Here is a 62,943-nt window from a genome sequence, read left to right on the forward strand (position 1 = left end):
TTTACGCTTCGTTCTTCATATATGGAAATCTAAGATTCCCATTAACGAAGTTCGTATACCGTGTTTTAGAGAAACACGGTGTTCATTTGACAGAGGTGCACCCAATGGCAATTGCTAAAGTTCGCCATTTCGAATGGGTGTGCCGTATTTTGGATATCGAGCCTCGAGTCGACCGCCTGATGACCTTCTATACCTGGAGGTGCGTCCAGGGTTGGTATACCCTTGTCACTCGGATCAAGGGTTTGAAGATCTGCACTACCGAGCGTAGTCTCCGCTCTTGGAAGCGTGAGTTTTTCTACATTTCCGCTCGCGTCGTTCCCCTTGTGATGACGTTCAAGAATGGGAGGGCACTCCCTAATCTTCCGGCTTCCAATTACCAGGAGACAGAGTGGTTCACCAAGATTTCCCAGATTCAGAATCCTGTTTATCGCTTCGCGGAGTCTGGGATGATCATGCTTGGGATGAGCCGCGTGTGGAAGGATGCCGGGTCTGGGAAGCCGCAAATACCCATCGTTCTTGAATACGGTTTGAACTATATTCCTTATGGTATGCCCCGTCTTTTGTGTTTGTTTAGGGTTGTCCTAACATTGTTATCATTTTTATTTCATAAGGGAACGACTTACAGTCGCTTTTGCACCCGCGGGAGACTAGTGGTCCCGCGCGGTTGGGTACTCGTGATCTTGATGAGAACGAGTTGCCCGTTTTGGAGAAACTGCGGATAGATTCGTAGAGGTCTACCCGCCAGGCCATGAGATTTTAAGCGCCACTCGGCCAGGTATGGAGTTCTTTAATCCTCGTCCTCTTCATGCTCACACTTCTGCTGGAATTCCTCTGATCTTGTCATCTTCTGATGAGGGATCCGCAGATGGGCCTTTTATTGTGAGGAAAAAGAAGGCGGCCAGCGTGAAGGGCAAAATGAAGGTTGCTACCTTCGTTGACTTGGGGAATCAGTCTGATTCCGAGACTGAAAGTGAGGAGGCGGCGGGGAACCTTGGTGGTGGTGACGAGACCATTGTCTCAGAGGTTGAGACGACAGTCACTTCCGAGCCGCCAAGCGTTGCGAAGGTAACTGGCGTGAAGAGGCCAGTTTCATCGGGTCCATCTCCGCCTGTCAGGGCTTTCAAGATCAAGAAAACCAGTAAGTATACTGTGTACCTTTTCCGCATTTCCTTCCGCCTTTGTTTTTTATATCTTTGGTTTTTCTTTATGCAGGAGTGGACTTATCTGCTTTTGAAGAAAGTGGTGCGGGAGGAGCTAGTTCAGGACCCACGACGATAGGTTTGGTCAACCTATCCGAGGCGATGACCCAGGCGGCTGCGCCTGTTTCTGGTACTGGTTCAGTTGCTTATACTGTTGAAGCAACTGTTCCGGTTATGACGTCGTCTGTCATGGTTGCTGTGCCGACGATGGCGTCCACTTTCGTTGCTGCGATGAGCAGTTCAACTTCGCCAGCCGTCAGTGCCATATTCACCACGTCATTCACCGGATCGGCGGTGACTTTTCCCATGAGCTCATCTGCAGCGGCTGCCACGGTTATGAGTTCATCTCAAATGAGTTCATCTCCGATGGTCTCTACTTCTGTGGCTTCTACGGTGTCACATTCGGCGCCAACGACTACTTCATCCTTGGCCGGTTCTTCAGGTATGTTTAGAGTTGGGACCTCTAGACTTACCTCTGTTGATGAGGGGGTCCAATCTTTGCCTCCTTCCCATCTCCTTGACCTCTTGGATGAATATCCTTTGGGTTCGGGTGATGGGTTTAGCGGCTATTGACCTGTTATCGACCCTACAGGTGCGTGGGGTTACTTTGGCCTGTTATCCAACCTTAGTCATTTTTTCTTAACTGTTTTTTTTTTGTTGCAGTTTCAGATTCCAATGAGGTCTATGCCCCAAGGTGGAATATCCGCCGAGTAACGACTCTCAGGACGGCTGCAGACTGCGTCGACTGGACGCGCCATGCCGCTCCAAGTGGTGCATTGGGGGAGGCAATGGTTAGCTACCAGGAAGGCCGGTTGTCCACCGAGCTCCGAATTCTACTCGCCCGGATGCAGCCGTGTGTGGAATTACTTTGTCGTGAAAACGATAAGTTAAGGACTGCGCGTAGTTTGGTGGGGGCTCAGGTGCGATCGCTGAGGGAAGAGAACAAGAAGCTTGCCGCCGCCGTCACTGAGAGATAAAAGGCCTTCAATGGTAGGCATGAGGCCCGTTCCAAGGCTACTCAAGCTGTTAACGAACAGCTTAGGTTGGCCAAGGAAACTGCGCGCAATGCTACTGAAAGGGCCTCAAAGGCTGAAGCTGTTGCTGAGCCTCTACGCGCTGAAAATGAAGAACTGAAAGCTAAACTGGAGAAGCTTCAGTAGGCTCATGAGGCTTTGGCTCTGGAGGACGCCAAGAAGCTACAAGAGCTCTTGGATCAGAAGGGTGTGCTTGATCGCACTGAGCGCAAGCTTAAAGGCGTTGAGGAGGCTGCCGCCAAGGAAGTGTTGCTTGCCAACCTAAACAAGAATGAGGCCGAACGCGCCCGCGATCAAGCTCAAGCTACCCTTCAAGAGGCTCTGTCCAATAAGGATTGGCTTCTACGAGAAGCGTTGCCGCAGGTACGCATAGCTCCATTATTCTTTGCTTTTTGCTCTTTTTGCTTTTTATACTTAGAAAAGTTTTTTTTTTTTAGGTTGTGCATCGGATTTTCGCGAACACATCCTATGATGATGTCATGAGTACAGCCCTCAACGCTTCTCATGAGGATGGAGAGAAAGCCAGTTTCTTACTTGGTCTAGGATTTGCAGAGAAAGGCATCCCGCCTTCCAAATTTCCTCTACACGATGTTGACACTGAAGCTGCCTATGACCAAGCTGTGAACCAGTATGCTGCTTTCTCTCATCCGGTTGTGGAGAAGGTTAATGAAGTTGCTGCTGCTGATGATGGGCTAGCTGTTCTCAAAGCTTTCCTTGAACAGCCGCAGCCAACTGATGGTGCGGGTTCAAGTGGGTTTGGAGGGAGTGGTCCCGAAGCCTAAATCTTGATTCCTCCAAGCCGTTTGGATAGATTTGTACTTTTTGTAGGCGGGTAGATACCTTAGCCATTTTGTAATGTTTGAACAGCTTTTATCGTGAATATAAATGTTTTATTAATTCCTTGCCTTGTAAACATTATATGATTTGCTCTTGTATATTTTAGTTTAACTTAGCAATTTTCCAAGTGTTTTGAATAAGTTAACCTTTCGACGCGTGTCAGATAATAGGTTAATGTTCTGTTTCCTCTATCATGATTGTGCGGGTAGGACCGTCACTTTCACTTAGTAGGATGACCAAACTTCATCTATATCTGACCTGCGTGAAGGTTTTTCTCATCTTCCCCTTAGAAATTTTTACTGTTTTTGTGTTTATGCGGGTTGTGCCGCTTTCCACACGCAACGACTTACTTCCTCCCTCACTTATTTATGCGGTGAATACCGGCATATCAGTGTGGTCAGTTCATAAGTATAAAGGTAAGGCTATCAACATCAATGTGATAAGGAGAATCATTTCCATTAGAAGTGGCTCTAGGCCTGTTCGTTACAAGTTTGGAATTGATCTACATGTAGCATCTGCGTAATTGAGCTCCATTCCATGTTCTTGGGATGGGGGTGCCATCGAGCCTTTCGAGCCGGTATGCGCCCTTTCCCAGAACTTCTTTAATAATGTATGGCCATTCCCAGACCGGGGCCAACTTTCCTGGGCGCTCCTGGTTCGAAGCCTTGTTGTTACGCAGTATGTAGTCTCCGATATTGAAGTTGCAGAGTTTCACCCGCGTGTTGTAGTACTTTTGTATTTTTCGCTTATAGTTCTCTTCACGCGCTGCGGCTAAGTCTCTGCGCTCTTCGGTTAGCATAAGGTCTAACCGTCTTTCCGCATCATTGTCTTCTGGTTGAGTTATGACTCTTGGTGAGGGTAGACCAATCTCGATTGGAACCATGGCTTCAGTGCCATAGGTGAGGCTGAACGGGGTTTCGCCCGTGCTTGCTTTTTTCAGCGTTCTGTTTGCCCAAAGGACATGTGGAACTTCGTCCACCCAGCCGGATCTATGCTCCAAGAGTCTTTTCTTTATGCCGTCGACGATACTCTTGTTTGCTCTTTCCACCTCACCATTACCCTGCGGGTGTGCCACTGAGGTAAAGGTGTGGGTGATTTGAAGCTCTTTCAGCCACTTTTGTAGCTTCTGGTCAGCAAAGTTGGTGCCGTTATCGCTCACCAAATTCTGTGGAAGTCCAAAACGACAAATAATAAATTCCCAAATAAATTTTTTGATATGTTTTGCGGTTGTTTGGGCTATGGGTTTTGCTGTTATCCACTTGGTGAAGTAGTCGATGGCTACCACTAGGAACTGAACGTTCCCTGCTGCTGTTGGAAATGGGCCCGTAACATCGATGGCCCACTTCTGGAATGGCCATGAAGAAGTGACTGGAACAAGTTCGTTCTTCGGGCGATGCGTGTTGGGTGCGTAGAGCTGGCAGGACCTACATTTTCTGATGTAGGCCAGCGCATCCGTGTGCATCCCCGGCCAAAAGTATCCCACGTTGTTTAGCTTAGCTACAACTGCGCGTGGACCTGCGTGTACTCCACAGATGCTTTCGTGTACTTCCCTTAGGAGGTAGTCGGCATCTTGGTCGTCAACGCATCTGAGGAGTGGGCCAAGAAAATTACGTCTGTAAAGTATGTCATCAACAAGTTGATAGTTCAGTGATTTACAGCGTATCTTTCTTGCCTGTGTCTTTGACTCTGGTAGTACACCCGTCGCAAGGTAATTTATGATTGGCGTCATCCATGTTTCCGTGCCAGTTTGGATGACACAAATTTCCTTGTGCGAGACTGATGGTGCCCCAAGAAGTTCAACGCGGATGTCCTTTCCCAAGTGGGTGAAGGCTAACGATGCAAGCTTGCTTAGCGCATCCGCAGATTTGTTTTCGCTTCGCTTGATGTGTACAACTTTGCAATCGTTGAAATCGCGCATAAGGGTTTTTGCTCGCGCGAGGTACAGGGCCATTATGTCGTTCACGGCCGTGTACGTCCCGTTTATCTGGTTGGCTACTAGCATGGAATCCACGTGGGCTTCCAAGTTTTTCACCCCCATCTTACGCGCAATTCTTAATCCGGCCAAGAATGCTTCGTATTCCGCTTCGTTATTCGTACTTGGGAAATCCAGCCGAATAGCGTAAGTGTATTCTTGGCCTGATGGGTTAGTTAGTTTCAACCCTGCGCCTGAACCTTCGTTGTTGGCTGCTCCATCAGTATAGAGTCGCCAGACATCGTTAATGTCTTGTGCTGGAGAGGGTTGAGCCTCTTCATGGCACTCTTTTTCCCGCGAAGCGGGGACTTCTGCAATAAAGTCGGCCAAGACCTGGCCTTTTATGGCTGGTCTTGGCTTGTACTTTATCGCGTATTCTCCCAACTCAATTGCCCATTTGGCTAGGCGCCCTGACAACTCGGGTTTGCCTAGGACGTTTGCAAGTTTGAAGTTGGTGAAAATGGTGATTGGGTGGCCTTGGAAATATCGTCTTAGTCTGCGTGAAGCCTGTACAAGCGCTAAGACTAATTTTTCCAGGGTGGAGTATCGGGTTTCCACGTCTGTTAAGACGCGGCTTACATAGTAGATGGGCATCTGGATGCCCTTTCGTTCTACTAGTAAGACTGCCCCAGTTGCTCTGTCTGTGGTGGAGAGGTAGAGAATTAATTCCTCCCCCACTTCTGGTGCTGTGAGTGTTGGGAGTTCGATCAAGCGTGACCGAATCTCTTGAAAAGCTGCTTCCGCTTCTGGTGTCCAGTGGAAGTGCGTTTTCTTCAAACAATTTCTCAATGTTGACACGAATGGGAACGACCTATCCGCATGGTTTGCCAAAAAGCGGTTAAGTGCGACTAGTCGTCCATTCAGTGTTTGAGCCTGTTTGATGGTAGTAGGTGATTCCATTTTCATAATGGCTTCAACCTTTTCAGGGTTCGCTCTGAAGCCATCTTTGGTAACGATGACTCCTAAGAACTTCCCATCTTCCATCCCAAATGAACACTTGCTCGGGTTGAGCTTCATGTTTATCTTTCTGAGCGTGTTGAAAGTTTCTTCGATGTCTTTCAACATTGCCTCTGGCTCGAGGCTTTTGATGACCAAGTCATCCATGTAAACTTCCAAGTTCCTCCCGATTTGGGCATGAAACTCTTTGTCTATCAGGCGTTGGTATGTGGATCCGGCATTCTTTAGTCCGAATGGCATCATTTGGTAACAAAATGTGCCATCGGGCGTCCGAAATGCGGTTTTATCCTGATCGTCAACAGCCATGTGGATTTGATGGTACCCTTTATACGCATCAAGGAAACATTTAAGGCGAAACGGTTCTAATGAATCTACCTTAAGGTCAATTTCGGGTAACGGGTAACAATCCTTGGGGCATGCTTTGTTTAGGTCTTTAAAATCTATGCACATGCGCCATTATTTGTTGGATTGTGGTACCATGACGGGATTTGCAACCCATGTTTGATATTTACTAACGCGTACGATGACTGCATCAAGGAGTTCCTTGACTTGGGTTCTGCATGCGTTAGCCTGCTCCGCACCCATTACGCGACGCTTTTGTACGACTGGCGCAAACGCCGGGTCACACTTGAGCTTATGCTCAGCCTTACTTCGAGGTACACTAGTCATGTCAGCTGGTGTCCACGCGAAGATGTCGGCATTTTTTTGAAACAAGCGTTTGAGTAAGGTGCGTGTGGGGTTAGTGATCGTTGGGCCAATGGTAACAGCCTGGTCAGGGTATTTGCCATTAAAGGCCCATTCTTCTGGCTCAAGGGTTGTTGGTTTAGCCATTTTTGGTTTGGGTTAAGATGAGACAGATGCGATGCATACCTGGGGAATGCCCGTGATCATAGCGACGCCCTCATCTGTTGGCCATCCCATCATACCATGGACCGAAGACACCACGACATTAAATCTTGTATGTCGTATGTGTGGTGTGGCTTCCTCATTACAACGAAGTCCACGTCTTCTGTGCGGGAGTACTTCTCGTTCGTGAGAGTGACGGGGAAAGATAGGATTCCCAAGGGGGTGTTTGTGCTGCCGTCAAACCCTTCCATCGAGGCGTAAACTGTTTCTAGGCGTTCCTTGTCTTCGTCGTCTAGCTTATCGAAGAACTGCCTATACATGACCGTTGACGAAGCGCCATTATCAGCAAGGGTGTGGGAGGTGATGTAGTGCCCCAGCTGGCTTTTGATGACTATGGGGCCTTCTTTGTTGGGTCCTCCTGGCACACGCGGGAAGCGAACTTCTGCTTCCTTCCACGCACTTGGCTCTGTTGTTCGTCGTTTCCTTTCTCTGATGTTGCCGTGAACCATGTGAATGCTGATGTCGACGGGCTTCCTTCCATTGCCCTTGTACCGATTGTCTTTCCTCCCTCCGTTCTTGATTGACGCCATGAGGTGTGTGAGTTTCCCATCTCTGACGAATGTTTCGACGACATCCTTCAAGGATGTGCATTCCTCCGTGGTGTGGCCTTTTGTCCCATGGAAGTCACAGGATTTGCTCTGATCAGCGTTATGGCGCTGTCGGATTATTGATGCCTTTGGCCATGGGAGTTTCTCGGTGGCAAATATCTCGGTGACGCTTTTGGTGAGTGGCGTCCATCTGGGATTCCGGTTCGACGACTGCATGTTGTCCCTTCCGCCTAAAAGAGGGCGAGAGCTGGATGAGGTGTCAAAGTTTACCCTTGACTGCCAAATACCAAGCTTCCTCTTTTTGTTATGTCGAGCGGTACGGATGTTATTCTCTCTTGTTCTCTGAGTGTAGAGGTTTGTGCTCTGGGGAAGATTTCTACCCAGTTGCTTCTCTGTTTCGGCAAAGCGTTTAGCTGCCGTCATGATGGCATCCCACGTGGATGGCATGCCGTCTTTATCTGTCAACGTGCGGATGAGCTCTGGGTACTCAGCGCCCTGGATGAAAGCGGCGCGAACAAGATCTTCGCTAATAGTGCCCAGACCTAGCTTCTATGAGTTGAAGCGAGTGATGAAGTCTAGCAAAGATTCGTCTTCCTCTCGGATGCAGTTGAGGATCGTCCATTGCTCTTCAGTATATTTTCTTTGTTGACTGAAGTGCTGGCTGAACTTGTGCTGGAAGTCTGCCCAATCGTAGATGTGGTGGACCGGTAGACGATCAAACCACGCTTTGGCTGCCCCGACGAGCGTCATTTGGAATATGTAACACCATGTGGGTTCCGTCCAATTACTGAGGGTTGCCCCCGCTATAAATCTGTTCATGTGATCGTCCGGGTCAGATATGCCATCATAAGTGCCTATGTTAGACATCTGTTTGGCACTCTTTGGAGCGATTGCTTCCGCAATGTCCCTTGCAAATTTGGACGTTCCCGCATTTGCAACAGTTGGTCTGAAAGTTTTTGAGAAGTCACGCGGGTTTCCCCCCCCCCCCCCCGTGTTCTTTGGTTCGAAAGTTTCTTCGAAATTTCTTCTCGAGTGGAAGTCTGCTTCTTTACGCTTCCCTTTCGCCTTATGACGTGGGTTTGCGTCACTGTCAGATTCTTCCCAATCTTCATCGTCCGCATACTCGCAATCATTGCTCATGTTGAGCTGTTGTCGAGTGCTTCCGAATTTGTCATTGGCCTGTTGGAGTGAACGTAAACGTTCGTCCAACTCGGCTTGGAATTCTTTCTGACGCGCTTCCGCCCAAGCTTTAACTTGTTCTAGTGTTTGTCGGGGAAGTCTCGTCTGTTGTTTCCCCAACTGGGTATCAATGAATCCCAGGAGATGGTTGTTTACTGCACTTGCCCCGGCTTGGGTAACCGGGGTAGTGTTCGTAACAATCGTGTATTCACCGGTGTTCCCCCCAGTAGCTGGGGTTGTGGTTACCGGAATTTCTTGGTTACCTGGTGGCTTTGGCATCGGAGTAACCTTAACCATCTTTCCAGAAGTTTGAAAAAACTGAGAAAAAGGAAGATTAAGTTCTAGCTTAATGCACGGATGGCGCCAATGAAGAAACACTAAGTGACCCCGATAGATTAAGGATAATCTTAGGGTTAAGTAGATGTTTCCCACGAGGGTTAGGTCCGGCAAAGATGGCTATTCTTCTCGACCTGCAAAACAGACACCGTAAGCTCGTCACTGAGAAGGGGGGGGGGTTCCTCCTTGTGACCACCATCCGGCGTGAGAATCAGACTAGATTGCTCTGAATATAAGTGTATATAGAGAGAAATAGCTAGAGAGAAGATGATGATACCGTTCCAAGGTGTTGGAGTATTTATAGCCGAAGGTAGGTTTCCAAGCAGGTACGGCCAGCTGTATATAATATTCCTTTTCCACCAACTATGGGCTACGTTCGTGCCACGATGGGAGTTGGTGGGTAGGCAGCGGCTGATAGTGACATTTTGTACTGGAGCGTGCTCCTCCTCGTACTATTGTCAGTGAGTTGTCACCCTGTGATTGGTTCATGGGCTGCTTTTGTCAGATCTTGTCTATTTGTCCATACCTTGGTAGGTATAGTACAAAAGATCTTCTAGAAGCGTACGGACTGGCTCTTTTGGGCGGGAATATTCCCGCCCTGCTCATTCCTTCTTCATGTGACATTGCTGAAGTATAAGAGTTAGTGCCTTATGCGTGTAGCCTTACTGTTAGTGCGTGTAGCCTTCCTTCTTGGCTTGTACCCACAGCTGCGGGGACAGGCAGGGTACTGTACCAAGGGAGGCTTTCCTGCGGGAACAGCTAGCTTACTGCGTGTAAGGTCTTCATCTTTCTGAGCATGGTGGGTCCTGCGGATCCAGTTGGTCTTTGCGCAGACGTACCTCTTCAAGGTGAGTCTTGCGGGTCCAACTGGGCTTTGCGGGGACCTACCTCTTCAGTAACCATCTTCTGTATAACTCTTAGCAAGAGATACAAGTGCATTATATGGTTATAGCTAGGGATGAGCATTTTGTCCCAAATACCCGTATTTGTACTCCTACCGTACCCGTACCGATTTAGCCTATTCGTGTACGGGTATTGGTACTCATTTTTGTTGAATTTTGGTACGGGTACATTTGGTATTTTTTAAATGTTTGGATTATATAAGAGTTTAATTGAGATTCTTCATATTTAATATATAAAATAAATTCTCCAGCCATGTTATTATTGAACAAGTACCAAACTTTTCTTCAAAATTAAATAATATAACATCCAAGACACGAACCAACAAACAAATCACTTACAAACCGACGACCGAGTTAGGGTTCTTCAATAGTATCTTATCATTAAATCGATGGCCAATTTGGTTTATGTACTACTTTGGTACCCGTCACGTACCCGCGCAAGTACCGATACTCGGACAAATTCAGGTTGTTTGTTACTTGTACCGGTACCGGTTTCAAGATCGTCGAAAATTTGGAAATAAAAAAGCAAAGTGGTACAAAAACGGGTATTGTACCAAAATACCCGTACCAATACCCGTACCCGTACTCGTACCATACCTAAAAATTTGGTACGAGTATTGGTACGTGTTTTTATTGATTTTTGGTACGAGTACAAGTACAGGTACGGATACGAGTAGTGTCCCACGCTCATTCCTAGTTATAGCAGTTGTCAACGTATATATACTAGGAGTTAATGTAAGTATATCTTTTTTATTTGACTCATCTTACACCTATCCATTTTGATCCAATTTTAATCCCCATTGATGAGAAAACCAATTTGTCATTGTTGTCCCGATTCATCAAGATTACAAATTCAATCTTTCGATTATTTACATGGAAACACATGCTCCAATTCACACATACATCTATAAACAATCAACTATAAATTACACGATAATTCAATAACCACAAAGATTAAAACATTATCTGAGATCCATAATACAAAAAGTTAACGATAGCACAAGTTTATCGATCATTTATTAAAGATTTAGATCGCGTAGTTCTCTTAAATTCATCGGAGACACATATTTTGGGTCACCTTGGAGCAATTGCTTGGAGATGAGCAAATTCGCAGCTTCACTAGGGTGGTAAGGATCCCAAAACACGTGTTTATCTCGGTCTTCACACAAAGTCGACGTTGGACCGCATGGAATGATCCCGGCATATTGACCTCCATTCCCACAACAAGCTTTACTCGCCGTTTTAAACCCTGAAATGTCCAATATACCAATTCAACTTACAATGCGGGTGAAAGAATATAGCAGGTTCAGAAAATGTCACATAATGGTAACCAAGTTTCAAAATTGTTCCAATTATGGTTAATTTGCAACAGAATAAAAAAACTGTTGTAAATTATTAATAAATATCCTAATATTCTAAAGAGAACAATAAGTAATAGATATAGGTATAACTGTTTCCCACCGTATTTGTCATAGTTAACGATGAGTTCCAGCACTAAATCGTAAACATTGGCATGAACAAATGTAGCCCCTGGGAGATTATCATTTAGTTCCGCAACCAAATCCTTCAGTTTAGCATTGTATTGAATCGCAAGTTGATTAGGCAATGCAACGCACTCGTTTTCGTTCAACTGATTAATCGTCCTTTGATAAGGTATGCACCCGATTGGCCCAACGTTTCCCACGATGAATTTTCGAGCATCCAGTTGATAAAGTCTCTGAAACCATTAGTTAAGTTACACTTTAGTTCAATAGAGTTTGTAAATATAAGGTGTAACATGAGACTCAGGCCAGCGAAACCAAGCATTGACTTTAGGCCTGTACTTAACAAAAGCCTTCAAATTAAAAAAAAACATTAAACATAGATATATTATAATGGGCAAAGTAAACTTAACATTCTTGTTTTTTATTCTTGATATTAATGAAAAGGCTACAAAATCTCGTTTCGATTTAGGCCTCTAAAATCGTTGAGACGGCCCTGATGAGACTTACGGTTAATTGGGATCGAAGGTGACTAATGAGATCATCAACAACCCCGTCGGGAGACTGTGTAACTCGAGCTCCAATCGAGAGAACAGGAAGCAAGTAATTGTTGAGGAAATCGTTAGAACCGATACTGATTGAGAAAATTGATTTCTTCATGACGTGTTCCCTTCCTTTTGACGCGCCGAGGAGTTTATCGATTTGTTGTCGTGTTATGTTGAAGTAATCTACTTGGATGTCCACTGATAATCTGTTAACCTGTTACAACAGTTTTTGATAACATTGTTAGCAACTATTTATTTAAAGTTTTTAGGTGTTTCTTTTAATTAGTAGGTGGCAAGCAAACTCTGAAGTTTTATAGAGACAAGCGAACTCCTAGGCAGTTTGGAACAATTTTCACTAGACTCTATGGAGTTCGTTTGCCACCCATCAAGTTTGCTTGCCACCCAAACGAACTTGTGTGCATGGGCATCAAACTGCCTAGAAGTAGAATATAAAGTTCCAAAACAAATTAACATTATGAACCATCTATTAATCGAAAAAAAAACTTACGAAAATTCTTCCGGTGGCATTCATAATCCCTCCACCACCGGAGGCATAATTCACACCATGTAATATAACTCTCCGGTGGAATTTGGGTCCAGAAAAGGTACCGCGTAATATTGTTGCCCTAGTTCCTCCCCTATTATCATAAAACATAACATAACGTAACATAATATAACATTAACATTAGTTTAATTAGCTAATTTACATTTCACTAGTGTTGAATAATCAAGATTATTATTTAATGACAACAAATGTCATATACTGATTTAAACTCGTACCGATGATGTCTCCGATAGTTCTACCATTAGTATATCGACCAGTAGGATTTCCACCAGACTGTTTAAAATCAATCCCATTAGGTTTAATGTTAGCTTTAGATAATGTAGGCAAAAAGTTATTATTTCCGGCATCAACCAACGAATCACCAAAGATATAAGAAGCCCCCAACGCTCCGCCTCCATCACCACCATCAGCGGCAGCAGCCACCGCGGTTAAAGAGATAAAAAGAAGTAAAGCTGCTACCATATTGAAGGTGATATATTGTTGAAGGTGGAGTGAAGGTATGGGACAACTTAAGGCTTTATATTTGTGGGGTTATAATGTAGTAAAAATGGATGCATGTGTGTTTGGTAAGACCTGATGAGTTGGTTGATCCAATATAGGAATCATCAATGTCTTTAGTACTCTTTACCTGTCTTTGACTTATAGGAATACCATGTTTTAGAACATCCTTTATAATAGGAAATTATAGATGTGACTAATGACTATGGTTGTGTTGGTACATGGATATATATAATTGTTTTGATCTATGAATTAGAATGTCATATATACTTTCTAAGCTTCCCAAATATAATTTTGTTTTCATAGAATCTATTTCTAACTATTTATTCTCTAGTCATTATTTTTTAAAAACTTGTATAAACATTTTGTTAGAATTTTATTAAAGTATAAATTATACTTTCAAATAGGTACATGAGATTTTTTTAGTGAATGGCCGAGATCAATCGAGCTTATACGAGGTCGGGTTTGGCTTAAATAGGCTAATTTACACCTCCAAAATGATTAATTAATTTGTTTGAGATAAAATAACAATATATGATAGAAGTAAAGAACTTAATAAAAATAAATATATTTTTTTATAAAATAATTAAATTGGTTTATAATTAATATTTATAAAACAACAGTGATAAAAAAAATAAAAAAATAAAAGAAAATTAAAGTGAGGCTGGCCATGAATAGTATGGGTGTTCACGGTCCGGTTTTCGCGGTTTTTGGGTCAAACCGCGAACCAAACCGTTAGTAACGGTTTTTAGTTATTGCAAACCATAACTAAACCGTAAAACTTTTGAACCGGACCGAACCAAACCGTTACTAACGGTTTGGTTCCGGTTTGGTTTCACGGTTGGGGCCTTTCGGGTTTTTATACAAATTATTCAACATAAGGTATAATATATTTATAGTAAAGTTGTCAATAATTTGCAAATATCAAACATGTTTAAACACAATATGTTCAGGGTCTAAGTTTAAACACAAGTTGTTCGAAACACACATCAAAATAACTATGTGACCAAACTTCAATATGCCAAAATACATCAAAAAGTTAACGGTTGGGCTTAGCACATTTTCTAATTTATAGCAAGTATGCAGTTAATATATATTATATACATTACTAGTTCTAATTTAACAAATATATTCATATATAATCTAAGATATTTTAAGAAATTAAATATAATTAAATTATGCAATACGGTTCGGTTTATACGTTAGCTTTCGGTATAAACCGTAAACCAAAACATTCACTACGGTTTGAAAATTTTTAACCGACCGACCAAAACTTAAGAAAATAAACCAACCATGAAACCAAACCGATAACCGGTTTGAACGGTTTCATGGTTTCAAACCGAACCGTGAACACCCCTAATGAATAATGAATAGGCTGGTTTGAACTAGAAAAGATTGAACTATAAAGTCATTAAAGTGAGCCTCATTCCTTAATTATTTTCTTTTCTTTCTTTCTTTTTCTTTTTTTTTTCTTCTCACGGCCTAGTATTTTATTCTCCTTTTGAACTTAACTTATCACAGCTCAACTGTTTTTCTTAATTATTGTTATTATGGTTTTTCTTGTCATTTTGGATTTAATTTATTATTATTACTCTTAATTATTATTTTTACCATTATTATTATTACTAGCAACAGCAAAAGTAGTAGTCTGTTTTTTTTTTATATTCTAACAAGTATATTTAAAAAATGAAAGCCCGCACATCTTATCAAGGATCAATGGAATGTTAGATTTAGCAACCATTTTCTATGATAATGTACGTCGTTGTCAGTTTGCTATTAATGTAAAACATGTTTCGATAATTTTTAGCATTTACAACTTTATCTTTTGGTTATACGGAATACCTTTTATATAATTAGACCTTATATGATTATAAATAAACTTTTTTTATTTTGTAATATAAAGATTTTCCACTGCACCACGCGAGAGAAACTCATAGTTATCATGTTTATTATGTAAGGCCCTGTTACCGGTGTCTCACGTTTGGACGTTGGATTTACTCATCAACACAGTTCTACAAATCAGAGTTAATTAAAACTTTACGCGGAATATAAAACTTCAACCATAATATCTTACATAACCTTCAAATCTTACCTTATAAAACATTCATAGTTATTTAAACATAAAACATAGTTTTTAAAAACATCATAACATTTCCTTCAAGATGCCAGTATCTTCGACCATGCCATGTGTCTCCAATCACGCGAGCTGCCTCAACCTATTTGCCTGCATGCATACTATAAGTCAGCTACGCTGAGTGAGTTCTAGTTAATCACATAACTTACTTTACATACACATGCACGTGCCCGAAGGTACGCATTACATACTTAACATGTCCATCAATCTTTCATACACATACATAACTAACCTTACGTTATAAAGAGCATTCGCCCTACATACCTCGGATATTATTAGGGTCCTCCATCATCGGATATTATTAGGGTCCGGTCACCCTTCATCCTCGGATATTGTTAGGGTCCGGTCTCCCTTTCTTCCATACCTCTATAACATACTTTTCTACATACATAACCGTAAGCTTCATATGTACATACATCAATCATTCGTTGTCATACAACATACTTATATCATCAAACCATTACCTGTCAGTACATGCAATATTCGAAGATCGTTCATGTACCGACAAGAAAACATTCATACACTTCACATAATACATATATGGCATACACTTATCACATATGATAAGTGTATTAACTAATCACATCGAGTATGCACACAGCCCCGAAAACATAACAAGGAATGGGGCTAGAAACTCACCTGAAGTCGGTTACGTTCACCGTTAATAGTTATTCATTTCTTCAGTTGGACGCGGCTAACTGTATAATAATTACATGCATCAATTAACTATCGCTACCCATATCGCGTTTCTAGTTTAATTATAACCCTCAACGGACGGGGTCCAGAGGCAGTGCCCCTGGCAGCGGGGTTCTAGGGAGGCAGCCCTAGCGGGACCCAAGGGGCAGAGCCCCTGGCTGGGGTTAAGCTGCCAGGTCAGCTTGGAAAAATTTTATTTTCATTAACTGTCTTAACACATTTTTCATTAACATTTTAAGTTATCTTCTAAGTTGGGGCTTATTTACTAAGCCTAAGATAATGGGTATAACATTTATGGATTTAGTTAATTTAGCCCAACTGTTCACTATCTGGGCCCAACTGGATTCAGGTCCAAAACCCAACCGAGAACTGGCCAGCCGAGAACCTAGCTCATGACCGAGAACCCATCCTGACCGAGAACTCAGGCTTTGACCGAGATCTCGTGTTAACCGAAATCTCATGTTTGGCCGAGAACGTGGGTTGACCGAGAACCCTCGTTGACCGAGTTCTCGTGTTGACCAAGAACCCATAATGGAGGCTCAGGTCACCGAGAACCCCGTGTCTGATGCATACAACCCATATTTTCATCCTTTAAACCCATTCTAGGCTTAAATAACTGTTAACGATTTATAACTACAACTCTAACAACCTGTTTCCATTTTTCATTAATCGTTTAACACCCGACAGTAATCCTTCATCAAGATTCAGCCCATTTTAGGCATATAGTTTTCACCTTTAGGCATAAAACGTCCTTTAAGCTAGATCTAGGGTTTATCTATGAGCGGTATATATCCATATGTTCTTTAAGTCCGTTATAAATCCTCAAGTTTGCATTTTTATGAAACATCTAAACCCGATCTACTCTAGGGTTAAGTTTCATAGCAAACCGTTTACAAAAACGTAACCTTTAAGGTTAAAGAACATACCTTTTGACGTTTCTAAGGTCACGGCTAGCTTGGTTGTGAACGACGACTTGTTAGCTCCCTTGTATAATTCAAGATTTAATGTTGTGAAGCTTAGTTTTGGGGTTTCGGATGGTGGCCGGCGGCTATGGGGGTGTTTATGGCTTAAATGTGTGTTTTAAGGTGTAGAGAGGATAAGATGGATATTATGGATGGAAAGGGAAAGATTTAGGGTTTAAGGGGTATTTATACACTCTTAAGCCCATGGACTTAAAGCCCAACTTTCCTTTTTGGTCCATAATTATCTCCATCAAATTAGCCTACTTATATCTCTATCTTTATTATTTTATTATTCTCGTAATAACTCAAGTAAGCTTTTCCGTCATAACGAGTTAATATAAAATATTATTATTCGAAAGTTTGGGATGTCACATATTATCAATAAAAATAAACTGATTACAATATATATTTCATTTTCTAAAATTTATGGGAAATATAAATAAAGAAAACAAAAGAAGAGACAACCACCATCAAGAAGTTCTTCCAAAGCTTATAAGTTATAAATAACTGTCAACGTCCGACTTCAAAAGTGCTTTTTCTTCCTTGGTGTAACCGATTTTTTGGTCATTTTTGTAATCAACATGAATAAATTACATTATTTAACAAAAGTACATTTAAAAAACACTAAAATAGCAACTAAGTTTAACCATTGTTTAATTTAAATTTAGCCAATAGTTTTGTTTCCTGACTTCTTAAAATTAAGTAGAATGTCAATTGTGTAAAATAACTTAGGTGATGCATCAATTATATAATGTTCTTATAGCAATTTATAATTAACATTATTTATATACAGCGTTTCGATTTAAATTTGATTCGGCATGAATTTGGGTTAAATTTATGTCGACACATAGATAAAAGCATGTACGTCTCATCGGTGTATTCGTAATTATGTAAACTTTATATTAAAACTTAAAAGTCACAAAAGAAAAATAAATATGAGTAAAGTTTTTTATTATAATAATATACTAAACTAGGCCAGGATGCAAGGAATTTAACACCAAACATGTCGGGAAGTCTCGTTATGGTTTAAAACTCGTCGTGGCGCAATGTTGGGTGACAAATGCGTTGGGAAGACTACAAAACACCACGTGATCGAGGACACCTTTAGATGAGGACATTACTAGAATTCTGATATTTTGATGAACAGATGGTTAAGTCATATAAATTTATACGATAATTAATACCCATAATTAGAAGCATAAGCATATGTAACTTTGGAAACCAAATAATGATTAAAACTTCAAAAGGAAAGGTTGATACTTGGTTAGTGTTTGCCTTTACTTTATAAACCTAGATCATGGTATATATTAAAAGTAGTTCCTTCCTCTACAAGTAAAAGAAAAGGTTTAAAACATCCAACACTAAAAAGATATCTAGAACTTAATTATCTTCTTTTTATTGGCAAAAGGCTACAAACTCAAAACTACTAGGAAGTGGAAATTTAACATATTGAATTTTTAATTGAATATACCTTTCTTTTAATAAAATTAGTAATTATTGAGAAACAAAAACAAATATACAAAACAAAACAAAATGCATCAGTTGCTTTTTTTTTTTTAGAGAAAATATTGATCCTTTTATATAAACACAAACCGAACTACATCAGGATAATGGGTAAGCGAGCAACAAGTTGCTTTCATTTATCATTATGGCATTATGAAACTTCATTATAGACTAATCTCGTAAAATATCACAAATTTTATTTAACCATATTTTAATATTTTAAACATAAATATATGAAATCGACTAATTAACCAATGTTTTGAGGTCTAACCAGCTAGACCGAGACCAAGACGGTAAATGCATAAGATTCTCTCATATGAACCACGAACCAAATCGATGGTTTGATCGATTTTGTTGATAAAGTAGTTTCATATACTTGTTTAAGCCAGTTAAATATGTATTTTTTTAAATAAAGTTCTTTATGCGTTTGTTTTGTTTGTTTATATCGATCCGGCGAGTAAGTAACCGATTATTATGTTATAAAACAATAACTTAAGCAACTTATATTTGCTTTAGTCACACATTCATCATGTGAATATCTAGCATGTATAATCATTATATGGTACTATATTGTTTCAATGTGTTCATTCTTTTCTTCTTTACAAAGCAAAGCTCCTATGAGAGTATGCTCTTTACTCTATACTTTTATATTATCAAACTCAAATAAGAGTGTTCTATTCCATAACTTGATTACTTTTGCTTTATATCATTCAAAAGTCTTTAATAAAACCCTTTGGAACAATTTAAAGTATTGAACACACAAACCTTTTTCTTCTTCTTTCATTTCTAAACCATCTTTTGTTTCAATCTTTATCAAAGATTATGCGTATTTCACTTCGATACGCTTGCTTAATCTGTCGCAAGAAAACCAAAAGAAAACACGGGTCCAATGAATCGACAGATCAAGAACTTAAGCTCAAAGCTGCTCTTCAACAAGCATCCGAATACGGGTCTCTAGCACAACCACAAAATATTGATATGGAAAACAATGGCTTACAAAGATCAAGATCACTAGCAAGACTTGAAGCACAAAAGGAGTTCCATAAAGCCACTTCTTTATTTGCGGATACAATATTCGAATCCGAAGACTCTATTGATGATCTTGATCATGCTTTCCATAAGTTTTTAACTATGTATCCAAATTACAAAGCATCTGAAAAGATAGATGAGTTGAGAGTTAACAAGTATGCGCATTTGGCGGATACTGATTCCAAGGTTTGTCTAGATTATTGCGGTTTTGGGTTGTTTTCGTTTTTTCAAGTTGTTAGTTATTACGAATCGTGTTCGTTTACATTATCCGAAATAACTACAAATTTGAGCAACTATGCATTATTTAATGGAATAGAACAAGGTACCATGGAACATGATATTAAAACTAGGATCATGGATTACTTAAACATACCCGAAAATGAGTATGGGCTAGTGTTAACCGCTATTCGTGGTTCTGCTTTCAAACTGTTAGCCGAATCGTACCCGTTTAATAACAATAGGAGCATATTAACCATGTTTGATCACGAAAGCCAGTCGGTTAACTGGATGGCTCAAAGGGCCAAACAGAAAGGTGCAAAGGCTCATTCGGCTTGGTTCAAGTGGCCGACACTTAAGCCGTGTTCGACCCATTTAAGGAAACGGATACTAAACAAGAAAAGAAGAAAAGATTCGTCGAACGGGTTGTTTGTGTTTCCGGTTCAGTCACGAGTGACCGGGGCTAAATACTCGTACCAATGGATGTCGTTCGCGCAACAGAATAATTGGCACGTGTTGCTTGATGCGGGTGCGTTGGGCCCGCTAGATATGGACTCACTCAGGTTATCCTTGTTTCGACCCAATTTTATTATCACGTCGTATTACAGATTTTCGGGTATGACCCGACTGGATTCGGGTGCCTTCTTATTAAGAAATCAGTTATTAAAACACTACAGAAACACACGGGTCGTACTAGTTCGGGTATAGTGAAGATAAATCCAGTGTTTAATTCGCATTTGAGTTATTCCGGGACCTGGAATGATGAAGGTCCCGGAATAAATGAAGGAACACTGGAAGCAGCCGGTACTGGAAACCGGTTACCAGCTTTTTCCGGTGTACTTACTCCTTCATTAATGAAGGATGTATACGAAACCGACACCGAATATAACGAATATAATGGTGACTCTACTTTTGACGAAACCGGAATCTTTTCGTTAATGAAAAGCCCAATATTAACCGAAGAAGAATCGCCTGAAGATTCGATGTGGATCGATTTAGGACCTAGTCCGTTAGTATCTGAACCGATGAACTTCAAGTCGCCTTTACCGCCACCTTTCTGGTTCACGCGTAAGCATAATATTATTAACAAATTCGATTCGCAGCCTCGTGAAAATGAAAGCTACATTATATGAAAAGTACATAGTCCAGAAATACAAGAAGAGTATGCAGCCGAAAGCTCGGTTATACGAAGAGAAACCGAGGGGGATTTTATGTTACTCGGAAGAAGAACTGCGTTCAATTTTGACGAATATATCAGCGAAGAAGAGGTTCAAGAAACGGAAAGAAAAGAACCCGAGATAACATGCAGACATCTTGATCATGTAAGCATGTTGGGGCTCGGTAAAACCACAATGCGGCTTCGGTTCTTGATTAATTGGCTGGTGACTTCATTGCTTCAGTTGAGACTTCCTGGCAGCAGTTCAGAAGATATGTGCCATATGGTTCCACTTGTTCATATTTACGGGCCGAAAATAAAGTACGAAAGAGGTGCAGCTGTCGCGTTTAATATCAGAGACGGAAATGCTGGAGTTATTAGTCCTGAAGTTGTTCAAAAGATGGCTGAAGTAAATGGGATATCTCTTGGTGTTGCTATGATTAGTAATGTGAAGATTATACAGAGCACGAAGCGGAATGGAATGGCGATGGATGTTGCGGATACTGCGGTTTGCAGACCGATGGATAACAAGAACCGGGATCTTGAAGGGTTTGTGAGAACTGAAGTTGTTACTGCTTCACTCGGGTTTTTGACAAATTTTGAGGATGTTTATAAGTTATGGGCTTTTGTTGCCAAGTTTCTTAATCCGTCTTTCGTTCGACAATATGGACTTGCAACACTCGTAGAAGGCGAAGAAGAGTGAGCCGAGAAGATGATAACCTACCTGAGTTTGAGCTTGCTGGAAAAGCAGTCAACTTTCTCGGATCTATTCTCTTGGGTGAGCACTCGATCTACAGGTATTGTAAGTTTTGAGGTGTGCATACTGCATAGGTTGGTTAGGGTCGGTTTTGAGTTTTTTGGGTATTCGTTGAGCCTAAAACCAAAAATTCGTGTTTTGGGTTTTAAAAACCGTTTGGTTTCGTTTCATGATGGGTTAGGTCCAGTTTCGGTTTGTTATGGCTTTGCTACTTGGGCTTGAAATATTTGGGTCGAAAAAAAATGGTCTAAAATAATGAATTTAGACCTAAATTTCTGTTAAATAATGATTAATTGATTTTCACACATTCAAGGATAAAATTTTGGAGCTACACCATTTTTTACAGGTTTGGTGTGACTTAATGGGTATGATTTGGTTTTTACGGATTCGATTTAGGGGTGGGACGGTACCGAACAGTACTATACCAAAAAATACTGATATCGAAAGCGAGTGAAATAATAAACCGAATACCATACCGATTTTATCAATTCGAAAGTGTTACCATTAAAAGTACCAAATCTACCGAACCGAATGGTACCAATACCGAACATATGAAAAACAGATGCCGGTACCAATTGAGTTCGGTTAGGTTTGTATTGGAAATGAGTGCATGCAAAACCAAACCAAAAACTATGGTTTTGAGAAAACCTGAAACCAGACCGATGGCTTTGGGTTGGGTTCGGTTATTTAGTTTGGTTTTGTCAGTTATGTTGGTAACTTTCGTAGGTTATATCGGTTTCAGATGAGCAATTTACGTTTTGATTTTATCTTAAAAAACAGAGGATACACAGAGTCACCAATTACAGAGAAGCGCAGGAAAGTTGTAACAGAAGATTTTACTTGCTAGTCCGATAACAAATAACATAACATACATACATTTGTATCACCTAAAGTTTCATTCACTATGAAATCATATAATACAACTCACAGGCAGTCTTTCTGTTCGCATGATGAGCCTTTTATATACGGTGTCGTCTTTCTGCTTTCATTTGATGATCACTAAGAGTCAGAACCTGAATCCGAGCTATAAATCGTGTACTCATTAAAGTTAAAGTTTGGTTTCTCTTCATCCCACTCGAGTATCTCCTTTGCATATTTAAGTGTTTGATCCACACTGTTTGGGTCCAACCCTTTAACCACCGAAACATACAGCTTCCGGTCGGTTAGTGACGCGTAAAGCTTTTTAAACTTCACAGCAACATAATGTGAAGCCATTTGTCCCATTGAAGGACTGTGATTAATATTATTGCTGCTAATGTTTTTATTCTGGCTGTTTCGGCTCACTACAGGACGAAAATCACTGAACCAATCACAGCAAGTTAGTGGGACCCGTTCAAGCTGGTCCTCAAAGACATCGAATTTGTTGAGTATTAAAAGAAACTCCATCTGCTCGTACGTCGGGTGTGTCACGATACTTGTGAAAAACTTCTTGTTTAGCAGCATTTTGTTGACTAAATTCCCATTTGCATCAACCGCGTACTGATCAAAATCGCTTAAGGATATACAGAAGATGACAACACGAACGTCTTCAAACATATCAAGCCACTTGCAGTTTTCACCAAAGCCTCGTGCTTGCACTCTTATTAGTTGAAACCTGATAAAAATCATAAAGATTGTTATAAACTTATAATATGTTTAATTCTTGTGAAGAAAATGATAAAGATTGTGATTTATTGAACAAACCTTGGAGAATTATGTTGTTCGCTTTTGTCATTATTTTCGTCTAGTGATAACGGGAATGAGAAGTCAACAGTCGAAAGCCCGTTTGATGAAGTAACATGTTCGGCATACAAGATATCAACATCGGAAGGTGTATAGTCGGTGCTCAATATTTTTGCAGCCTGAAGATTCACACGCAGATTAGTTAATAGTAAGTTATTGTAAATCGGTTTGTTTATTTTGTGAAAATGAAAACTTCTTCATTACCTGTTCTAAAAAGTAACTGGAAACACTGGGGAGTGTTTCTAACTCGTTTCGTCTCTTGTATGTGGCTTGCATAGCTGGATGATTCCATAGTTCTTCAACTACTGGTGCGTATTCGCGTGTGGCGGCTGTAAATATGTCTTCCAAATTACCAGCCACCATGGTTTTAAGTAGCCAATCGGAAAATGTTTTTAGTCTCGGTGGGATGGAATATACAGTTTCATCATTTTCTGAAACTTGGTTTCCTGTTAATAATCATAAATACTTTCAAGATATGTTGAATATAAATATCTATTAAATATATGATCAAAATCGTTACCGGTATTGTTCAATGCTTCATCTTCAAAACGTTCGCACCCTTCTAGAAGAATCCCGAGGTAGCTATAGAAGTTGCTCTGGATTATGAATTTGATACTCTCACGTTCTTCATCAGTGAACGGGATCTCTTTATACAAGATTTTCGCCTAATAATAACATTTCATCAGGTGAATATACATTATACAATCATAATATAATGAACAGAAAATATAGTTTCTATAATAATATATATTCTGCAAGTACCTGCTTGTAAATGGTACTTGTACCAGATCCGGAACAACCGACTAAAAGAAGTTTACGAGGGGCAATTTGGTCAAAATAATCTGGCACCGATTGACCAAGTGTGTTACTAAATTGCTCTCCAGTTGGATAAACTTGCTTAGACGGAACAGGAAGAGATAATACAGCACAAACCAGCTTCGTTCCAGCCTGAAAACAAATTATATTTAAAAACCAGTTAAATAATATTACAAACACGAAAAAAAATATAATAAAAATCTAAACTATACTCACTTTTCCCCATATATAACCTCGGGTGTTCTTCTGTCCTTCTTCCTGATACGAACCGTCATCATTCACCCAAAAGTGTGGGTTACCCGCACACTGGACTCCAGAAAGCTGCAAATTTTGACACAATAAGTATTTAAACATATTCTATTATTAATCATTATCATTTCATGAAATACAAACCTGTAGCATTCTTAGCTCGACTTTTGTTATCTCACGACCATTTATAAAAACACCCGTGTTTCCATTGCTAGCATTGGGCATAATCGGAGCCCCAACGTTTAAATGTGGACTAATAATCTTTGAAGGCTTCTCGCCCTCCTATTAAAAAAATAAACAACATAATAATAAGTTAATAACCTTAATTAGTTAATTTACATCTAAACATGATTCATAAACTATGCATAAGTTTTAAAAGATTAAAACTTTACCTTCCCCCAAAGACCAGATACTTTATCGTACCAATAATTCCCGGGCTTAAGCTTCTTCGGAGGGTTCGGGCAGCTTTGCAGTATCGCCAGCTCATCATGACAAAGCGGTTTTCTGTTTACACAAACATACTCTGGTGGCAACTGGTTAACAGCACATAGCTTCTCAGCTTTCATCACTTGCCTAACTTCTAAGTTATTAAGTAGTCGTTTTAGCATTCGAGAACATTTTCCCAAATTACCCCTCTTTGACTCGTCAATCGAATACCCGATACAAGCAACACACTTTCTTCCTTCTGGCATTGACCCCATTGCTCTAAGCACACAGTTGACACAATATTTAGCATTACAAACTATACACACTTCTTTCTCGGTAAACCGATTTCCTTTATTGCATCGGTAACACACCCCTTTTTTAGTTTTGACCCCAGGTTCTTTCTTAACCCGAGCAGCCTCGGGTTGACCTTGATTAATATTAATATTAATATTAATATTAATATTAACATCAATATCAATATCATCAACAAAACTCTCGGTTTCAGATTCAATATCACCGAACCCAATCAACCGATTCTTCCTATCGAAACTCGGCTCGTCCTTACAATCACCGGTTTTAAGAGACGACACACGTGAAGACGGATACTCAAAACTCAAACTCAAACCCGACCCATTCGACACCCAATCCTGCTGATTCAAATCTAAACTCTCCTTGCACGCCCTAAACGCAAGCGAATTCCCCGAAAACTCCCTAGACTTATCGAAACTATCCGAAAACCCTAACGTACCCGAACTCTCACCCCTACCTCCTAAACCAACACCATCCCTATTATTAACCATATCCGAAAACTCACCGGAGCTCTGCTCCTCAAACCCCGGGGACACCGTGGTCTCGGTTTCCGCACCCGTACCATTACCAGTACCATTACCAATACAATTTTTATCAGCATTAAACGAAATAACCGAATTCGGCGAAACAATAGTATCATTACAACCTAATAATTTGGAAACAACAATAGGTTGAACTACAGGCATAGATGATAACAGTTTACTACTATTACGCGAAACGGGAACAACAGCAGCTACGGGAATCTTACTAATATCAATCGGCAGAGCTCGCGGAAGCGAGCGGTGCGAAATCGGTGGACCGGAGTATTCCACCGCGAACGAGTACGGTAGGTCTGTATTCGAATCCATTGTTGTACCATCACCAGCAGCAGCAGCAGCTGGCATGATGTATTGTATTACGAGATTAGGGTTTGTTAGTAACGTCACACGAGCACGGGCTCGGTGAGGTTAACAGAATTAGTTGTGGTTTGTTGTAACTAACTAATAATAATAATAATATTAATATGAATAAAAGTGTTTGATCATATTATTGTGGATTTGGTTTCACGGGTGTAGAGAAAATTGGGAAAGTTGGGAGTGGGAGAGACGAGAATAATAAGCAAGCATGATGAGTGAGAGAGAAGAAAGAGTAGTGTGACATTGACATAGAGACAAGAGAATTTTGTCTTTTTTCTATGGCCATTGGAATCGAAGCTTACTATTTGCTTTTTGTTTTTTGCTTTTTTGAAAATTTGTAGTATTTTGTATGGGAAATTTCAATATGCTTAAAAAAGAGAGAGGATTTTTAATAATTTAAATTTTGGTATTTTTAAGATGGTAGTTTTAAGTTAAAATTTTTCTATATTAATTTCAACTTTAATCATATTGGCCTACATCGGACAGTTTTCTAAGGGAGAATAACTTAGCGGAGAATAATGCACTTAGTTTTGAGAAAAAATATGTCATTTCTTCAAGTTGATGGGGTAAAACGAGCCGAGTCATAGCTCGACTAGGCTTGAGCTCGGCTCGTTTATCTTACACAGAGCTTGAGCTCAAGCTCGGTTTGTGAGTGGCTTTCCGATCTCGAGCTCGGCTCGTTTACTATTTATTAATCAATTTTTATATATTTATAATTATTTTTTATATATTTTCTTTTAACTATAAATTTATATAATATGTATTATTAATTTTCATAACTATATATATTAATTAATAATAATTATATAAATTTTCAAACCCTCTCTTCATAAACATGTGGTTGTGGTGGTGGCGGCATTCGTGGTGGTGGTTGCGGTTGCGGCGGTGTGGTAAATTTTTAAGTTTAATTACATTTTTTACTTGTCCTTAACTTTGAGAAATGATATATTTTGTTCTAAAACTAACCGGGTTAGTTTCCGTTAAGAAAAGACTTAGTGGAGACCAATATGGTGAAAGTTGGGATTAACCTAGGAATTTCTTAAGTTGATATTAATACCGTCAAATAAAGTTTGATTATTAAAATCTAATAACCCAATTAAAAAGGTATAGTGTACTTTCCAATATGGTGTACTGATAGAAAGCTCCAGTTTCTCAATGGAGACCCAAATTCAATCCCCACTTACGACACTTTGGGGGTGGGTGGCTCAATGAAGGAAGACTGAGATCTTATTGATCTCCAGTTTGATCCTAAAGAGTGTCCGGGTTTTAGCACCAGCGTGCATTCGGGTGGGTGGGATTTCTCCGGAACTTGAGATAGATTGGAGGCGCTTAAGGGCTCTGTACAACTATATTGGGTCAGCTGGCGGTGGTCTTTTGCCATTTGGATCATCCCGTACGAAGTACCTAGGCATTCTATGTTTGTTTGTCGTTCAAAAAAAAGTTATACTGTATCAATTCAAATTTTTTTTGAAAAAATAAGTTACTAAGCGGAACCTATATTAACTAATATTTTAGATCGAAGCGCAAATAATCTAATAATGTAAAGATGAGAGTTCAAGCCTCGTAGTTGACTAAAAAATGTAATTTGTGAGTAGAGCTAGAAAGTTTTGAGTTATCATCTAAAAATAATAAAAAAGTAATGACACTACAACATCAATTATGACGACTTACTAAAAATGTCACTAGAATATAATGGAACAAAACTTATATAGTGGATGTGAAATAATATAGCGTGTTGGATTAGAATTGTATCATGTTCATGCCTTGTTTCTAAAACATAATCATGGGTCTCTTAATGCTTAAAAGATACATTAATGCCATGATTGCACCTAAGTATAATACTTGAGGACCATGTACTTCTTCATCCTCATCTCGGGAGCGGTAAGAACAATACAATATAGGTACAACCTACCTATCAGCTGATCATCTTGTCTTTCATGCTTAGACGAAGCATATGGAAGTTTATATCAATAAATGATGAAATTGTTGATGACATATATATTGACATTGCAAAGTCGTTGTTAACATATAGGTTTCTTAATTTTCTTACCGTCAAAGCTACACATCGTTCACGTTCTTAGCTTCCGGTGGCATATTAAACTAGCTAGTTATAGTAATGTAGTTATTATAGAGTTAAGGATATCTATAATAATCTATTCTATTTATTTATATAGGACTAAGTAACTCTTTATTCCCACCATCAACATACAATCCTATTTTTGTCTTATCTATACAGTTAATTATATTTATACAACAAAATAAATTTATGGTATGTTTGATAAATGAGTCTCAAGTGTGTTGTGTTGACATGTTAATCATTTAATACATTCGTGAGTTAGATGAGTTGAACCAATTAATATAAACTAGCTTTGTAAGAATACGCGTTATATAAATAGCATAAATCATGCACCACCTATTATTATACATGCATCCATCTTCATCGCCATTCCTAATTTTAATGCATTTACCGATTTCCGATCATATTCATGAAATTAATCCATCTTAAACTCCTAGATCAATTGACCTTTTTGAATTCAAGACCTTCAAATCTACAATCATAGTCCACAATACCTCTCATTTCTTTATTATTAACCGGAAAGTTTATGAACAACAAAAACGAGCATCATCCTAAGGAAATGGCGAACGAGTTGTCCTTTCGCCTAAGAAACATGCCCGACAACAACCCTTCATTGGACGACATAGATTCCCCAACTGAGGATGATATGTCTCAAAGAGATTCATATACGTCACGTATGTTCTTTGGTGCTTCACCTTCAACCCAAATGTCTCCATTAACAAGGTCTCCATGGGCATCATATGTCGAACGATCAACACCTGACATCTCCGATGGTAACTCAAATTACACGGGTTTAATGGCGTCCCTTGTTCGGGAAGAAGGGAATATATACTCGTTAGCGGCTAACAAGGATTTGTTGTACACCGGATCAGATAGCAAGAACATTAGGGTTTGGAAGAATCATAAGGAGTTTTCATGGTTTAAATCGAATAGCGGATTAGTTAAAGCGATTGTGATATCCGGTCAAAAAATATTCACAGGGCATCAAGACGGGAAAATTAGGGTTTGGAAGGTGTCCACTAAGAACCCTAGCATACATAAAAGGATTGGGACTTTACCTAATTTCAAATCCGTTATGGAGAAATCGATGAAACCGAAAAACTATACGGAGGTTAGAGGGAGTCATAAGAACATATGGATCAAGCATTTTGATGCGATTTCTAGCTTGAGCTTAAGCGAAGATCAATCGCTTTTGTATTCTGGTTCATGGGACACGACGGTTAAGGTTTGGAGCGTGCTCGATTTCAAATGTTTGGAGTCAATCGCTGCGCATGAAGATGCAATTAACTCGGTGGTGGCCGGATTTGAAGGTATGGTTTTCTCAGGGTCAGCGGATGGGACAGTGAAAGCGTGGCGAAGGGAGTATCACGGGAAGAGAACGAAACATTTCTTTATTGACAACTTGTTGAAACAAGAATGTGCGGTGACATCATTGATTATTAATCCAGCGGGGACAATGCTTTATTGTGGTTCGTCAGACGGTTTTTTGTATTTCTGGGAACAGGATAATTTGTTATCCCGTTCCCAGGGTTTGAAAGGTCATAAACTAGCAATTTTGTGTCTTGCCGTGGTAGAGAATTTGGTTTTTAGTGGTTCTGTGGATTCTAACATTTGTGTGTGGAGAAGAGAGAAAGGCGGAGAGCATAAGTGTTTGTGCATGCTAAGTGGACATACGGGACCAGTGAAGTGTTTAGCGGTGGAGTACGAGCAACGCTCAGTGACGGGTTGTCGGTCCCGATGGATGGTGTATAGTGGTAGCTTGGATAAGTCTGTGAAGATATGGAGGGTGACAGTAGACAAGAATGAAGTTGAGAAGCAACAACCACCAAGTGACTCTTCAAAACATAGAAACTCCTCTGGGCAAGTCTTTTCACGGATGAGAGATTGAGTTAATGTAAATGTGTCAAACAAATGACTTGTATTTTCTTTAAAAATTAAATTCTTATAAATAGATCATTTTCTATTTTCAAATAGCTGTAGCATTCATAATATATAAGAACCCTCAAAACACTAAAAACCCTCACTAGTTAGATATACATTACAAAAATGTTGTATGTGGGAAGGGTTTATCCTTTTTAAATACTTGTTAATATGAGAAAACTTCAATAACACATCTAAAAAAAATTGAAGGCACTTGAAATTCACATATGTTTATGCATTCTTCAAATATATCACATGTTGTGCCACATGCTGTTGGGATGCAGAAGCAAAACAACACACAAACGAGTGCAAACGATATAAACACATAGTACAAAATATAGTAAACGACACAAGAAATTTAATGTGGTTTGGTCCCAACACGGGTTGCAAGTAGGTATTTCATGAAGCTTAGACAAATACTACATTAACATGACATCGGTATATAGAGAGAGAATAATTAGGGTTTTCAGTTTGGGCCCCAAGAAACATAACATGAGCCAAAATCGAGCATCTCTCAGCCTTCATAAGCCTAACATATGCCGTACATATTTACATAGGCGAGAAAGGCCTTTTCAACGGGCACAATCATATCTTTGAGAAAAGTAGGCAAAATGCTTGGATATACTGTCGTTAGTTCGGTTTAAAAGTTGTTTTCTCATATGGAACCTTCGTTTAAGTATATCTTTCAGGGTACACCAACTCTAAACAAAAGTATTTCCAATGATTATCACCCCCTATTCACAATACCAATACATACATTAACATTTTCTTCTTGTTATTCGATAACTTTTAGCATCATGGACCTCCAGCACTTTCATGTATAATTTTTCAACACCATCACCCGTCAATTCTAACGCCATTTTGGAAGAAAATTATAAATGGTAAAACAAATAGTGATATGTGAGCTTTCATTATCACACGAACTCATTTTTTTAGAAAATTGAAAAAAAAATGAGAGAAATGATTATAGATGAAAGTTGTGACAATGTGAAAAAATGAAAAATAAAAAGTAGTGTTTAGGGATAATGACAACAATGACCTTTTTTTTTTACCAATAGATAGATTCGTCAGGTGTTAATTCTAATCTGTTGGATCTGACAATTTAGAAAGTGGTCAATTTAGGTATTTTTGGTTTAAAAAGGTTAATAAGGGAAATTTTTTGATAAAAAGGATCATTTTGATCATTATCCCTAGTGTTTATGATATAAAAAATAGTCATTCGGGGAATATATATGCATTTGAAATGTTTTTTGTACGAAAGTTTTCAAGTTTGAAACATAAAATAAAAATTAAAAAGTAAAGTTATAGTAAAAAATATAAATTGAATTATTTAAAATATATATTTTATTTTTTAATTTAATAATTTAAAAATATATATGCATTTGGTTTCTTAGCTCCGGATGCCGTGGACCTTTTGAATAGGGTTCAGAAAGTTGTGTATAGTAACGTATCAGCCCATAAGAATCAAAACTTTGTTTTTAGTCGGATTGGGTTTGCTATCCAAAAGGGGGTTGCGGCGCAGCTTGTTGTCTGCTTACCTGCCACTTCATTGTAAATCGTTTGGATGTTTCTATGAAATATAAAAGGAGCCAATAAGAAAATTGGGTTATAATATTTTAAATTTGCAAATAAATTTCATTTATTATAACAATCCATGTATTTATATACATAGCAAGGTTAAAATAAGAAGTAAAATTATCCTAAGAAGTGTAAGAAGTGGTTTTTACCCTTAAAAAAACACACCGAACTAACAAAATAAAACACACCGAGCAAAAAACACACTAACAATATCCACAATCAGATGATCACATCCAACGCCCGATATTACTTCTCACACTTCTTACAAATAACTCACTTCTTATTTTAACCTCATCCTTTATATACAAATGATAAATCTTTCTTTTCTCCAAAGCATAAGTCATTCAACCCACCCAGTATATGCTTTGCAGAATGCAGGAACTAAGTCTAGCATCGAATGCACATTGTTTAACCAAGCCCCACCTGGCCCCACGCTTGGTCCCATCTTCTCCCATTCATGGCGTTTATACACATGAACAAGATGTTCAAAACCGACAATTTCAAAAACCTACCTAATGATGGAGAATGTTAAAACAGGTTGAGGTAGCGTTCTTGAGGGACAAAATGCCCTCATTGAGGCCTTGACGGTAGTCCTAGATAGAAGAAAATATATTATTATTAGTATTATTATTGTTATTATTATTTATATGCAACAAAACAAAAAAACATTTTTTAATAACTTTATTCTAGATTACTTACAAAAAGACGAATATATAATATATTATTTGACATGTCTCACATGGATAAATTGTAAAATACAATTGACAAATTATACCATATATTATTGAAATATCACATGGACAAATTATAAAATAGAATTGTAAAAAGTTCATATTTAAAATGAACGTGGAGCCTAAATAAAATGTCTTCTTGAAACAAAAATTGACTTAGTGATTGACTTGACATGTAAATCGAAAATAAATATTAATCATGAGTTGAAAAACAAAATGCATGGTAAAAGAAAAATAATATAAGTTCTCCACGAACACCTAGGTTGTATCCTTCCCACACACCTCCATTTGAACAAAATTTTTAAAAATTGAAATGACTATACATAACTAATATTGTAGCATTTATTTTATTTTATTGCGTGACATTTAAATGTTATCAAAATGTAATTATAAAGATATTAGAAGCTAAATATCTTACTATATTGAAGTATGGCAATATTGGTAAGTCAAGTTCGGTTTAATAGTGGTTAATTAGGAACAATGTTAGTCAATTAGGACGAAATTTACGGTGTTCTTCAGGTTTATTTTTCAGGTTGGGTCATTCGGGTTTGAAAGTTTTTAATCATGACCTGAAATCCAACTTAAATCTCTCATAGGTTTTTCAGATTCGGGTAATCTGGGTTCCGATTGTTTCGGGATGGGTTTAATCGGGTTTTAAGTATCCTAAAATACAAAAAACAAAATAATAATAAACTATAATGCTAAAATTGAAGTAACATATTCATTCTTCTTAACGTAAGTAACCAATAATAAACTAACACAATCCGATAAAACAAATTAAATAGAGTAAAATTCAACAAAGTCCAATCACAATAAAAAAAACAACATAAGCGTCTTCAATGTGGCATGACTTGTGTTTTCAATTACGGTTGCTATTAGTGATAAGTAGAAAATATACATAAATAATAATAAATAAATAAAAGTCAATCCATATTATATCTAACCTTAACGGTTAAGGGTTAGCCTATTATATCTAAAAATATATTTAGTTTTTAAAAGTAAAAGTTTATTCGGGATTTTCGGGTTCATAAATTAGACCCAAGAACTAACCTAAATTACTTTGGTTTGGGTTAAGGTTAGTCATTTCTAGGGTTTGGGTTAGTTCGGGTTTGGGTACGGATTTTTTCGAGTTGGGTTTTGGGTAAAAATGACCGGACGAATGATGGTCATTTGAGAGTTATAATGACTATTGAGGCCTATTAAGACATGGATGATATATTATTGTTACTTACAATATAACATGCAATCAAACACTTTAAAACCCAATATGACCAAATAAAGCCCACCCCCACCATGGGCAATTAAGAGCTACGATAACTATCAAGGCAAAATATGCTCCATTAAGACATCTACAATGCATTATTCTCCATTGTGATCTAGTATGACTCGCTAGTCGCTACAACCTTATCTAACTCTTTACGGCGTAACGTGGCCTAACAAAACTCTTTACAACATGTATCATGTATGATCAATTACATCTTATTACGGCCTAATCTAATCTATCAAGCCATATTATGACAATGAACCTAGACCAAATTGTACCGTTGAAATCAATTTGTAACCCTCTACTTTGAAACTAGTCAAACCGGTTGCAACTCAAACCGGTTTTTAAACAAAAATATGATTTGACCATCTTTGACAAAACCCGAGCCGTTTTTGGCCCAGATCTCGATTTGTGTACCACTAGTAAACACAAATTTATTAACCTCGCTAAGTTTGGTTGTTAACCCATCTGCGTGCCCCTCGCGTGACGACCAATTTTTTCGTTTTCTTCCAAAATAAACTTAAGTTCTAATTCGCAAGCCCCCTCACGTGAGTGACTGGGGTGTATTTGGAAAAAAAGGGAAAAATGGACAAAACCGTCCCTCACGTGAAGGGCACACTGATGGATTTAACGACCATACTTAACTAGATTAATGAATTCAGATTTAGTTGCAAGTGAAATGAAACTATATAGACGAAAATTGCAAATTTGAAACTATTGTACTAAAACTGCAGATTTGGACAAACCACATGAACGAAAACCGCAGTTCATTAAAATAAGTATTATAATAAAGAAAGAGTGAAAAAACATGTCTACCCTTGACTTACCAATTAAATTTAACGGGGTTAGTGATTTAGATGTAATTGACAAGAATTGAGAAACCCGGGGGTCCATATGCAAAAATAAACTTTTTAAACTAAATTCATATTATTTGTCAAACCATATGTACAAAAATGACACTTTACTTTTTTAAAAAATGAAATTGTTTCTCCTTCAAACCATCATGAATGCCACGTGGCAATACACAAAACCATCAAAAATAACTCAAACCAGCCAATGGAACATCATCTTATCCTAGATTCCTATCTGCTTATCTTCCTAAACACCACACAAATCTTTCCAATCCAACTGTCTGCAACTAGTTACTACAATCACAGTTTACAACACAACACAATCTTTTAAGTTTTTAAGTTTTAAGTTTTATAGCCCTGCTTGCGGTGCGCACATATGATGTATATATGTGTGAACCCTCGGGTGGGCAAAAGTGAAATTGCACTAATTTTGACGTTATTTTACTAATCTCGTGAAAATAACGTTAAAAGTGACGCACGGTTAATCAGGCATCATGTAGTGGCGTTGATAGCTGAAAGATAAGGGTACATGCACCGATCAGCCGGTGTCCCGATGATTGAGTGCTATGTGCCTTATGTCCAAGGCTTGATGCAAAACTACTATCGAGTCGGGGGTCTCACCGGAAGCAGCCTCTCTATCCTTATGGGTAGAGGTAAGGCTGCCTACATCTTACCCTCCTCAGACCCTACCATAGCTTTGCTATTGGTGGGATATACTGAGTACGATGATGATGAAGTTTTAAGTTTTAATACACACAAAAGATAGGTGCATTGTGGTTTGCAACTTTACATTAATAATAATAATGGCAGCCTCATTACAGGCAGCTGCTACATTCATGCAGCCAACTAAAGTTGGCCACTCGAACCGGTTACACCTCAAGTCTTCACAAAGCCTATACAAGGCCTTCGGTGTCGAGCCGGCTGGAGCCCGGGTCACTTGCTCCATTCAGTCTGATATTAAGGAGTTTGCTCAGAAGTGCACTGATGCAGCCAAGATTGCTGGCTTTGCTCTTGCAACTTCTGCCCTCGTTGTTTCGGTATTTTTCTCGGATTTTTGATATTATTTAGGCGAGGTATTCGTGTCAGGTTGACGGGCTGGATTTGTTAACTTGAACCCGAACCGTATATTTATTTGTGTCGTGTTGGACCAACTTAAAATTGTATCGTTATTCGTGTTTAACGTTCATTTGTAAATGTTCTTTTTTCTTTATTTTTTTTGTAATTGTTGTCCTTTTAATCGTTTTTTTCTTTCTCTCTCATTATCAGTTACAAACTTGGTTCTATATATTTAGCCCATTAGACGTAACTAGGCAAGCGGTGCTAAAGCTGAAGCAGGAAAAATTACTAAGCACGATAAGGCGTGTTGAGAATTAACATGCCTTCATCGCTTTTGCTTTTGATACATTTGGGTCTCTCGCCCCCAATACTGCTTCGTTTTTAAAAGGAGTTTAGCGGGTCGTGCACAGTAACTCAGCGACGCCGAAGAACGATAACTATGTTTTCAGTAGGATCGGGTTGGCATTCAAAAGGGGGTGGCGGCGCAGCTTATTGCCCGCTTACCTGCCTCTCTGTTGTAACTGGATCCTTTTTCTTATTATTAAAGATTTCAAAGAGAACAAACAAAAAATTTAGCTAATGGATAGAGTTTTTGAATATTAAAAGGTGGTAATATTTCAAAATGGGATATTAATTTTACTTTCAAAAGTTAATTAAAAAATAAAAAATCACACTTTTTAAATAACCCTTTCTAAAATCAAGATATTAACTTTAGGTTAACCTAATTATTAAACAGGTCGTATTCGTGCTAACCCTTTTATAAAACATGCCGCCTTCGAGTTGACATATTTTATAAAAACTAGTCGTGTTAACCGACACGACACCTCTTATTTTTAGACCCCTAATGTTATTATTCAAAATCTTGATCTTATTGTTAAATTCTTGAAACTAAAACAGGGTGCAAGTGCTGAAGGAAGTCCAAAAAGACTGACTTTTGATGAAATCCAAAGCAAGACATACTTGGAAGTCAAAGGAACTGGTACCGCTAACCAGTGCCCGACCATCGAAGGCGGAGTCAACGGCTTCGCGGTCAAGCCCGGGAAGTACAATGCCAAAAAGTTCTGCTTAGAGCCGACATCTTTCACAGTCAAAGCCGAGGGGATAAGCAAGAACTCAGCACCCGAGTTCCAAAAGACCAAACTAATGACTCGCTTAACCTACACTCTCGATGAAATCGAGGGCCCGTTAGAAGTATCACCCGACGGTACCATCAAGTTTGAAGAAAAGGACGGGATAGATTACGCTGCAGTGACCGTGCAGCTCCCGGGTGGCGAACGGGTCCCATTCTTGTTTACGGTTAAACAACTTGTGGCATCGGGCACGCCCGATAACTTTAGTGGGGAGTTTTTAGTGCCATCATACCGAGGCTCGTCGTTCCTCGACCCGAAGGGCCGAGGCGGGTCCACGGGTTATGACAATGCGGTTGCATTGCCAGCTGGCGGGCGGGGCGATGAAGAGGAGCTTGCTAAGGAGAATGTGAAGAATGCTGCTTCTTCAACAGGGAAGATCACATTGAGTGTGACTTCAAGTAAGCCCGACACCGGAGAGGTGATCGGCGTGTTTGAGAGCATTCAACCTTCTGATACTGATTTAGGGGCTAAAGCTCCTAAAGATGTGAAGATTCAAGGTGTTTGGTATGCTCAGTTGGAGTGATTATAGAGTGTTGTTTTTAACCCAAATTGTAATTTTTATTTCTTGGATATGATTTTATGCTCAAATTTTAATAAAATGGTGTTTTGATCAGTATTTTCATGCTTCAATATTATCAAAAGTATCTTCTACTTGGGGTGTGAATGAAACCGAAATAATCGAACTGTACGTAAACGAACCAAAATAACTGAACCCAATCACAAACCGTCGGTTTGGTTTTAAGTTTTTTTTAAAAAGTTTTTTCGGTTCGGTTACAGTTTTACTATTAACCAAAAACCGAAAAAATCAAAGCAAACCAACTGGAACCAAACCGGAAAAAAAAAAAGAAATTTAAGTAATTAATAAGAAAATAATAAATGGTTTAGCCCAAAAATTTTTAGGTCCAAATGTGTAATAAACAATTAATCATTAATTAACAAAAGAATTCAGGTTCAAAGTTTCATATTAAAATTTATCATTTTGGGCCAATTTCTTTTCAGGCCCAAAATTTGGTAAAACCGAAATCGAACCAAATCGAACGGTTTTTAAAAACCCATAAACCGAATTTACGTCTTTTTGGTTCAGTTTGAGCCCGAAACTGACCCAGACCGACCCATTCACAACTAGTGCAATAATAAATTTGATAGGATACAAAGCTCACCAAAAATCTTTACAGGAACAATCTCCATCTCTAAAATGATGAAACCTCAATGAATCTCTAACAACTATAGTCACACCAACAATTTTAGCCATAAACTTGATGGCATTATGACAATCCCCACAAATCCTCAAATTTTTAAAAACCGTAATCGATGATTCACCGTTCAAATTCAGCAACCCAAAAGCCACTGCAAGCTTCTCACTGTGATTACACAATGTATCTTCTTTCTCCTCACAATCAAGATCTTGAAGCACAAACTCGGTGTCGGGCAAGTACCCGAGTTGCCTCATTTTATCACTCATATTATTCAAGAACATGTTAATATCATCACTGTGTTTGTTTCTCTTATCACCAGCCACAAAAGTGTGCACCCGGTTTTTAACCCGAACCCAACTGCAACCAGGCTCTTTCTTGATTCCTTTATGTTTCATTAACTTTCTCGCTTCCGATGCTTCGCCCCATAGTTTAGCATTAACCAAAACATTAGACAACAAAACATAATTTCCCGCGTTGTCCGGCTCAATCTCAAACAACCGTGCGGCTGCAATTCGTGCTAAATCGACATTCTTATACACTCTGCACGCACCAAGCAACGCGCCCCACGCAGAAGCAGTCGGTTCGGTTTTCATATTTTGTATGAACCGATACGCCTCGTCTAACCGCCCCGCGCGGCTTAAAATGTCTACCACACACGAGTGATGCTCGGTGTCTGGCTCGATCATGTGAACCCGCCTCATCGAGTTGAAGATAAACAGACCTTCGTCGACTAACCGCGAGTGGCTGCAACCAGAAAGAACGCCCGTGAAAGTAACCTGGTTCGGTTTGTTACCCGAGTTTAGCATTTGGTTAAACAGATTCAATGCTTCGGTCCCATTCCCATGCATTGAGTTAGCAATAATCATCGTGTTCCAAGCAACCGTATCTTTTACAATTATCGTGTTAAACACCTTTCGAGATGTTTCAAGCTTCCCACATTTAGCATACATAAATATAAGAGCGGTTAATGTTGTTGTGTCGGTTAAGAAACCATGTCTAAAGATGTAATCGTGAATCTCCTTACCGCCTCGCAAGCTTTCTAAATTTGTACACACGGTCAACACAGCGGTCAACGTGATCTGGTTCGGGCTGAACTTCGCGTGTTGCATTTCCGATAATAATTCCAACGCTTGTTGCGTTCTACCCGTCTGTAAGCACCCGCATATAACAGCATTCCAAGACGCATAATTTAACTTTGATGATCCATTTTTCATCCTTTTGAATATATCAAGGGCCTTTGCAGGCTCATTATTCTCAAAATATGCAGATATCATCACATTATGTGACACAATATCTTTATTAACCATTTTATTAAACACTAGTTCGGCTTGTTTAATGCGTACACAACCAGCGTACATATTAACAAGACCGCTACTAACAAACACATTCTCCTCAACTCCATTTCTCAACACAAACCCGTGTATCTCTCGACCTAAATTCAAATACTTCGACTCCGAACACGCAGGGAGAATCGACGAAACCGAAACCGAGTTCGGTTTCACTCCATTCAAAACCATTTCTCTAAACACTTCAACCCCGAATTTCGGTTTCCCACAATTAACATAACATGAACAAATCGACGTCCACGAAATAACATCCCTAAACCGCAGCTCATCAAACACTCGTTTCGCACCGTCAAGATGCTTACACTTTCCAAACATATCGATCATCGCATTACCCAACACAAGATCTTGACAAAACCTGAATGTGACCGCGTCTTTATAAGCTCGTTGCGCGTGAACAAGATTTCTGGATGTGGCGCACGCCTTGACGAACGACAAAAGTACGAATTTGTCGGGTGGGATTTCTCGGTCACGCAAATGGGTGTATAAATTAATAGCTTCATTATTATAACCCCGTCTTGTGTAGGCGGAAATTAACACGGTCCAAGAGCGAAAATCCGGGTGTGTAATTTTATCGAACAGTTGGCGTGCACGGGTTAAATCGTCCGAATCGCAATATGTTTTGATGAGTTTGAGACTTATATTGGGCGGGAGGTTACTGGGTAGCTTCGGGGGCATTTGATTAAGAGAATTTGGAGGCAAAATGTTATTTGAATTTAACGACTTTTAACGGTAATAATAATAGTAAGCAATAGCCCTAAATTAAACCCTAATTTTGAAATCCCAAATGAATGCATTTTTTATTTAAAAGTATGATAAATAAGATTTTTTTAACGTAATGTATCCTTTTTTATTAATTTTCATTTCACATATAATTTATTTTTTTTATATATTTTTTAAAGTAATGTGTTTGTTTATTCTTTGTAATTCTTCGCTTGTTATTTTTAACTAGATAAAAGTTTTATATATATTCTTTTAAAAAAATCATACACCATAATAAACTTCTTAAATAATTTATATTTTACTTTTAAATTTACGACAAATTTTCCCTTTTAATATATTCATTATAACTTCATACATCTATCATTTTTCGTTTTCAGTCAACTTTAATTTTTATCTAAACCGGTTAATACTTCAGATATATACCCTTGGGTTTTTTTTTTTGATTTGGTGTACCCTTTTGATTCATTTGGGTTCCCATCGCGTCAAGCCTCCCTTCTGAAATCTCATTGCCCCCCCCCCCCTGTTAATCTAAGTCTTTTAGTTTGAGCAATCCAATCTTCTATGTCGTTTGTTTGACTTGAGCCGGTGGAAATCAAGTAAGCTTGGCTAAGCTCAATTTGGCTTGGTTCTCTCTTTTTGTTTGGGTTAAGTTTAATTGACATACATGAGTCAACAAGCGAGCTCACCACGAATCCACATTGGCTCGAGTTTAATCTAAATCAACTCATCTTACGCTAAAAATTATAAGGGTCAATTTTGAGTCTTCATTTTTTAAGTTATTTTCAAGTGACTTTCTAGTCACGGGCTATTTGAAAACCTTAATTGTGAGTTGTTAGAAACTTCTTTGAGTTCCTTTAGAATGCCTCAAAAGAATCTTGTTTCTTGGATCGATTAACCCAATAATTTGATATCGTTAGATTGAATGTCATAATTTGGTCATGTAACTTGTTCATCAATAGAATTTAGCCATTAAAAAATTTCCATAGATGTATATTATCATCTCAAGTTGTTAAAAAATTTCCATAGATGTATATTAGCGTAGATGAGTTGATTTAGATTAAACTCGAGCTAAACATCTCACCTAATTTCCATCATGACCGTGCGTACATCTCTCAACGTGTTAACCGGGATCATATGTCCACAATTCATATTAATTATCATATATTCTCCACCTTTATATCGCGGAATTGATCACCAAATATGCGTGTGTTGATCGATGAATGTATAGCTTAGACCAGCCCCTTTCGAGATCATTCTGCATGCATGAATCACCACCTTCAATGAATGAATCTTGTTTCAGATTTCCAGACAACAACAGATAAGCATTTTGTAAAAAAACATTTATGTATGACCAACAGTTACATGCATAGGAACATGATTAAGTTATAGGAATGGGTACTTTTTAAATCAAGTACTAGTCATTGCTGATAATGTTTTCTTGTTATATATGCCTGCCGGTTGTTTGGTGAACTATTGAACGTGTCAACTGATTAATTCTTGATATCTAGTCAGTCTTGGATGACATTGTCTCCACATGGAATCTGAGAGTATAGATCTTCAGATTTATGAATTATTTAAAGAAATAAAAATTGAGTTTTAATATAAAATGAAGATGACTAGTACTACAGCTTTGCTTGGCAGGTCGCACATGATTTCTTTTCATATGTTTATAAATTAATATGGAATGTGGATGATGAACTCGATCAATAATGCAAATATGTAATCTTGGTTTCTTGAACAGTTTGTGTGGATTAATCTCTGAATCATGAATCACTTTTGGATAAACATATTTGCGGGTTACACGCAATGATTTATCGGATAAGACAGAGAATTCTGTAGATGAATTTGGATTTTGATGATTTTGTATATGCGATGAAGATGAAGAAAAGAGAAGAAGTAACTGTCCTCTTCTGTTCTATTTTATTCAATCGAGTCAAAACATCCATAGAATGAAAAATATCGATTAATATAATCCAAATTCAATTCCTTTATGAGCCCATATAAATTAATTAAGGCAAATATACCTCTCCGACAAGGGTAAAACCCTGTTTCTAACCATCACAAGATTTAGTTTAAAGGACACAATACGTCGTGAAAGAGTGTATGAGTTGATGGTTATTTGTTTACCATCAACTCAACAAGTTTCCCTCAATTGTAACTTCTTTAGTAGTAACTCAATTATAGATGATAAATTGTCTTTATAACTAGTGTTGTAAAAATCGTTAATCGTTATCCGGCCGATGGGGTGAAGACTAGTGATTAATCGGGATTAATCAGATCAGAATTTAATGTATAATCTTCAGTTTTATATACACACACACATTTTTATGTGTAGTTTTCATTTTTATACATACACAAACATATTTTGGCCGGAAATTGGCAAGAATCTCTCTTTGAAATCTCGCTGGAAACTGCTAATTCTAATCGGAATCTCACCGGCAATCACCGATTTTGTCCAGATTCTCGTGAGAAAGGGCCGATTAAGTCCAATTAATCTTGATTTTGGTCGGATTTGACAGTTGACCGATTAGCCGAAAATTAATCAGTGAAGTGATGACTAGCGATTAATCGAGGACTAATCGTCGTCTAGTCGGACTTTTTTGCTAACACTATTTGCAACACTGCTAAGGTGTTGTTTGTTTTTCCTCATAAGCACTTCTCCACCTCTTTTGTCTGCACTGAGAAGAGGGCACGCAGACGTTGGGCTTTGCAGTGTGTTTGTTTTTCCGAAGACGTTTCATTAAAAAACGTATGCGCGCCCTCTTCTCCTAGAAGTGATGGCATTGTTACTTCTCACCTCTTCTGACTCCAAAAAACATCAGAACTCCCAAACCCTATTATTCATATCCCCTCTACTTCTTTTACATCTCACTCCCAAACCCTAATCCTAACCTTCTTCTCCTCTCCAACTCCTCCTCCACCGCCGCCGCCACCTCCACCGTCGTCGGCCTCCACCCCTCCACCCACCTCCGGTGTCGCCCTCCACCCCCACTTTCTTCCCGTCACCCCTCTCCTTACCTGCGGCGCCGCCCTCCACTCCCAGCTCCATCGAAGATTCGGGCGAACCCAGATGGCGATTCGGGTTGCTAATCGATTAATGGAGTTGGGCGTTAAAGATCCATCGACGTATATACTTTTATGTAACACGTATCCAAGTGTGTTTATGTGGGAAAATGTGGCAAAAGTTATGAAATTGATGGCTGCTGGTTATGTGAAGAAGGAACCGAGTTACAGTTGTGTTTATATAAGGAAAGAAAGTGAGGTCTTTTGTGCAGGTGAAACAGGTCACCGGATGAATTTTAATAAGTTTGATTACCATTAGTTTGTCTGGTTCGGTTTGTTTATGAATAATTTGTTTATATTGGTTTTGTTAAGAATTTTAATAGGTTTGATTACCATTAGTTTGTTCGGTTCGGGTTATTTAAAAATTTCTGTTTAATTTTATAAGTCTGCAGACATTAAAAACAAACAATCTTTTTCTTACAGACTGCAGAGGTTTGGTCCACCTCTTCTGCTACAGATGCTTGCAGATGTGGTTCGCAGACCGCAGACGTTTTACCTCTTAAAAAACAAACAGCACCTAAGTGTCTTTTTGTCTGATAAAAAATCACTTAAAATCAAATATAATCTACATGTTATAACTTATAAGTTATAACACTTGTATATAAATGTAAGCTACGTATCGGATATCAGTTGTTTGGTGCACTGTAGCGGTGCAATATTTATTTCTTCCACGTACGTCACAACTATAAGTTTTTTAATTTACGAAAACACTATCACCTCCAATACATATGTAACAAAAAAAACCTATGTTTAGAAATCAAACAAACGTCATATATGTATTTTATATTATATAAATTTACGGGAGAATCATTCCAGACATTCAACGTTTCTAATTATTTAAAGTAGCATTTGGCCGTCAAGAATACTATTAAATTTGATGTTTATGCCTTCTTTAGTTAAATATAACATTGATTTAATAATTTGTTACTAAAAGTAATGGCCTACAAAATCACGTTCGTATCTTATATCAATCTTTACTTGATTTGAGGAAGAAGGATGAACGAAGGTACCTAATGGAATCTTTTTCACAAACTTCACATGATAGTCTAAGACTTAATTTTCAATTATAAAATAGTATATCATAGCACATATTAGTATATTACATATAGAAGGCGAATTAATTTAATGTAAAATGATTCAAACCATTGTCTTCAACGAGTTGTGTCTTCAGGTTTGTTATTGATTACAACTCTTGTAAGGATTCATGTTCAATGTATCTCTCTTAAAGCAGGTTGCGTGTCTCTTCTTAGCCAAAAAAATCTATCTCCTTACTCCTATGGTACAAGACGGTGAGGATAAATGACAACTAAAGATGTTGCTTTATTAGAATAATAATATAAGATACTTGTTGATAATAACTATTTCTACTTGTGCGTTATATCGGAGTATGTTAAATGCATTACATGTCCAAAAGTTACCTTGTGTTGCGGCAAGTACATGGATGGAAGTCGGTCGGTATTTCTTCGATTCGTTATGGTAGAATTTTTGTCGCATAAGTTTCGTTATCATAATTGATAGGCCAAAAAGTAAAAATGTAAAATTAAATTAAATTAAAGAAGCTAAAAAGTAAATATGTGAAACTAAAATTTAGCAGCAAAAAAGGTTAGTGACAAAAGTCTTAACGAATAAAAGTGTTAACTTAAACTGAGAGAACAAAACAATACATATACACCTTTTATGGACAAAGTATAAAAAACTAAAGTTGGCACAACAAATAGCCATTTTGGGCCGGTCTACAATGTACTCGATCGAGTAACAAATGTATTTATATTATTAACTGTTACATTCTCGAAGAATCTCGCACATAGATTATTAGTTATACCTTAATGAACTATTTTTCGAATGCATCCCACCTTTTCAAGAATATTATTTTTTAAATATTTTATGGCAAAATATGCCACACATATTAAGAGCATAGTTTTTGGTTTATTCTTTTTCTTTTTCATAGAATAATTTTAATATGCATCCTTTTATTTTTTATTTTTTTTAGAGCATCGACTTTTTTCTTTTTCTTGTGTGTTAGACCCCGTTCATGCATCCTTTTACTAGCACAACCACTTAATAGTTCAAGCTTTGCGTTATGTTATGTACCTACATAGTATTCAGACCTGACATGTGTATTTTTTAGGGAAACTAAAGACAATCATTATAACAAGCGTTTATAACGCACCGTTTTAATGCTTGGGCCCACCATTACGATTGCGAGCATATCCTTGCGTTAGATTTGGACACATTGGATGCGCCGTTATACCGTTATAGCGTTAGATGTGTTGTCGTAATAAGTTAGATTCATCGTTAAAATAGTATACATACAGTTATAGTCAGTTAAATGCATCGTTGTATTACGCATTGTTTGCCGCACCTGCTAACAAAGTCTTACTAAAATTATATTGTTTTTTTTTAAACATACATTTTACTCTTTAATTGTTTTTTAGTTTCTATTATGTATGATTTATCATACCCATTCAAATTATGAGTTTTATTTTGAACGACTAAACACACCTATCCATCTTTACTCATAGTTCTAAACTACCACAAGAGAAATTTTACTCTCATGTCAAATTTTGAACTCTGGTCTTCACTCTTAACGGAAAAGGCTTTTATCACCTAGCCAAAGTTAACTTTATAAGTATCATGTTATTCTAATAATAAATTAAACAAATGATCCTCATGGTTTGATTGGATTGCACATTTGGTATCTAACTTTAGGAAATTACACAACTAGTTCAAACCATTACATAAGCGTAACACATTTGATCCCTAACATAGACGGAGCTTAACTTTCTCCTTTAAATTTTATAAAAATAACTAAAGTACTCATTGGTTTTTTAAAACATATTAAGTTAAAATTAAATTTTTTATGAGGCCCACTTATTTTTTTTATAACACAAGCACACACAATCGACAACCCAAGGCCTAATTATGTGTAGATTTGAGTTTTGTGCCTGATTAGATCAAGACTCCACCGAGCTTGGGGCAGAATTGGGTTTGTTGGTTGTCACACCCGGCCCTGATCGGCGGAAACAGCCGGGCGCGCGCGAGTGGGGATTGATAATTAAGCACGGGTCATTGCAAACATTCAAAGTAAAATTTCCTTTGCGCATGAAATGTCTAGTACAAAATACATTACATTTAGAATTACATAAAAACATCCAAGTATGAAAATCATTGAAGATTTCCGCGCCATATCCCCTTACGTGGCGGGAACAACCGCGCGCGTCGAAGGGATAGAACCAAAATCTTCCAAAAAGCTAACTTTAGATGTTCTGCGTGAGGTGCTCTATGTGTGACTCCATGCGCTACCTAGTTGTCTCCTGAAAGACACGTAAAAACATTTGAATCAGTATAAACTGAGTGAGTTCACAAGTTTTAGTAACTTGATAAATCGTATTGCATCATAATCTTGATACAACCGTACTGAAACATATTTCTGATGAAACCATAAAACACATGCTTTGTGAATCCGTATTGAAACATAGTTCTGATAACATATTCCTGATAAAACCGTTCCGCGGGTTACGCGCGAACATTTCTGAAAAACGTGCTCGTCTATGCAAAGTGGCGCTGCCACTACGAGCAAAATAAAGTAATACCGTCCCGCGGGTTACGCGCGGACATCTCTGAAAACCGTGCTCGTCTATGCAAAGTGGCGCTGCCACTACGAGCGAATTAATAATACCGTCCCGCGGGTTACGCGCGGACGTTGTGCCGGAAAAACAAGGCGCTCGTCCATGCAAAGAGGTGCGACCCCTACGAGCGGGCTCAATCCCATAGTACTGCCCCATGACCATACTAGGCACTCGTCCATGCAAAGAGGTGCGACCCCTACGAGTGGGTTGATCAAACCAGCAGTCCCTATCCTTAGAGTTCCAATGGTAAAGTGATCACTTACTCGTATCGCACTCACATCGAAAACCATAGATAACCGTTTGCATTGCTCGAAAATATTCCATAAAGAAACATAATTTAAACACATAATCGTTTTCATTACTTGTAAGAGTACCATGATAAAGCATAATTTAAGTACGTGTCCCTCGCCCCGAAAACAGTTTAAAAACAGTGAAAATAGTGAAAATAGGGGCTGTGAGACTCACCTGTGGTTCTTGTTAAGAGACTAATCGAGATTCGGGTTTCTTGGTGTTAGGCTCGAAATTGAAAGTCTAGAATATGATTAAATAACAAGAAATACATATATTAAGATCAAGAAATCGGAGAATATAAGGGTTGGAAAGTAGATCTCAAGGTTATAATTCTCGGCTTACCTAGTACAGGAACGGAAATGAAACGGATGCTGATTTGCAGTTTTAAGAGTTTGAAGTGTGTTTGGGTGATAATTTAGGTTACATATTTATAGGCAAACTCAAGGGAACACAATCCCTTGCTTTAGGGGATTGTAATCTTTTCATATCTAGGTGTAATGATGATAAAGTATGGGATTTATTATTATTTATTTAGGGATGGGGGTGATGATCCTAGGGAGTGGTTAAGAAAAGATTCTGATTGATTTTGACAGGACATGCAGAACAGTGGTTGGTGGGAGTAGGTACGGCTGACAGCTGACTTTTCGTGTTACAGTATACTTTTCCTGGTACTGTTGTCAGTGTGCAGTCAAAAGGTAAAAATCTCTGAATCACGCTACTGGTCCCTTCTGGGCGGGGGAAATCCCCTTACATTTGAGACTTAAGTGTTTTGTGCGTGTAGCTTTGTGCGTATAGCCTTCTGCGTGTAGGCTGTTTCTTTGCTGCGGGTAGGTGCGTAACCTTCTCGCAGTCAGGGACGTTGAGTTTCATTTGTAGATTCTCCATGAGGTCTTGGTATTTCAACATAGTGATCGGTTATGTTGAAGTCAATTCCATCCTGGAGCTTCAGACAAACTAGCTCTCAATGTTCCCACCATGCGGGGAGGTTAGCCCCCTTTCCGCACGCGCATAAATGATTTGGGATGCACCCGCCTTAGCATCAGGCGGGGCGTCCACCCATTAGACATGACAAAAAGTTATATGAAAACATAAAGCCAAAACATCCGCGCATGACGCATATAACACATGCCCATGCTGGTTCTAACATGGCGCGCTCGCGCAGGGCGCACATAACAAATGCTCGCGCTGACTCTAATATAGCGCGCTCGCGCAGGGCGCACATAACAAATGCCCGCGCTGACTCTAATATAGCGCGCTCGCGCAGGGCGCACATAACAAATGCCCGCGCTGACTCTAATATAGCGCGCTCGCGCAGGGCGCACATAACAAATGCCCGCGCTGACTCTAATATAGCGCGCTCGCGTAGGGCGCACATAACAAAATTACCTAATAATTAGGTTGATTACTTGGTTTAAGGGATTGGGAAATTACCGGGTGTCACATTCTCCTCCTGTTAGAAGAATTTCGTCCCGAAATTTAGGAGGCGTTGCTGGCAGAAGCCATGCTTTGAAAGAGGTGTGGGTATTTCTTGCGCATTTGGTCTTCTCTTTCCCAAGTGAATTCAGGCCCACGCCTCGAGTTCCATTGAACCTTTACTAACTTGATTCGACTTCTTCGCAACTTTTGTTCTTTCCAATCGGTTACTGCTATAGGCTCTTCTACGAAGTGTAGTTGTTTGTCGATGTGAATCTCGTCCAACGGTAAAATTAACGTTTCGTCGGATAAGCACTTCTTGAGGTTGGACACATGGAACATATCATGAACTCCACTAAGTTCGGCGGTTAAACGGAGTTTATAAGCAACCGGACCGATCCTTTCCAGAATCTCAAATGGTCCAATATAGCGCGGATTTAACTTTCCTCGCTTGCCGAAACGGGGGACTCCTTTCCATGGAGAGACTTTTAAAAGCACTTTATCCCCTACTTGAAATTCCAATGGTTTTCTTCTCGCATCAGCATAGCTTTTCTGTCTGTCGCGCGCTGCCTTAAGGCGATCCCGTATCTGAAAAATCTTATCCGTCGTTGGATCAATTCTGGACCAGTCATTTGTTTGTCACCCACTTCAGCCCAACACAGCGGGGACCTACACTTGCGCCCATACAGGGCTTCAAACGGCGCAGCCTTGAGGCTTGTGTGATAACTGTTATTGTATGAAAATTCAACCAATGGGAGGTGAGTATCCCAGCTACCTCCGAAATCGATCGCGCATGCGCGCAGCATATCTTCCAATGTCTGGATTGTTCGCTCGCTTTGTCCATCCATTTGGGGATGATAAGCTGTACTCATGTCAAGACGAGTACCTAAAGCCCCCTGTAACGATCTCCAAAATCTTGAGGTGAACCGACTATCTCTATCAGAAATGATGGACACCGGGACTCCATGCTTTGAAACTACTTCTCGAATATACAATCGGGCTAACTTTTCCATCTTATCGGTTTCCTTGATCGGCAGGAAGTGTGCTGACTTAGTTAGCCGGTCTACTATAACCCAAATCGTGTCGTAACCCCCAGGTGTCCTTGGCAGTTTGGTAATGAAGTCCATAGAGATTTGTTCCCACTTCCACATGGGAATTTCTGGCTGTTGAAGCAACCCTGATGGTTTCTGGTATTCAGCCTTCACCTTCGAACACGTCAGGCACTTACTGACATACGTCGCGATGGCGCCCTTCAGATTGGGCCACCAATACAACGCTTTAACATCTTGGTACATCTTGTCTGCGCCAGGATGTACAGAATATCGCGTTTTGTGAGCTTCGTTTAACACTTGCTCGCGCAATCCTCCCTTGAGAGGGACCCATATGCGGTTAGCAAAATATCGAGTGTCGTTCTCTTTGAGTTCCAAATTCTTATTCATACCCCCAAGGGATTCGTTCTTGACAAACTCTGGTTTCAAGGCTTCTTGTTGAGCTTCTCGGGATCTGCGCGAATGGTCAATCTTAGAGCCTTAACTCGTAGCGTCCTTGCACGCTCTTTCCTACTTAGAGCGTCTGCTACCACATTCGCCTTTCCAGGATGATACTTTATTTCACAATCATAATCATTCAATAACTCAACCCATCTTCGTTGCCTCATGTTTAAATCCTTCTGATCAAATATGTGTTGAAGGCTCTTGTGATCCGTAAAAATCAAACACTTTGTACCATAAAGATAATGGCGCCAAATCTTTAGCGCGAAAACAACTGCTCCAAGTTCCAGATCGTGCGTGGTATAGTTCCTTTCATTGACCTTGAGCTGACGAGAGGCGTACGCTATGACTTTGTTTCTCTGCATAAGGACACATCCGAGTCCTTGATGTGATGCGTCGCAGTAGACGACGATGTCATCCGTCCCCTCGGGTAAAGACAAAATTGGCGCACTACATAACTTTTGCTTCAACATTTGAAATGCCGCTTCCTGGTTCTCGCCCCAAACAAACTTCTTATCTTTCTGGGTTAGCGCAGTCAGAGGTAAAGCTATCTTGGAGAAGTTCTCAATGAAGCGTCGATAGTAGCCAGCTAGTCCTAGGAATTGCCTCACCTCAGTTGGGGTTTTTGGCGCTTCCCAATTCTCGATGGCTTTAACCTTGGAAGGATCGACGTGTATTCCCTTCTCGTTTACAACGTGACCGAGAAAGTGAACCTCTCTAAGCCAAAACTCACACTTGGAAAACTTCGCATACAGCTTTTCTTTCCTTAACAATTCCAAAATCAATCTCAGGTGTTGCTCATGCTCGGCCTTGGTCCGAGAGTAAATCAGAATATCATCTATAAATACAATCGCAAACTTATCCAAGTATGGTTTGCACACACGGTTCATCAGATCCATGAATACAGCCGGCGCATTAGTTAGCCCGAAAGGCATCACTAAGAACTCATAATGGCCGTATCTAGTTCGGAAGGCTGTCTTCGGCACATCTTCCTCATGGACCCTAAGTTGGTGGTATCCTGACCGTAGATCTATCTTCGAATAATAACTGGATCCTTGCAATTGATCAAATAAGTCGTCAATCCTCGGTAAGGGGTACCGATTCTTGACTGTCAGCTTGTTCAGCTCCCTGTAGTCAATACACATTCTGAATGAACCATCCTTCTTCTTTTGCTTCGCCCGCGCCGATCACAAAAGCTCTCCCGCGAGCTTGGTTTCCCTTTTGCGGGCAATCCCGACTAAAATGCCCTGGCTTCCCGCATGCGTAGCAGTTGTCGCTCGCTCCAGCTTCTCTGATACGGCAATTCATCGTCTTGTGCCCTGGTCTGCCACATTTGGCGCATTCGATTCTTGCGCATTCACCCTCGTGGTGATACTTGCATCTGCTGCACCATGGGCGAGGCCCGCTGTACCCTTTTCGCGGTGGCTCCGCGGCTTGAATCGCGTAAGCCCTTACGCTCTCTTGCTTCTTGAACGGTGGCTGCTTGGAGTCGGACCCTCGGTGAGAGTTCCACTTCCTCTTGGGATCAGAGGTTCGCTGCTCGTTTCCGCGCGCAGTCAATATGCCCGCACGGACCGTATCCCTTGTAAGGGTGATGGCCCGCGCTACCGCCTCATCAAAGGCTGGAGGTGCTGCGGCGTTGAGCGGAACCCTAACAACAGGAGGTAACCCAAAGATATACCTCTCGATCTTCTTTTCCTCCGTGTTTGCCATGTCTGGCACCAACTGGCAAAGCTCGTTGAACCGGTTGTTGTAGGCGTCGATATCAGTTCCGACCATGGTGTGGTTCCAGAATTCCTGTTGCAGACTCTGAATTTCTGCGCGAGAGCAGAACTTCCTCATCATCATTTCCTTCAGCTCCTCCCAGGTCTTGTGGAGAGCAACCTCTCGCCCCAATGTCTTCACTTGAAGCTTCCACCAAGACGAGGCCGCTTCTTGGAACATGCAGGTCGCGTAAAGGACCTTTTGGTTTTCACTACATCCGCTAATGGAGAGAACTGTCTCCATCTTGTCAATCCAGTTGTAGAGCCCAATGGCCCCTTCTGTGCCTTTGAATGGCCAAGGCTTACAGGCCATAAATGTCTTATAGGAGCATCCTTTGTCCAAAGCTCCTGATTCGGGTTCTGGGGTTCCGGTCTCTTGACGACCCTGACTTGATTCGGCCTTGCTGGCCTCATGTGTCGCGATCGCCTGCGCGATTATTTCTGCGAGTTCCTCGGGTGTCATGGTAATTCCCTTGGCTCTGGTTGGAGGCATTCTCGTTTTTCTTTAAAAAGAGAATAAAAATATATCAAACTTAGCGCATGTACCCTGAGCACATAGTGTTTTTATCCTTAATGTTCACTAGACATTGTGTGACCCGTGTTCCTAAGTGTGTGTGTGGTTTTTCTTTTGAAAATATTTTCTTTGAAAAATACTTCATGCGATTCCCCGACGGTTATAGTCTAGGTTAAAACTTCTTTTCCTAGTTCGCTATAACCAGTGCTCTGATACCAATCTGTCACACCCGGCCCTGATCGGCGGAAACAGCCGGGCGCGCGCGAGTGGGGATTGATAATTAAGCACGGGTCATTGCAAACATTCAAAGTAAAATTTCCTTTGCGCATGAAATGTCTAGTACAAAATACATTACATTTAGAATTACATAAAAACATCCAAGTATGAAAATCATTGAAGATTTCCGCGCCATATCCCCTTACGTGGCGGGAACAACCGCGCGCGTCGAAGGGATAGAACCAAAATCTTCCAAAAAGCTAACTTTAGATGTTCTGCGTGAGGTGCTCTATGTGTGACTCCATGCGCTACCTAGTTGTCTCCTGAAAGACACGTAAAAACATTTGAATCAGTATAAACTGAGTGAGTTCACAAGTTTTAGTAACTTGATAAATCGTATTGCATCATAATCTTGATACAACCGTACTGAAACATATTTCTGATGAAACCATAAAACACATGCTTTGTGAATCCGTATTGAAACATAGTTCTGATAACATATTCCTGATAAAACCGTTCCGCGGGTTACGCGCGAACATTTCTGAAAAACGTGCTCGTCTATGCAAAGTGGCGCTGCCACTACGAGCAAAATAAAGTAATACCGTCCCGCGGGTTACGCGCGGACATCTCTGAAAACCGTGCTCGTCTATGCAAAGTGGCGCTGCCACTACGAGCGAATTAATAATACCGTCTCGCGGGTTACGCGCGGACGTTGTGCCGGAAAAACAAGGCGCTCGTCCATGCAAAGAGGTGCGACCCCTACGAGCGGGCTCAATCCCATAGTACTGCCCCATGACCATACTAGGCACTCGTCCATGCAAAGAGGTGCGACCCCTACGAGTGGGTTGATCAAACCAGCAGTCCCTATCCTTAGAGTTCCAATGGTAAAGTGATCACTTACTCGTATCGCACTCACATCGAAAACCATAGATAACCGTTTGCATTGCTCGAAAATATTCCATAAAGAAACATAATTTAAACACATAATCGTTTTCATTACTTGTAAGAGTACCATGATAAAGCATAATTTAAGTACGTGTCCCTCGCCCCGAAAACAGTTTAAAAACAGTGAAAATAGTGAAAATAGGGGCTGTGAGACTCACCTGTGGTTCTTGTTAAGAGACTAATCGAGATTCGGGTTTCTTGGTGTTAGGCTCGAAATTGAAAGTCTAGAATATGATTAAATAACAAGAAATACATATATTAAGATCAAGAAATCGGAGAATATAAGGGTTGGAAAGTAGATCTCAAGGTTATAATTCTCGGCTTACCTAGTACAGGAACGGAAATGAAACGGATGCTGATTTGCAGTTTTAAGAGTTTGAAGTGTGTTTGGGTGATAATTTAGGTTACATATTTATAGGCAAACTCAAGGGAACACAATCCCTTGCTTTAGGGGATTGTAATCTTTTCATATCTAGGTGTAATGATGATAAAGTATGAGATTTATTATTATTTATTTAGGGATGGGGGTGATGATCCTAGGGAGTGGTTAAGAAAAGATTCTGATTGATTTTGACAGGACATGCAGAACAGTGGTTGGTGGGAGTAGGTACGGCTGACAGCTGACTTTTCGTGTTACAGTATACTTTTCCTGGTACTGTTGTCAGTGTGCAGTCAAAAGGTAAAAATCTCTGAATCACGCTACTGGTCCCTTCTGGGCGGTGGAAATCCCCTTACATTTGAGACTTAAGTGTTTTGTGCGTATAGCTTTGTGCGTATAGCCTTCTGCGTGTAGGCTGTTTCTTTGCTGCGGGTAGGTGCGTAACCTTCTCGCAGTCAGGGACGTTGAGTTTCATTTGTAGATTCTCCATGAGGTCTTGGTATTTCAACATAGTGATCGGTTATGTTGAAGTCAATTCCATCCTGGAGCTTCAGACAAACTAGCTCTCAATGTTCCCACCATGCGGGGAGGTTAGCCCCCTTTCCGCACGCGCATAAATGATTTGGGATGCACCCGCCTTAGCATCAGGCGGGGCGTCCACCCATTAGACATGACAAAAAGTTATATGAAAACATAAAGCCAAAACATCCGCGCATGACGCATATAACACATGCCCATGCTGGTTCTAACATGGCGCGCTCGCGCAGGGCGCACATAACAAATGCCCGCGCTGACTCTAATATAGCGCGCTCGCGCAGGGCGCACATAACAAATGCCCGCGCTGACTCTAATATAGCGCGCTCGCGTAGGGCGCACATAACAAAATTACCTAATAATTAGGTTGATTACTTGGTTTAAGGGATTGGGAAATTACCGGGTGTCACATTGGTCGACAGGTTTGAGAGGGAGAGAGAGAATGACATATAAGAGGTGGGAATTACGTTGCCAAAATTTTTGACAGGTGGCCGTGTTTGGTGGCCTACGACGACGACAATTTCAGGCGATGGTGCTATACACACATACATAAATATTTTTAAACTAAGGGGGTGTTTGTTTCCCTCTTAATGAAACCATTCAGATCTTAAAATCTGAATCGCGCAGATATAAGGTGTTTGGTTGTTTTAAAAAATACATCTTAATGGAAATATTAACCTCTTATTTGGTCAGTGATTTTGTGAAGCTGAATGGAAAAGAGGACAAGATAACCCTAATATACCCTCATCTGTCATCTCTCCCACCTCAACCTTTATCATCGCCTCCTTCCCTCCAATAGCCCCAATTGAGAAGCCCTTCTAACATTGCAACCTAATCGATCCATACCTAGGTAATTTTTTCTCCAATGTGCTATATCTCTTCATCTAATATGTTAATTTCAGTATATTTCTTAGATTTGGAATCCCATATTTCTTTTTTTCATCTGAGTTTTGGGTTTGACCTGAGGATTAGGTGTGTAGAAACGAGCAGGCTATCAAGAATAATCGATTTCAGTTTAAAAGAACTAATGTTTAAAAGAACTAAATAATGATAATGTTTTGTAAGTTAACTCAGGATATCATCTGCAGTTGTACACGAATGTTTAATACCATCTGTAGTTGGTTCTGTATTGCTTTATGCTTGAGGTTTAGTTGTGCATTTGGTACAAGTTCAATTTCTTATAAGATATTTTTGTGGTAAGTGGATGTTTTGTTTCATGAGTTTGGTCGTTTAGATGATTTGGTGGGTTGTCTATATATAAAATGTTTGAAATTATGTGGATTATATAAATTGTCTTTTTTTTTCAAAATATATCTCAATGAATCTTTTTTTGTATAAATAGGTGGTTTAGGAAAATTTTATGTGTTTGTAGGTGGTTTTATGAAAAGTAGATACAAATAGGTATTTCGTTTATTTAAGTGCTTGTAGGTGGTTAATGGTTATAACGGATTATTTGCTCACCCCTATCTTCTAGTTCCGATCCCCTAAGTTCTTGGTTGTTTACCATCGTTGTGGTAATTTGTTTTTTTTAGAAATTGTCCAAAAAGAAATGACCCATAAAGAAATGGCACAAAAAAGGAGTAGGACTCATTGAAGTCACGATGGTATTGACAAAACATTTCTTGAAGCATGTCTTCATGAAATAACACTCCATGAAAATAGCCTTAAACCAATATCATGGAGGAATATAGCGGAGAAACTGAAGATAGAACACAACTTCATCGTGGATCAAAAACAAATGAAGAACCATTATGATTATTTTAAAGGAAAATTTGTTGCTTGGTCAAAGTTCAAAAACAAAACCGACAACGTTTATGATCCCGTAACAAACAGTTTTAACTTGTCGGAAGAAGAATGGAAACTTGAGATAAAGGTATTTCCTTTGTATAAATAATAATTATTATTACATTTCTATTAATCTTATAGTATTTGATAATATTTTTCACACAGACCAACAAAGTCGTAGAATCTTTGAGAAGTGTGTCACTTCTTTACCCCGAGCTTTGTATTCAGTTGTTTGAGGACTCCACTTCAAATGGCTTTGACAGTTGGGGACCATCTTCTACACTTCCTCATCCTTCTGAGGAAGTATCTGACCACAATTTAAATGAGCTTGAGGATTTAGAATTCACTCAAAAGGAACCCATGACTCGAGGTGTTAGTGAGGAGTCACCCGGTCGGTCTAGGGAGAAACGAAAAGTTAAGGAAACATTTAATTCAAAGCTAATAGAAGTTGCAGACCATATTACCAAGGTGGCAAAGATGTTGATTGAAAAGCACAATCTTTCTAATGACATGGATGCATGCATGGAGAAGTTGGATACATTGGGATGGGGAGAGATTGATGCTAAATATCAAACGGCGCTTTTACTTTTTGGTGAAAGTGCTGATTTGAGGAAAGTGTGGTTACGACTTCCGCCACACGTTTGTGAGCTATGGGTTAAGAATGCGGGATCGAAGTATGGATTGTTTTAATTTTATGCGTCACGGCTAGTCTTTTTTTTGGATGTTTTTGTGGATGTTATGTTATGTAGGATTATTTGGATGTTATGTTATGTAGGATTTTCTTTGTAATGTGATGATGTTATGTTAAGATTATTTGGATGTTATGTTATGTAGAATTTTATTTGGATGTTATGTTATGTAGGATTTTCTTTGTAATGTGATGATGTTATGTTAGGATTATTTGGATGTTATCTTATGGATTTTATGCAAATGTTGGTAATTTTTATAACAGGTTGCTTATGGATTCGGACGTTGAGATTATAGTGTTCATATTTCTTTGTTGGCATTGGCTACGGTTAGCCTCAAGAAGAACTGAAAGGATAAGAGACCTGAATTCGGCATTGACCGGTCATGCATACACGTAAGATTTGTTGAATGGATCCTCTACACAATGTTATGAGATATGCGTCTTTCACGTGATGCATTTGTACTATTGTGCAATCATTATAAGCAAAGAAGTTGGTTGCAAAGTAGTAGGTCAGTAAGTTTGGAAGAAAAGGTGGCTATGTTTTTTATTGTTATAGGACATAATGAGCGCTTTCAAGTGGTTAAACGAAGGTTTTAACACTCAACGGAAACGATTCATAGATGTTTTCATGAAGTCCTAAATGCAATGATGGATTTTCTATGATATTTTGCATTTTCTTTGTATACTTATTTATCATTCGGAGTTCTAAACAAACAGATACATTTCATTCAACATAAAATAGTTCAGAGGGTAAGATAGTCATTTTGTACAGCTATTCAGATGTCCAACCAAACAAACTTTAACTTGTTCAGATCTTACTGGCTCAGACTCTCTTAACCATTCAGACCTCTTTATGATTCAGCACTTAATGGTTCAGCAATTGCCAAACAGCCCCCAAGGCTATTTTAATTATTTCACACACATTTGATTTAACAGAAAAGGTTAACATCAATTCATGAAAGTTTAACATCAATTCATGTGAAAGACTAAAGACCAAAACATGTTACACTTACATAAAAGTTTAGACCAAAATAAAATCCAGTCAAAACACATTACTTTTCCTAGTCTAGTTTATTCTTATTCTAATACTAATCCTAAAGTAATTAAATTGATAAATCTCTTAATGCTAGTAATAATAATAAACACACCTGCCTATCATGCCAACGTCAGCCCTTATCAATACACACCTCCTCACCTGTGCAATTTCTCAACAAAATAATTTAATTTGTTCACTATTTATTGATGCATACAGCCTGTCACCCACAATTCACCTTTATATATATATATATATACACATACACATACACAAACACATCTTCATAATATTATTCATCATATCCCACTCTCCAAAAATGGGAATATGTAGTTCTAGTGATATTGCAACATCAGTCAATGTCACAACCACAGCCAAGTTAATATTACACGATGGTACTCTTCAAGAGTACTCTTATCCGGTTAAGGTTTCACACGTGTTACAAAAACACCCTTTGTTCTTTATTTGCAACTCAGATGAGATGGAGTTTGATGACGTGGCTACCCCTATCCGAGACGATGATGTGCTTCAGCCTGGACAGCTTTATTTCGCATTGCCGGTGAGTCGGTTGAGGTGTAGGATGCAGCCCCATGAGATGGCTGCATTGGCTGTCAAGGCTAGCCATGCATTGGGTAAAAGCGGTGGTGGTGGTGAGAGGTGTGGGTGTAGTGGGAAAAATGTTTATTTTATGAAGGGTTCGGGTCGGGTTTTGGATGGTGGGAGAGTTGGTGGTGGTGGGGGGAGAAGGCGTGATGTTACTGGACGGTTGAGTGTTATACTAGAGTAGAGTAGAGAGTGTGTGAGTTCTGAATATAATAATGTTACGTTTGTAAATAGTGTAGTATGTTTAAAATGGAAGCATTTTGATGTGCTTTAGTAGTTTTTACACTTGATAATAATGAGATCTTGATTAGGAAATAAATTACATGTTAATTTCATGCTATTAATTCAAAATATTTTTCATAGTTAACTTTTCGGTTATGCTATAACTAGATCGTCTTGTTTGATTTCATATCATCAAGCGGTCATTTACAAAATACTAAGACGGTCGTTTTTTATTAAAAAGAAATATAAAGTTTGAAAAATATTGGTTTGGATAGTTGTTTAGCCAAGTATCTAGACAATCATTCTGACTATATAGACAATTAAACTTTAAAAAATGTTAGTTAAAACAGCGGTCTGAACTCAATCTATATATTTTTATGTTTATGTTGTGTATTTGAGAAACAAAGTGAAATGAGAAAAAAACTGAGTGTTGAATTCAATGAACTACTTAAGTTATTTTTGGTTACTAAACAAGTACTTATAATTTTACCTTTTTTTTTTATTATAACAAAATTTTATCATAACTCGTAGTTTTACTTACTTTTACCCGTGACAACATTTTAATAAATTATTATTAATATTTACGTGACTAGATTTAAATGTCGAGTTGAGAGACATACAAGCATAAAAAAACGACCTCTAGGTCTGCTACCGCACTTACAACTATTCTTTAATTGATTTGCATATATGATTATATTATATGATTTATTAAGTATAAAATAACAATTCATACGACTGATTCAGTCTTCAGTAAACCCCGTAAACAATAGGAAACTTGAAAAATTGACGTTGGTTATAATGACACTCACCCATAAAGAGATGTGAATTGAATCTTGGTTCATTTTCCATATCCGAAGAACAAAGACCAAGACCAAAGACAAAAGACCATGTTTTAATGTCATTTTCGCTTATATATATTTTAATACAACGAGGCCGCATGTTATTAAATAAGGGTCAAAATAGTGAAACACTATTGATGTTTTTTTCTTTCATTACAATGGAAAAAACAAAAGGAATCTAAGAGTGTAGTCAACAATATTAGAGTTGAAATAATAATTGTTGACGAGAAAGAGGAATGTGATGGGAAGGATGATGACTTGGAAAAGGAAGGTGGGAGGAAGGGGCAATATACATGTAAAGAAAAGTATATGTTTAACTTTATGTTATCACTTAAAATATTAATTTAAATTAAAATATTTAATTAACAAAATATTGATTAACTAATAAGATAATTAAACTATATATATAATAGTTCCAATACTAATACCATACCATGTTATATTTACAAAGTTTAATTTCTTGACAAAAAAAAATAAATAAATGTTTATCTGTCGGGTTTGAGTTTGTTTGTCATTCCTAGTTGAGACTAAGGAATATGAACGTTCCACCACTTCGTTGAAGGTACTATTTGAGTGGATTCACTACGCAAACATGAGGCCTCAGATGGGGAGTCGTCGATACCATCTATTAATCCTTTGAAGCATGCGTAATCCCAAAGCTAGGCCTATTAATTTGGGATGCCACTCTTGCATAATGTCTTGGATAATTATTTAATATTATCTGGAACATTTGTGTTCATGTCGATCACATAGGCATTATCTTTTCTTTGTGATCAAACAAGACACTCTTTGTTAGTAAAATGAGTTGAAAAACCTTTATCACAGATCAGCGAGAAACTGAGCATACTGTGTTTAAATTCAAGAATAAAAAAAACATTTTCAAATTTAAGAACACCATTACTTACAGTACCCTTCTGTGTGATCTTTCCCTTTTCTCCTCCGGCGAAGGAAACATACCCTCCATTAAATATTTGAATGTCGTGCAGTTGGGAGATGTCTCCTATCATGTTCCTAGAACAACCACTATCAACATACCAAGGTCTGATGATATTCCTCCATAGCTTTCCTACACGATGTGCGAGATTAATTAATTTTTGGTCACCAGTCCATAGTAGTGCTGGGTAAGCCTGATTTATCTCAACAAATAATGAAAATGTTTGATTAGAGCTATTATGTTGTGAAAGTTTATACAAATTATCTATTCTTTTGTGTTTTGTTAGATCATATATAGATATGTATGCCGAACTACTTCAAGAGACATATTCTGATGCCGAGTCCAACACTAGGCCTATTGATAACCCACATTGTGGGAGAAAAGTGTTGAAGCCTGGACGAAGATCGTCTCTTTAATTTTGGAACCACTCACGATCACATTATGTTATTAGCAATGATTCTGGTTGTTCTAGCATAGGTAAATTACGCTTTTGATTCTTGTAAGGATTCATGTTTCTTGAATAAGGTTATTAGTTTAGTCTCTTTAATTTAACATGGTAAACTATAAACGTCGTATATGTTTGACTAGTCATTAAACACGCGCAAATATCTTTTTAAAGCAGAATTTGATATCATCGCTTTTTTATTAGGAAAATCTAGTACATGAACAATACTTCACCTTTTTCCATATGTTATGAAATAGTTGGCATAATATTGAGAGGCCGTTGTTTGTATTTGTGTAACACGCATGGGTTTAAATGAAACGTCCCAATCTAATACATCCGGTGGTCCATATGGTCTAGCTAGTGGTGGATGACCATGTCTTTTAGGTGTATTTTCATGGTCATGGGTTGGCTTGCTATGGGATACATGTTGTACAACTAGACCATCTAGCCTGTTGTGATCAACCCATACGTATAACATCACACAGCTGGTTCGGTTTTGGATGATGATTATGGGGTGGTAATGGATCAATAAACTCATATGATCAGTTTTGAAGAAGTAACTAGACGCTCCCTAGTTAGCTGACTAGGAACTTGAGAATACTTGAACATGGTAAATATATAGAAAATATATTGTTGAATATTATATATGTTAAAATAAGCATAATTCAAAATGATGCATGTTTAAAGTTAAAATTTCAAACACTAAAGTATTTCAAAACATGCATCTCTCTTATTTGGCTGAGTACTTTGACTAGGAGCCAAATACAGAATTCAAATACTAGGCCAAGTACACCGACTTTTGACCAAGTAGTTCGACTTTTGACCGAGGCCAATTATATTTCGCTGACTTGAGCAAAGTCGGCCTAGTAACCGGTGATAAGTTTATGCTTGCTTTTGTCACGCCCCAACCTACGGCGGAAATGACGGGGCGCGAACTGATTGTCACAACTCTCAAGATACTATCATGCAATATTTAAATGACAATATCTGTTAATTTTATTCAATTTTCAAATAAATCAAATACAAAATACAACTCATTAAACAAACAATAAACACAAATTTAATTCTTGATTTTATCTTTTCTAACATAATTCTTCACTAAATCTTCACAAAGTCTTGCAACTAATTCAAGCGATAACCTGCATATGCGTATAAAATAGAATTTTGTCAACAACACATGTTGAGTGAGCAACACACCAGTTTAGTTGTATATATAATATATATAACAAAATACGTAGCTGCAATAAGTCATATGAGAATAACAAATTAACCAAATGAGCAAGTGTAACTGAGATGTCGAGAAGCACAAGGCTCTAACGACTGGCGTATGATCATGCTAGACTGAGATTATGTTGGACCTCTCCGAATGCAAAAGCATACAAAGCAAATAAGCACATAAACAAGTAAGGCATACGTTGTTAACACATAAGACAAATTTGCAGTTTTAAGTATAAGTATATAATGAGAAACTATATTTACGCGTATGTCCCTAAAACGTGAGATAACGAGTAAAATAGGAGAATGTGGTACTCACCTCAAAGACGAACAAAGGTGATTAAGATAAATAGGATGCGGAAAAATCACAAGCGAATGATGAAGCCTAATATGGAAAAAGAGCAAACAGATACACTAAGCACGATATGTAATATGAACACTAGTTAAACAACGAAAGTAATACAATTATTTATAGGGTTAAGGACGGTTTGGGATTTTAGATCGTATCTGTTAATTTAATTGAAATATTACAAAGGATTTCGTGATCAAAGGTTTAGCTAGGCTGTCGGTTTGATAAAAAATGGAATACGGATCACTAATTGATATTGTAAACTCGTATAAGGTGTCGGTTAGGCCGCATTTGGTAAGAGTAATCACAAACATAAATCAATTCCTAGTTTAGAGCGACAATTGTCGTGCAAGAATCCTAAACGGGTCACAGATATGTTCTGGATCATGAATATGGGTACTTGGGTTTGGGTAATGGATCCGGGTTACAGATTTGATGGGTTATAAGATGTGGATTTTGCACTTTAGTCCCGAGGAGTTGCAGGTGGAAACATAAATGGGTAAAAGTTTAAGCTTATGGTACAAACTGAATATAAGTCAAAGTTAAATTTATATAATAAATGATAATTATAATAAATAATAAGATCTAACTCGATAAAGGTGATGTTTATTAATTAAAATTTTCCGAAAATGAAAACGGGTCGGGTAGTTTAGATTTTGGGAAACCCGAGTTGTTAGAGCTTTGACCAAGTTAAAACATAACAAGTAACATATAAGCAAGCACCACTCTAGTCAGTGGCGGATCCAGGAATTTTTTTCAGGTGGTGCACTACATTTAGATGTTTTAATTTCATAGAGTTGGGTATAAAAAATTCCGGGTCGATTTGAGGTTCGGGTCGGGTCGATGGTTCGGGCAAAGTTCATTACATAATAAGGATACGATAAAATAATAAAA

The 62,943-nt window shown here is 38.8% G+C and overlaps 3 protein-coding genes and 4 pseudogenes across 4 annotated transcripts; 4 read left to right on the forward strand and 3 right to left on the reverse strand.

Annotated features, from left to right (window-relative positions):
• Window positions 1–10,677: 10,677 nt before the first annotated feature.
• Window positions 10,678–13,183, reverse strand: LOC143539703 (GDSL esterase/lipase At2g23540-like; annotated as a pseudogene). Its single transcript, XR_013136484.1, has 5 exons — window positions 12,677–13,183; window positions 12,405–12,534; window positions 11,862–12,110; window positions 11,332–11,587; window positions 10,678–11,119 (listed from the first exon to the last, which is right to left on the reverse strand). The product of XR_013136484.1 is annotated as a GDSL esterase/lipase At2g23540-like (transcript).
• A 5,893-nt stretch (window positions 13,184–19,076) lies between these two features.
• LOC143539755 (uncharacterized) lies at window positions 19,077–21,634 on the forward strand (annotated as a pseudogene).
• Window positions 21,635–22,246: 612 nt separating this feature from the next.
• LOC143539731 (extra-large guanine nucleotide-binding protein 1-like) lies at window positions 22,247–25,816 on the reverse strand. Its single transcript, XM_077032959.1, has 8 exons — window positions 24,592–25,816; window positions 24,344–24,481; window positions 24,167–24,271; window positions 23,897–24,082; window positions 23,655–23,799; window positions 23,339–23,580; window positions 23,096–23,253; window positions 22,247–23,006 (listed from the first exon to the last, which is right to left on the reverse strand). Exons 1-8 carry the CDS (start codon window positions 25,780–25,782, stop codon window positions 22,412–22,414), a joined length of 2,760 nt encoding a protein of 919 aa, XP_076889074.1. The 5' UTR covers window positions 25,783–25,816; the 3' UTR covers window positions 22,247–22,411.
• Window positions 25,817–28,143: 2,327 nt separating this feature from the next.
• LOC143539704 (protein JINGUBANG pseudogene) lies at window positions 28,144–30,072 on the forward strand (annotated as a pseudogene).
• A 4,368-nt stretch (window positions 30,073–34,440) lies between these two features.
• Window positions 34,441–37,053, forward strand: LOC143539732 (oxygen-evolving enhancer protein 1, chloroplastic). The gene is made up of 3 exons (XM_077032960.1): window positions 34,441–34,590; window positions 34,989–35,288; window positions 36,205–37,053. The coding sequence occupies exons 2-3, from the start codon at window positions 35,055–35,057 to the stop codon at window positions 36,958–36,960; spliced, it is 990 nt and encodes a 329-aa protein (XP_076889075.1). The 5' UTR covers window positions 34,441–34,590; window positions 34,989–35,054; the 3' UTR covers window positions 36,961–37,053.
• Window positions 37,054–37,531: 478 nt separating this feature from the next.
• Window positions 37,532–39,802, reverse strand: LOC143539705 (pentatricopeptide repeat-containing protein DOT4, chloroplastic pseudogene; annotated as a pseudogene).
• A 17,959-nt stretch (window positions 39,803–57,761) lies between these two features.
• LOC143539756 (uncharacterized) lies at window positions 57,762–58,229 on the forward strand. The gene has a single exon (XM_077032978.1). The coding sequence runs from the start codon at window positions 57,762–57,764 to the stop codon at window positions 58,227–58,229; it is 468 nt and encodes a 155-aa protein (XP_076889093.1).
• The last annotated feature ends 4,714 nt before the right edge of the window (window positions 58,230–62,943 follow it).

The sequence above is a fragment of the Bidens hawaiensis genome, unplaced genomic scaffold, assembly GCF_021521415.1.
Source record: "Bidens hawaiensis isolate Kalapana, Puna unplaced genomic scaffold, B.hawaiensis_p1.1 tig00012010_1, whole genome shotgun sequence".
Taxonomy (NCBI): Eukaryota; Viridiplantae; Streptophyta; class Magnoliopsida; order Asterales; family Asteraceae; genus Bidens; species Bidens hawaiensis.

Bases quoted from the DNA above. Each gene is read 5' to 3' on its own strand.
- LOC143539756 (XM_077032978.1), top strand. From the start codon at position 57,762: ATGGGAATATGTAGTTCTAGTGATATTGCAACATCAGTCAATGTCACA.
- LOC143539732 (XM_077032960.1), top strand. From the start codon at position 35,055: ATGGCAGCCTCATTACAGGCAGCTGCTACATTCATGCAGCCAACTAAA. The intron at 35,289-36,204 runs GTATTTTTCTCG...AAACTAAAACAG, and splicing joins CTTCTGCCCTCGTTGTTTCG to GGTGCAAGTGCTGAAGGAAG.
- LOC143539731 (XM_077032959.1), bottom strand. From the start codon at position 25,782: ATGGATTCGAATACAGACCTACCGTACTCGTTCGCGGTGGAATACTCC. The intron at 24,272-24,343 runs GTTTGTATTTCA...CAAAATTTGCAG, and splicing joins TCGAGCTAAGAATGCTACAG to CTTTCTGGAGTCCAGTGTGC. The intron at 23,254-23,338 runs GTAATGAAGAAG...GTGAATCTTCAG, and splicing joins CCAGTTACTTTTTAGAACAG to GCTGCAAAAATATTGAGCAC.